General features: G+C 40.1%; 8 protein-coding genes and 1 long non-coding RNA gene across 10 annotated transcripts in view; 5 read left to right on the top strand and 4 right to left on the bottom strand.

Moving 5' to 3' along the window:
- The window catches only part of LOC108146737 (whirlin), a 23,499-nt gene extending 9,914 nt beyond the window's left edge, over positions 1 to 13,585 (top strand). The window contains 6 exon segments of the mRNA XM_041707916.1: positions 231 to 302; positions 6,565 to 6,570; positions 10,188 to 10,274; positions 10,948 to 11,142; positions 11,199 to 11,291; positions 11,364 to 13,585. Coding sequence (XP_041563850.1) covers positions 231 to 302; positions 6,565 to 6,570; positions 10,188 to 10,274; positions 10,948 to 11,142; positions 11,199 to 11,291; positions 11,364 to 12,335 — 1,425 coding nt within the window. The 3' untranslated portion in view covers positions 12,336 to 13,585.
- On the bottom strand, positions 494 to 5,269 carry LOC108146738. Its single transcript, XM_017272842.1, has 2 exons — positions 4,930 to 5,269; positions 494 to 920 (listed from the first exon to the last, which is right to left on the bottom strand). The coding sequence occupies exon 2, from the start codon at positions 903 to 905 to the stop codon at positions 660 to 662; it is 246 nt and encodes an 81-aa protein (XP_017128331.1). The 5' UTR covers positions 906 to 920; positions 4,930 to 5,269; the 3' UTR covers positions 494 to 659.
- A 3,891-nt stretch (positions 13,586 to 17,476) lies between the features above and the next one.
- LOC108146904 (alanine--glyoxylate aminotransferase 2-like) lies at positions 17,477 to 25,002 on the top strand. The gene is made up of 4 exons (XM_017273146.2): positions 17,477 to 17,776; positions 18,995 to 19,113; positions 23,248 to 23,482; positions 23,592 to 25,002. Exons 1-4 carry the CDS (start codon positions 17,688 to 17,690, stop codon positions 24,631 to 24,633), a joined length of 1,485 nt encoding a protein of 494 aa, XP_017128635.1. The 5' UTR covers positions 17,477 to 17,687; the 3' UTR covers positions 24,634 to 25,002.
- A 233-nt stretch (positions 25,003 to 25,235) lies between these two features.
- Positions 25,236 to 40,579, bottom strand: LOC108146764 (hemocytin). 2 transcript variants are annotated; one of them, XM_017272900.2, is made up of 27 exons: positions 40,269 to 40,579; positions 39,260 to 39,358; positions 39,086 to 39,175; positions 38,978 to 39,025; positions 38,528 to 38,920; positions 38,338 to 38,465; positions 38,185 to 38,280; positions 37,867 to 38,064; positions 37,356 to 37,522; positions 37,140 to 37,297; positions 36,926 to 37,080; positions 36,266 to 36,868; positions 34,782 to 35,900; positions 33,621 to 34,514; positions 33,014 to 33,562; positions 31,338 to 32,660; positions 31,200 to 31,278; positions 30,891 to 31,140; positions 30,084 to 30,831; positions 29,537 to 30,022; positions 28,969 to 29,475; positions 28,417 to 28,900; positions 26,578 to 28,355; positions 26,311 to 26,523; positions 25,789 to 26,244; positions 25,473 to 25,729; positions 25,236 to 25,416 (listed from the first exon to the last, which is right to left on the bottom strand). In XM_017272900.2, exons 1-27 carry the CDS (start codon positions 40,373 to 40,375, stop codon positions 25,291 to 25,293), a joined length of 11,511 nt encoding a protein of 3,836 aa, XP_017128389.1. In that variant the 5' UTR covers positions 40,376 to 40,579; the 3' UTR covers positions 25,236 to 25,290. The 2 variants fall into 2 exon arrangements, with proteins under 2 accessions (XP_017128389.1, XP_017128390.1); XM_017272901.2 differs by having other exon boundaries at positions 38,528 to 38,917.
- A 632-nt stretch (positions 40,580 to 41,211) lies between these two features.
- On the bottom strand, positions 41,212 to 42,934 carry LOC108146634 (CD82 antigen). The gene is made up of 2 exons (XM_017272678.1): positions 42,679 to 42,934; positions 41,212 to 42,533 (listed from the first exon to the last, which is right to left on the bottom strand). Exons 1-2 carry the CDS (start codon positions 42,733 to 42,735, stop codon positions 41,493 to 41,495), a joined length of 1,098 nt encoding a protein of 365 aa, XP_017128167.1. The 5' UTR covers positions 42,736 to 42,934; the 3' UTR covers positions 41,212 to 41,492.
- A 490-nt stretch (positions 42,935 to 43,424) lies between these two features.
- On the top strand, positions 43,425 to 43,831 carry LOC108146673. Its single transcript, XM_017272727.2, has one exon. The coding sequence runs from the start codon at positions 43,530 to 43,532 to the stop codon at positions 43,761 to 43,763; it is 234 nt and encodes a 77-aa protein (XP_017128216.1). The 5' UTR covers positions 43,425 to 43,529; the 3' UTR covers positions 43,764 to 43,831.
- A 617-nt stretch (positions 43,832 to 44,448) lies between these two features.
- Positions 44,449 to 45,888, top strand: LOC108146644 (farnesol dehydrogenase). The gene is made up of 3 exons (XM_017272690.2): positions 44,449 to 45,047; positions 45,104 to 45,244; positions 45,703 to 45,888. Exons 1-3 carry the CDS (start codon positions 44,472 to 44,474, stop codon positions 45,742 to 45,744), a joined length of 759 nt encoding a protein of 252 aa, XP_017128179.1. The 5' UTR covers positions 44,449 to 44,471; the 3' UTR covers positions 45,745 to 45,888.
- A 689-nt stretch (positions 45,889 to 46,577) lies between these two features.
- Positions 46,578 to 51,095, top strand: LOC108146993. The gene is made up of 5 exons (XR_001774504.2): positions 46,578 to 48,115; positions 50,110 to 50,498; positions 50,564 to 50,647; positions 50,717 to 50,862; positions 50,919 to 51,095. It is a non-coding gene; the product is annotated as an uncharacterized LOC108146993 (long non-coding RNA).
- On the bottom strand, positions 49,113 to 50,114 carry LOC108146992. Its single transcript, XM_017273258.2, has one exon. The coding sequence runs from the start codon at positions 49,422 to 49,424 to the stop codon at positions 49,182 to 49,184; it is 243 nt and encodes an 80-aa protein (XP_017128747.1). The 5' UTR covers positions 49,425 to 50,114; the 3' UTR covers positions 49,113 to 49,181.
- Positions 51,096 to 70,347: the final 19,252 nt, after the last annotated feature.

Below are 70,347 nucleotides of genomic sequence, written 5' to 3'. Positions count from 1 at the left end.
CATGTTTGTCCAACTGCTCAATGTGGTTTTTATTTACGTTTTCGTCTCGTTTTCCGGTTATGTTGTACTTCCTTTTTAAATGTTGTCCAATTGGCTATTGAGTGTTGTAATACCGTTAAGTCGCATTAAGACCAGTGCCAAACTGAATTGGTTGGTTACCAGCAGAAACTAAAAAAAACTATTTAAGCCGCTGAACAATTTATTTTGTAAATTCTTTTATCCCGGCTTAGGAATACGGCTGTGAAGAGCACAGAACTCGCCGGGGCAGCGAAACCCTTTTACCGGAATACGATCAAGATGCGGTGAGTAAGAGCGGCGATCGCGATTTTGTTGTAGGAACACTATCTTCTTGGGGGGGATTAACTGTAGAGAGTGATTATATTATTCGTAGTGCAAAGTAACACCCATAAATATATATCTTATCTTCCATTTGCTCATTCCATGAAGTGCCATTTCATGATCAGCACACTCCAACTCAATAAAAAAACTATACTCAATTTTTGTATTCTTTATTATTTATTCTTTGTATCTGTAACTGTATCTGTATCTGTATCTATAGTACGTTTACTAGTCTAACGCTAAGCTTAAGCACTATCCTACGGGGGTTATGTATGGGCAGCATGTTTGCCTAGCCAGTCGGCTATGTGAGGTCCTCCTCCTCACATCTTGTCGTGCATGGAGCCGTCGGCCATCATGGGTAGATGGTAATCGCGTGGCGGCGTGAAGGGTCGCACAAAGTGTCGCCACTGCCGGTGGTGCAGGGGCGGGGGCGGCTGGATGGGCGTGGATGTGGGCGTGGTCGCGGCCGCTGTCACCGCATGGTGGTGCTGCTGATGGCAACTGTTGGGCTCGAATTTCGGGCGTGGTATGCGCAACTGTTTGATCTCCGTCAAATAGGTTTCCATGTTGTCGCCAGTCGCCTGTTGATGTTTGATTTGTTTAAATGATTTGTTGTTCTTTGGCCAAGTTGCAATCAGTGTGGAGTGGACTTTGTTTGAGGGTTTGTCATTGCACTCGATGGAAAAAGTCGGTTAAAGTAAATATGGGGAATGGGTGGGGGTTTGGTAAACATGGAAGTCCTGAGAGCGTCAATTTTTAACAACCCTGACGGAATTAGTTCAATTTAAATTGCCTGATTTTCATAGTTAATTTTTTCATTAAAAATGAAAAGGAACTTATTTTATTTAGTATTAAGATCTGTGAATTATGCGTTACCATCAATACAAATCTTTCCTTTAGATTATAAAGCTACATTGTTATTTGTTCAAGCTATTAAGGTTTTTTATATTTTAAAAACAAAAGACAGCCAAAAAGTATTTTTTAAGGATTTGTTTAAACTGCTATTAAATTTACAACTTATATATCAAATATTCTCTCATTAAAAAAATGTAATGAAAAAGTCTTTACAATCCCAAAATGTTGAGATATTGCGAAATTCAATTACGTGGGAGCTAGCATTTCTTCATGGGTATAATAAACATAAAGAAGAATATTCCTATCCATAACAGGGTTACCTAATGAATTTACAGCATTAAGTTGCAAACTATTTCTTTCGTGCAAGAACTGTTCTTTAACAAAGAATCTTTTTAATGTACTGCAAACATTACTTATTCAGCTCTAATTTGGCTCAAAGTGAAAACTCGAATACTTCAATCTTTTGATGAATGTTTCCTCTCTGAGCAAACTTCGTCAGCCAGGCACTCAGCTCTCCCCCACAACTTGTTGAGTAAGTGCAGGAAAAGTGAAAGTAAACTCACCGCCAAAACCTCAATTTAGAGTGTGTGTGTTATGTGTGAATGCGGAGTGCTTGGCTAGAAGACAAGACAAGAAAATTGCAATAATTTCCGCAAAAGGCGTTCAACCGTATCACATGCAGCCAGATGCAGTCAAGTTCAGGGCAGGATTTTCATTCGGTTCGCATGAAATTGATTTGGATGGTGTGGCAGCGGGGCAATGAGAAGCTAAACAGCTTGCGATCCGCTTGCTTAGCCCTGTTTACACAGCTGACACCATTTGGGCCGGCTTGACCGACCGATGAACGATGGTAGTTGGTCGATGGTAGATGGTAGATGGCCGATGTTCGCTGGTCGCTGGTCGATGGACAGACCCGACGGACTCGACCCAGACGGCAGCTGAGTAACCAGTTTGATTTCAACTACAACTGACAAACAACTTTTTGTTGGATGTCGCTTGTCTGGCTTATGGGACACTCACTTTTTCGAAATTACCGGGACGGGACAAGGGGATAGAAATCGAGGTGGGGCGGGAGATCAGCCAGAGCAACGGCCAAGACCAAAAACTTAAAGTGGGTCATTAGAGAAATGTACTAAATAAGGTACAAAACTTTGTCAAGAGCAAACGTAAATGGAAAGTAAACTGTTGTTGCTGCAAGCTAGATGGAAGAAGTTGTTTATAATGTAAATAAACCATTTAGATGCGTAGCGAAAACCAGTCAGAAGCTGAAAACAAAAACAAACCCAAGTCCGGTCGGTCTACGCATTCAGTTGGTTGAAGACTGTCAGTTTGAAGACATGTCTGTCAATAGGAGAACACTCTTCTTCAAAATAATGAGAACCTTAATTGAGGCAAACGGAGGGGAGGGAGAGGGGGAGGTGTGAAGTCTCGAATCTCGATTAACCGTTATGACAAACTCTTTTACGTCTATCCATTTTGTTGTTTTAGCAATCCGGACAGCTTGTCATCTTTTGACATTATTAATTATACTTGACTGGGTTCCCCGGGGGTTAGCTAATTATGTTACCTTTTATATACCCTAAGAAAATTAAGAGTCGTTTGTTGGCCTGAGGGGAGCTTTTCAAAGATTAAAGGTATACCTTAAAACAATTCAAAGCGAAAGCAAATTCTAAAGACAAAATATGTTTTTTACAAAGTAACATATAAAAATTTATAGAATATAGAAAAGTATTTTTTTTATACTAATTAGTTTAACAATTTTTTTAAATAAAATTGCTTAATAAAAAATCTATGTTTATTGTCTATTTCCAAACCATTAATTGTATAATTAATTTTTTGATTAAACAACTTTTTTTCTTAGTCCAATCGACACAAGTAATAAAATACAAATTTCATCATCAACATTTCCGATGTTTGATTTATGTAAAAAATAAACTTTAAGCTATAAGTATAGGCAACTGCTCTTTAGGCTAAAAGTTGATATTGGTTAACTATTAATCTCTAACATGGATTTCTTCTGCCTTGGGGAATTATCTTTTTTTGCATTCCATTTTTATCGACTTGTGACAGTTTCACGAAACCCCGATTTTGTTTGAATTTCATAAACATAATTTGTCCGACCTTGCAATGGCATTATTAAAATCCAGCTTTGGGATCGAAATACGTTGGGCAACTCCATCGATGCGGTGGCGAACCATTGGTGAACTCGGTTCCCCTCCCACTCCGATGCGTGTCTAATGACAAAAAGGTGCCCCTGCCCCCCAGTTCCTCCGCATTCACCAGCCTCCGAGTAAACACAACGAGGTCAATGGCATGTGCTATGAATGATGATTGCCAGCTTTTCGAATCGAGTTACAAAAATTGAGCCACTACGGCTAAAAAAACATCATCAAACACGACAACAAATCTTGGCTGCAAAAGTTTGCAAAGTCATAAATTTGATTGATTTCGGAATGGTTGCTCTGAGCAGCTTACCAAAAGACGCAAATAACGATTTAACAAAAATTGGGATAAAAAATTGTCCGAAAATGATGTGCGTAAGGAAAATACAGTTAAATGGGCTGGCAGCCAAGCAATTGACTGAAAGTTTTCATTATTGTTTGGAAAATTCTCTTTCTCTTGCCTGTGAAAGTTGTGTGCTGCCGGTTTTCAGAGTTGTTCCTTGGGTTCTGGTGAAATTTTTCTGGTTCTGCCAGTCTGAACCTTTTTTTTTTGAAAAACTTTTCTTAAAGTTAAACAAAAGGTGAACATTTAATTTATTGTCTAATTCACACTATTGTTATGGCAGCGATGAAGTCAGATGCCTGAGATCGCAGTTGTGCTCTGTGTTGTGACATTGGATATGAATAATTTTGTTAACATTTGGGCTAGCTCATTGACCTATAAAGCAACTGCCAGCTGACCGAATGTCTAAGAACAATTTATCAAATCTCCGGCTGTGATTTCGTTGATCGGCGGTGATGAGAAGTGGGTCAGATTGGTTGGTTGGAAATGATTGGTTAACTGAAACCAATTTTGATGAATGCATTAAGAGCGGAACAACGTTTTATTGGAGCAATCTCCATTAGGTTTCTCCTCGGAAAAGGGTTATTCTTATTTATGCCGTTTCCAATGGCAATTACTTTAGTCAGTTGTCAGTGCCCTTAGGCTTTAAGACACTCTGAAAGCCTGTCCAAAAAGCCATTAAAAGCACTTCGTTCGTTCTGCGCTTAATGCGAATTTTTTCAAAACCTTTTGGCTTTCCCTACAACTGACAGCCGATGTTTTTTTTCTGGGTCGAAATGTTTAGCAACTATTTCGCAGTCTTACCACCTAGAATCCGCCATTTCCGTCAGCAACTTAATTGCAGAAAAGAAAGACAACAAATCAGCCGAAAACCGCTGTCTACCTCTGGCAATTAAAAAAGTAACGAAACAAAAACAGAAACAGAAGCAGAAACAAAGGAAATTAGCTGGGCCAAAAAAAGGTGAGAAATAGAAGTTAATTGAATGCAAAATGCAAAGCAATAAAGCAGCCGACACATGTCGGACTAGTCTGCCAAAGGCCCCAAAAACTGAGCGCGATGATGATATAACTAAAGTCGAACAGAAGAGCCAGGCCAAACTTCTGCTGGCATTATTATTATTTATGCAACCATTTTGCCAGCAAACAGAGCGCGAAATGTAACGAAACGCGAGATTTGTCAACTCCACAGCCAACTTGTTTCTCGTTCAATTTAAGCCGAATAATACGCACTTTTAGCTGATACTTCTTGGCCGCACAAGTCGTTGTAAACGTATTCTGCTGCTCTGCTAACTGGGATTTCAACCTCACGTTCGAAGCGACGACGCGCGACTGAAACTGCAGACTTTTCTGAAGGTAGAGCTGCGGCTGAATCCATAGTTGCTGCTGCCCGGTTGTAGTTGCTCTTGTTGCTGTTGCTGTTGCTGCCGTTGCTGCTGCTTCGACTGCTGCCAAAAGCCAACGATGCCCAGCCAGCCGGAGCAGCAGACTTACTCTTTACTGGCCAAAGTCGTTGGCAGTTAGTAAAGAGTTTGAACAAAAATACCCAAAGACCTAGTCACATAAATAGAGTTGAACTTTCGTACTTAAATAATTTTAAATAAATTAAGGAAATTTAAATTTAAAAATAGATATATACTTAGTTTATCAGTAAAACAATATATACTAACAATGATGGTTGTAAAGAATTTCGAAAAATTAAATTTGAGCAATATATTTATTGCCTAAGATCTTTTTTGAATTTATTGAAGAATATATTTTTTTATAAATCTTCAGAAACCATTATACTAAAATTAAGTTTTAAATATATATAGTATATAATTTATTAGTAAACAAAATTTCATTTGGAGACCAAGATACATAAGAAATACATATTCAGATTTGTGGATTTTATGATTGATATGAGTTTTGAAACAAAAAAAAAGTGGTTTCGCAGCTTTGATTTGCCGTTTCGCCGTTTTAGAAATCTCTGGGGATCTAAAAATGATTAGTACAAGAACAAATATAGAAAGATTTTTAAAGAAATTTAAAGGAATTACAAATCTAATAGTTTCTTAAGTGTAAGCTTTTAAGGTAATCATAACAAATATTTAGGATAAGAAAAGAAGATGATTATGTTTTTTTACTTATTCTTTTCACAACCTACTATTGGTGTGATATACTTGACAAATTGGTATAGAATGCAATGCAAACATTTATCTCTGCTAGAGCATTTACTAGTCTGCTTGGCTTAGACATATTTTTTATCTTGGGGCCTGTGTTGTTGCATTTGAGTTTTGCTTTCTTTGACGTTTTGCCACTGAACGTTTTCCCAGTTACTTTTTATGGCCTAGTAATGTAAAAAATTACCCACAGCGATGACAGAAAACAATGGCAAGCTATTTGATAAACAAAGATTGTCAATATTTATGACTAAAAATTATACTGCAATTATATCGCCAAGATTTATGTTGTAAGTGTAAGTGTGAGAGTGCGATTTACGCAATGGTCAAACTGGAGTGACAAATAAATAAAATGTATCTCTGGGATACTGCGGTGGTAACTGCAGCTGACAGTGACTGCAGCTGTGCGACGTTTTTTGTTTCCTCCAGGCCCCTTGTTTTTTTTTTCTTTTATTTATACCACTTTGGTTTTGTTTTGCTCTGGCATGACGTAAACGGAAAATGTGTTATTTCTGCCTACTGACTCAGGCGGGAGTAGATGGCCAGGAAAGGCGAGTGCTTTTGGCATTGAAAAGAGATGATGCTCATTAGTCGTTTAATCGGTGATAATTAATTTTTCTTTTTCGGTTTCCCATCTTCTATTTTATTCGACATCGTTCCACGCTGCGTATGCGCAATGGATGGGTATCGCATTAATTGGAAACAGGAACAGGTAAGCTCAATGTTCGCCGCATTCGCCGTTTGTTACACTTTAAGCACTTTTCGAAACTATCTTTTCGACACACTCACACTCAACCAAATGCCAACACACACACACACACACACACACACACACACACACACAGACACACACATAAGTATATATATGTATTTAAACTCCAAATTATATACGTACATAACAAAGGAAAAACCAATAAGGAAGCAATCGTAAACAAAGAAAAAAAGAGCATAAACAAACTCTTGTAAATATTTAGCTCGCTACTCGGTTTTGAGCCATTTACCTAACTAATTTCGCCGATGGTGTTTCGTGTGCATAATTTTCAAATGCAAGAGGTGGGAACGGTGGGCGTATTACAGGCCCATGCAACGAAGCTTTGGAGAAGATTACCTCACAAAGTTTTGACATAACCAAAGCTAATTAGCAAATGAACGCGTTTTAGTGGGTGTAGGCATAGTTTAAATCCGAGATTATTCAGCGGAACAAAGGAAATTCAAATGGAGGCCTTAAAGTATGCTATTAAAATGTACTCGAAATGTTGCCAGCAACATTTGCGGCCAAGCAATCATACTTGCTTATCAACATGATGCCAATCAACATTTGTTGCCAAGTGCTAACAGGAAATTCTAGAAATTTATAGTGCACATATATATTTAATTAAAACATTTCCAATTCAGTTGAACTAGCTCTAATAGTAACAAATAAAAAAAAATAGTATTTAACCCATAACAACAGTAGAGATTGTAGAGGTAATTTGATTTAGATACATAAACAAACCCATTTTATGGTTAAGACATTAGCAATATATTGTTAGGTATTCAATTTCCAATTGTTCATCTTAGTAGTTATGGTTACCATAAATAAAAGTAACTCTTAACCTACCGTAATCTTCAAAATGTATTCAGTTCAACTATATATCCAGTAATAAACTAAAAGTAGCTTAACTAGTTTAATACAAACCTAGGAACCCCACAAATACCCACAGAATCCTCCTATTTCTTTCTCTCTTCAACCCTAGCACACTGATTTTCCCCCCTGATTTCCACTCGATTTCTCTCATTTCATTCGGCACCCTCAACTCCACCACCACTTTTGTTGTTCCATCAGATCCATAGACTCCAGATCGTTTTTGAGTTGGATTTCCGTGACCTCTTGTCCCGTACTCCCCGAAATTGTTCTTGTTTGTTCATTTGTGTGCATTTCAGGGCGGCTACTTAGATGGACTGCGTTCACATTTGGGTGGTTTAACACAACGTGTCAAATCATGGTATTGGGGACGACCTCTAGTAAGTGCCAATGTATTTTTCGTTAAACGTTAAAACGAAAACAAAACAAATACCTAATAAATAACAAACGACACCAGCAACCACAAAATAGAAATTGTGTTCGCAAGTTGAGTGGAATAATTTTTGTCTGCGAAATGTTCTCACAGTCTGCATTTTGTTTTTCTTTTGGAACAGATCTTTCAATTTGCATCTCGTTGCATTCAATTTAGCCTGAACTACTTAGTATTGTTGCTATCACTCTCTCACTCGCTCTCTATCTATGTCTCTCTCTCTCTCTATATCTCTGTAACTCTGTAACTCTGTCTCTCTATTAACTAACTTAACTAACTTAACCGTTTTTGAATGTGCATTGCAACGACAGCCACTGCAAGTGCCATTAAAATACCAAAATTAAAAGATTGTTGTACTAAATTCGATTGCATATCCAGCATTTTGTGTTGTATTCGTAGGAACTGTGTTTTAGTTTTGTGCTCTCATTCCAAATCAAATTTTGCTTGCCCCACAAGTTAAACCACATTATTTCCATTGTGTTTCGTTTTTTAATTTGTTCGTGGCGCACTCGAAAACTTTTCATATAGATTTTCTTAGTCTCTTTGTAAAGTAATGTAAGTATCTTAAACAAAAGCTAAACAAGACACAAGACTAAAAAGCCAACAATGCATTTAAAAGCGAAAGGTTAAGCCTTTATGACAAAAAATCAACCAAAGTGAAATAAAAAGAAACCCAAACAAAAAAAAAAAAAAAGAAAAGAAAAGCTTGAAAAATACATTTGCACATTTACGCATGAGTCACCCCGATTTCTAAACACACGCAAAATATCAATATCCGTATCAGCATCGAATTAATTGGTCTTGGTTCACCGCCAGCCATAATTCACCGATTCACCTCTCACACACATCGATTTGTAGTGTTTTACCATTTCTTTTCATTTGCCCTGTAATTAGTGTAAATCCCGATTTATGTTGGCCTTTATTTTAGCTGCTGCTCTCCCACACACCACACCACTATACAGCGACATCCACACACGCACCCCAATATCCTAGTTGTAGTTAGCAGCTCTTAGTCCTGTAAAATACTCGTAAGTTGAAGTTTTCAAGTTTTAGTTAGCGCTACATTTGGTCCTACCTAGTCCGACATAGTCTAGCTAACAAAATCTAAGTGTCTTAGTTGCCAAATCTTGCTATTAGCTTATAGAAATAGATTGTATAATAATTGTATAGTTGCAAAGCCTTAAATTGCACAAACTCAAAGACAAACACCAAAACCCAGCCACACACAGACTATTCCACCGATACGCACACAGCACTCGCATATTCATAATTTGCACTCTTGACCTCAGCTTAGTTCATGATACTAAATAGGTGAGAAGCCGATAGTCCAATATTTAGATGCAGTGACTTTAAACTACTCATTTCATTACGTGTGTAAAATGGTTTCAATTAAATTGAAAAATATTTTAAACTGTTTTCCGATTACAAAATATATCTGGTCTTTAATTTTATTTTTAATTTAATAGAAAAATATTTTATACAATTTTGGCTTAAACCAGAAAGTTTTCAGTAAAGCCAATTGCCATTCAAAGAATTGCATTCTCCAGTGATAAGCTGCTCCATTCTCCAGTGACAAACCACTGCAAAGCTAATCAAGCAATCAAAGCTTAAATCAACGAATAGTCCCATGTGGTGAAAGGTAGCCAAAAATCAAATGGAAAAAGGAAAAATGAAAACACTGCAATTCAAAGCAAATCAGCTCAGCTCAGCTTAGTTCAGTTCAGTCCGAATGTCAATCGATATCCACAATCTCTAGCTGTCCCCCATCTCTCTCTCTCTCTCTTTCTAAAGCACGCTTTTGGCATATGCTGTCCCACTGAAAACACCCATCCACCGACCCGAAAACAACCCCACCACTCAATTTTAAACCACCGTATAGTCAACTGCCATACTTTATTCAATTAAGTTTCTATCTGTATGTTTGAAAGTGAGCGAGAACCAAAACAAACAGCAAACACTTTCGAAAACGGCTACAAATCAAGAACTATATATATATTCTAACCATATTTCACACGCAACCAATACAGTCTACCAAGAAATCTACAACGTTTTTTATCTCTACTACAAGCAACTACAACGAATTCTTATGCAAATATCTCTACTATTTTCATTTTACATTCAACTTATTGTACGACAAAAATCAATCAAATGTTTGCTCACTATGCAAAATCCAAACCAAACCAAAAAAAAAAAAAAAAAAACAAACAAACCAAACAAATCTATTGCCAAAATACTATGTGGCCATATCTGAAAACCGAAATAATTAAATGAATAGGAGTTGGCCACAAAACTCTCACGGAGTTTCGATATGAAGGAAGAAGGCGGCACATTGCTGGGCGATAAAGGTGTACGAAGGCATCAGGTGAGTGCTACTCCAAACTAGTGCAAGAACACTAACTTAACAGATATCTACAAATAATAACTGAATACAGCACTTGAATGCCAACAAACAACTTTAATAAGACAAACAAAAATCGTATGAACAATGAGTTTCGGCTCATATTTAATCAGTGTTATATCGTAGTCATAAGACTTTCGTCGGTTTTTCTATTAAATTTTATACAATTCGGTCACCCCAGAACATTTCATGATTCATTCCAAACAAATCACACAAAAGTTTCTTCTTTCTCTCTATCTCTCTTTACCTAGCTCCAAAATAAACAGCAACTATGCCATTGAATATTTTAAACTAGCAATATTTGTAAATTTGAATTGGCCTACCTTTCCATAGCTTGAACCGTTTCCTATTGTTTGAACCACACGTAAATAAGTACAACAACCCAAAACAATATTTATTAACAAAGTCCTTGAATCAACCAAATGTTAAATTGCTTGCCTTTACCAAATCACAAAAAAAAATCTTTTTTACCAGCTTGAACCAAGTTATTTTTGATCAAACCAACACACAATTAGAACTTTAAGCTAATCTTAGAACTTATGGATATCGAAGAATTATAAATCAAACTTGAAATATTATTTGAAATCCGTAAATTATTGAATTGTTATTACTCAAATGCGAAACATTTGCTTTTCAGTCCATGCAGCGTCTGTCAGCGGAGCAGAATGGTGGTTCAACGACTGAACAAACACATGAACACAATCCAAACGTCGTACCTGATCATAGAGGCAACTTACACATTACAGTTAAGAAAACCAAACCAATTTTAGGTATTGCTATTGAAGGTGGTGCTAATACAAAACACCCGCTTCCTAGGATAATCAATATCCATGTGAGTACGCCATTAAATATAGCATGATTTTTATAATTAATTGAATATTAAAACAGGAAAATGGTGCAGCATTTGAAGCGGGCGGCCTTGAAGTCGGGCAACTCATTCTGGAAGTAGATGGAACCAAAGTGGAAGGTCTACATCATCAGGTAAAGTGTTATTTAAAATTTTAACTATAACGTTTATAAGATATTAAATAAACATTTCCATTTATTTTCCAGGAGGTTGCTCGACTGATAGCCGAATGCTTTGCTAATCGTGAAAAGGCTGAAATAACCTTCTTAGTTGTCGAAGCAAAAAAATCAAATTTGGAACCGAAGCCGACGGCGCTGATATTTTTAGAAGCCTAACATTTGCTTGCCCTGCCGGCCAGTGACCCATTGGAACGACAAAAACTCGAGTTCCTCTATGAATGGGGCATCGATTTAACGGAGACGCCAAAACCAATGCCAACACCAATACCGCTAACGAAAGCCAAGAATCCGCCGCCACTGCCCCATGAGATGCACAACAACATCAACAGCCACTATGGTAGCAGTGCGGCGATCAGCAATCATCAACCTCATTCGCATCCGCATACACATCCTCACCAGCAGCAGCAACAACAACAGCAGCAGCAACAGCAGCAACATCAAAACACCAAAACGCCCAATACAAACAACAGCAACACACAAGCAACACCAACGGGAGCAGCGACAGCTGCTAACAAACAACAACAGGTAAACACCAACACACCAACAAAGGCGTCGCGTGAGGCGACTCCCACGCGGGATTCACATCAGCAACATGCCACGCCTACACACCAGCAACAAACGCCCACCCGCCAGCAGCAGCTGCAACGTGAGCAACGCGAGCAACGGGAGCAACGTGAAACACGCGAACAACGTGAACAACGTGAACAGCGTGAGCAACGCGAACATCAGCTACACCAACGCGATCAGCAGCAACATCATCGCGAACGGCAGCAACAATTGCGAGAGCAACGCGAACAACGCGAAAGGGAGTATCAACACGAACACGAACACCACCACGAACAACACCCACACCAACACCACCACCATCGTGAACACCACGAGGAACAACACCACCACCATCATCATTATCATTCATCTGGATCACAATCACAACAGCAACACCAACGCTACAGCAGCAGCAACAGCTACAAATCTCATAATAATTCCGTTTACCAGTAAGGAGAAACCGAAAAGCAAGAGTCAAAAATACAATTCTCGCAATTGGAGCAACAATTTTTTGGAAACATTCTTTTCAAACTGCAACAGCAATTCAACCAGTAAACAGTTTAATTGTGCTACCTTTGTTGAAACAAAAACGAAGACCTATGCCCCTCATGCACGCCTCTTTCTACACTGAACACAACGCGCTTGTTAAAAATAAATATACAAAATTGTCCCACAACTACCACAAAACTATGTGGGTCACCATATCCTGCTATGTACCCTAGAAATGTGTTAATTTGTTGTAGCTGACGAGATGCTCTTACCAAAAAAATGTTGAAAGAAAGAAAGTTGAGTCTATAGTTTGTAACAACCCCTTATAAAGTTTTGTGTGTTTGGTTTGTTTATTAAACCCATTTCTGAAATATCAAATGCAAAATTTTAACACTGCCAAGGTTAATGAAAAACAATAAAAATATTAAAAAAATAATCAAGAGCATCTCTCTCACTTGGCTTTCCGTTCGATCCTTACAGTGCAGTATATGGCTCGCCCGAAAATTCTCTTAGAACTAGAACCAAAAACCACTCCTATCCTCAACTAGAATAACCAGAGACAAGACCTATCCAGTCCTTAGGTATCCGTATCCTAAGACCCTCTATCGAACCACGAACCACGCGCTAGACGAACTGTGTAAATCCGTGTAAACTCTATAACATATTATTGTATGATTATTATTACTATTGAGTATCAAGCGATCAACGTAGCTTAGACAGTTAGTCATTACTTGTTTACACTAGTGACGAGAAATGTTTACGTTCACGAGATTACTGTAAGAGCAATGTTAGTTGATGATAAACCCACAAAAGTCCCCAAGAAAAAGCATCCACAACCCAATAAGGCATACATTAAGAAAATCAAGAGCTTAAAATGTTAAAAACGAACAAATAAAATATCTAAAAATCCCTTAAACAGTAAGCAAAAAGAAGATGATGCAGAGAAAAATAAGCAAAAAAAAAAATGAATAAAGGCACAGACACTGTAAAATGTAAAAATAACCAGCAAACTAGTAACGAATTGTCGCTTTTGTTAGATTCAAACATACACTAACACACACAAATACACGTATGCACGCCACTCACACACACACGCATGCATATTGCCAAATTGATTGTATTTACAGCAGCTAATTGAACAAAACAAAAAAACCTACAACAAACAAAAATGAAGCCCACCTAAGCAAAAGTTAATTTGTAAAAATAAAAAGTAATCTTAAAATAAAATCACAAAAAATGTAAAAAGGTATAAATATATATTTAATAGAAGGAAGCAGTAGCAACGACCACACACACAAACTCACACTTACACTTACACTTACACCTACACCTACACCCACTCAGAAATACCTAGCCTTAAAAGCGCATCAACTCTAAATTTTAACCAAAATATCAAATTATATACCCGCTGTGTTGTAAGATAAATCGATTGATTCGTATATGATTCGAAATGGAGGGGATTATTAGAATTTTAAAATCACTTATAAAGTATGCTTTCAAAAAAGGAAATTTTTTAAAGCCATTGTGAGAGATTTTAAAACCCTAAAGATCTCTGCAGCTCCTTTAATAAATTAATAACTGATTACATATTAAAATCCTCCAACTATTTTCTCGATTAATCTGACAACACCGCAAGGCATATCCCTGTTATTAGTACAACTTAAACTGCACACTGCACAATTTTTGAATGTTTGTTAAATGTTTTAAAGAGCCAAGGGCCGACACCAGGAAAATCCGCTGCAAAATTGTATTCTCCTCACCAACTAACTAAGGAAAATTCCTTGCACCCAAACGAACTTATCCCAGGCGCCCAATAACTCCAACCCAAAGAAAATGGTAAACGAATTATGAAACTGCTAGGGCAGAGAGGCATCTATGTCTGCTCACGCCACTAAAAATGCAAAAATAACATTAACGCTGTAGAGAACAAGAAGAAATTAACGCTTAAAATTTGAGGTTGATTGGCATTAAGTAAAAGTTAAACGATGTTGAAGCAGGAAGAGCCGAGCCGACAGGGCGCGATCACGAGCAAGTAAAATAAATTATATAACTTTAAATGGCACGACGAACAACTTATTGTGCAAACTATAACTTCATACGTATTGTGTAAAATATTAGCAAAAGACAAAATCCTTTTTATAGATCAAAAACAAAACGAAACCAACGTATTTTTCGCTCTCTATCTTTCACCTTTGATTATACGATCTACCTATGTATATCTGTCACTCACTCAGTCAATCGTTCAGTCAATCGTTTCGGCAAGTTTGTTGATTTCGTTTGTTGTGTGTGATAGTGTTTGGAACTAAATGAAACTTTTGCATGTCACAAGAGCAATTTGTTCTCCGTAAGACCCCAAGGAGTTAACTTTGTGTCTAATGAATAGGGCTTGTTTTTTATATCATCTCGAATCTTCAAAAGGAAAACTATTTCTCTGCTTAACTCTCTCTTATTAACTCTCTTTATGTATGTGTCTGTGTGGAAAGTAAATATAAAAAATTATTACAATTGAAATTGAATCGTTATATGAGGTAATGTACTTGTATTTTTGTTGACTATTATGTAATTAAACGCTTTACTGAATATCAGTTATGTACATTTTTTAGCTAAAACTAAAAATTAAAATCCAAATTCAAGCAAAGAAGCTTATGCTGTTACTTATTGTTAGTGAATTTACCACAAAAAACAAAAAAAAAAAAAAACAAAACGAAACAAAAAACTACAAAATTAAAACTCAAGTTGAATTTTTCAAAATGTATAAAAAACAAAATCATTTTGCAACGTTCATGCGAGAAGAAAAGAATCAAGGGGATTGCCTTGTGGACGCACTTTCGCCTTTGTATATTGCGATACATTTTGATGAGAAGGCTTAACCTTAACTTTGAGAACTACCAGATAAATATCTATTTAATATAACGTATACATGCATACAAGCAACATATAAACATATACCGTATATAAAACGTATGCTAAACTATATCTAAATTGTAAACGACAATGAGAAGCAATTTTAAGCAAATGAAGAAATCCATTTCAATTTCAACTTCAATACCCCCCACATGCAAAAAACATACACGGATGAGGTAAACCATTTATGTGAATTAATATGTATAGTACTATATATAACTATGATTACAAACAGCAACAAGGCTATCTATATGCTATGCTAATGAAAGGGTAAACGGCATTTAAACTCATTCAACCAAAACCAAAACCAAAACAAACAGAAACAGAAACCGCATCACACGGGAAGTAAATGAAAGCTTATAAATACCATATAGAACCGTATATGTACCATACCATATAGATCCACAACCATGTACCACGTAAATATCGTATCGTAAATAGCAATAGCAGATAGTTATAGTTAATATGGATAGCTAAATTACCGAATAGCAAAGCCTCAGCCGAAGCAAACTTGTTGTACGATTAAGATTGAGCTAGACTTTTAACCAGAGATAATCCAACTTGTAGATATATCGATATATCACATATAAAGTGTATGATTGTGTATATTACCGGATAACAAAAGAACTCTTATGATTTCCAGGTCTCGCTTTTGAGTTGATCCTCTTTAAGCCCAACTAATATACATATATATATATATCAAGCCCCGAAAACCTTTAATGCATTCAGACCAGACCACAAAAACAACCAACTACAACAAAAACAAACTGTGCCACCTAGTACATAACAAGAAATGGTTATATATCTGTATCTGCTATTAAAACACATACAACTTAACACAGACTTGTACTATACCTAGATAAATTATATTTAGAGAAGGAAAACATTCAATGCTCACTTTTATATTTTTTATCATACATACATACTTATATCGAGAAAGCTAATGAAAAGGACACAGAAAGAAGCACCGTAAAAACCACTGAACGACAAAACCGAACAAACATAGGAAAATTCTCATACCCAAAGAACATATATTTATATATAGTGTACAAGTTCTATAAGCCTAGATATTCGTTCCATTGCTTTTTAGAGCCAATTTGCTTTGCTTGCGAGACAAAATCCCCTGGAAAACCCCGTACCTCGGTATTATTTCAACTTCTGACCCCCATTCAAAATGACAATTAGAAAAGATAACACCAGGCATAAACGCAAAAGATCGAGCTAAACTAGTGCTTAGTGTTTAATGATAAACAATTCCAATAAAAGTATTTCAGTTGTGTATATTGTAAAGAACAATTATAAATGAACAAATATAAAGTTAAACATTTAAAGAATAATTCAAAAATTTATTGAAACATTAATAACATAATTGTATTTATCAAAATTAATACAAACAAATTTAAGGCATTAGCATAGCAAAGATAATGGTATACATAAATTGAAATGAAAATGAACACAAAAAGCGCTGATTTAATATTATATTATTAATTATATTATTGCAAACAACATGTGAAAAACAAATGATATTGTCCTTGGTATTTACATATACATAAAGAAAACAGAAAAAAAAACAAAAGAAAAATAAAAAGAAAACGTTTTTTTATATAACCGACATCTTTTCGAGCGCTGCTCTGAGTGGGTTTGAACTGGTTGGGCGCTACGATTGCAAAATTATACATTTTATTTTTGCCTTGTGTTGCGATTAAAATCTATAAGTGTCAAAATAGTTTAATTATTAATACTTTTTTTTACCAGAATTTCTAAACATTTCAAGATTTAAAAAAAATGTTAAGCTCTTTTACCTTAAAAAAATTTATTTTATATATTTTTTTTAAATAACTTATAATAAGTAAATTAATTATTAAAATCACTTGCTCCTCAAAAAATTACTAAATAAACAAAAATATATATATTTATTTTTGAATGAAAGACCTTTCGTAATAAGTTTACATATTCATTAACAAATACTTAAATATTTACCAAAACTTTTGTGTTCAGAATACAATATTAACTTTTTATCTTTAATTTATATAATTAAATAAAATCCCTGGCTGCACTGTTAGGTATTTTCTGTCAATCGGTTTTCAAATTTTCGCGCTCACATCGCCACTCATGCGATGAATCGATAGGCGCGAGCGAGTTCGAATTTGCCGAGAGAGACGGAACGATATTCTCAACTGTGTGTTTATAAGCGAGAACGAATTTTGGTTCGGCAACAATTTCAAACAAGACGTTAAAGGCGACCGTGCCTGCCAGCGACTGTCCAGGAGCCCAGAAATTCCTGCCAGGACTCCAGCCTCAACACACGGTTGAAAACCAAACAGATTTTAATCTCATAAAAGTTTGAAAAGTGCGCGCATCCTTGCCGAGTTTAAAGGTCCTTAAATAAAAGTAATAACAAATAACTTAAAGATGTCTTTCGCCCACGAGCAACTAAATCTGGTCGCCAGCGAGCAGCTGAGCAAAACGGAGACCATCAAGCTGCGCAACCAGCACATCGGGTAAGTCGCATCCTTCCGAAGTCCTTTCCCCACATTCCGCCCTTCGTAATCCGTAATCCGTGGTCCGTAGTCCCTGGTCCGGGTCGTGAGCCTGCGACCTTGCCTTGAATTCGCTGTGGCTGTCAAGGTCAGGCGGCTTCCCCATACTCGGCCCACTCATCGCCTTCCCTCTCTGTCGCTCGCACGTTCACACGACCGCTTTTCTTGTATTTTTGGCACTGTTGCCAACAGCAGCCGCCACCCAAAGAACTTATAAAACAAAAAGTACAAAAAAAAAAAAAACACAGGAAAACAAAAACATGCAGCAGCGGCGTTTGTTACATTTTGGCTTTATTGATTTTATAGCCTGACTGCAAAATAATAGGAAGTCAAAATTAAAAGTCTTTTTACAAAGTAATTCATGTAACTTGGCCAAGAAAAAAGAATTACATATATTTTTCTATAGTCTTCTATCTCGTCTTATCATATAAAGTCTAAATTTCATGTTGGTTTGGTAGCAATAAAATAAAATACATTATTGGCAAAATTAGATGATTTCTAATTATATAAAATTACATAGAAAACTTTTTATACAAGCCAACCAATAGTTTGATAAAATTTCCATATCGTTTGGGCGAAACTTAATGGAATATTTTAATTTAACAAGGGCCATATAACTTGTAAGTGAATGTGTAAGTTCATGGCAATATATATTAATACTTTTTGGGTTTTTTCTTAAGTACGTCATCTTACTTTTGGGATTGTTAGATTTACCAATGAGTGGCAATATATAATTTCTAAAATAAAACAATGACTTAGATTGGGGCTATATATACAATGGGTAACAAAGAAAGTAATCGGCTAATAATTGAGAATTGCTAATGGCTCATTTCTAAAATCAAAGTGCATTTTTTGGTGCCCTGTTAAATTGTTAGCAGCTGTATTCCCGTTTTCTTTGTTTGCCTAAGGCACACCGTAAAATGTTTATCAAACACTGCGAGACGCCTTGTTTTTGTCTGACAAACACAAATACAATAACCATTAAATTCGGGAGTGGGAACGGGAATTATCTTGGTGATTATGAAATGTGGCTCTGACGGGAATGCTATAAAATAGGCCCCGGTTAATGGTGTAACTATAGTCTCCTCATAAGTTATTACACTTTACTTGGTCGCAAGGTTTTTATACCTCAAATTAGCGCTTTACGATTTAACTATTTTATTTGTAATTTTCCCACAGGCAAGCCTGCCAACTCTTCTATCGCTCTGATCCTCTGAAAATTGTACGCGGCCAAGGTCAATATATGTTCGATGAGGAGGGCACCCGATATCTGGACTGCATCAATAATGTGGCCCATGGTAAGTTACAAGATCCAATACAAATCTATTAAAAATATTGATAAAACTATGCCGGGCAAAAAACCATTCCAAATAATAGTTTTATATAAAATATAATATAATTTGATTTATATTTTTTTTAATTTTGACCACTTATTATAATTTCTTACCACAACAATGTGTATCTAAATATCGAACAGATTAGGGTCATATGAGATGTTAGGCAAGAAAACTGATTTAAAAATGTAAAAATTAAATAGATTTCGTTAGAGTGAGTTGCTAGGTTTTATTGTTTTTAATTGCCTAGGCGGCAATTTTGGAACCGGGGCCTGATGACGATTTGTTTGGACCCCAGTCCGGCCGTCGACACCTGGCCGCTGGCGGATCCTATTTCTGTTTATGCTGATTAGCAGCGGCACACGCCCGACTAATACAAAGTGCAGGCCCCATACAAAGTGAGATGTTCAAGTGTTTTTTATGACGAGGGGGGGCGGAACTTTGCATTTGGCAACAAGTTCAAGGTTAAGCGCACAGCACAAATAGATATAGAACAAGTGGCTGGCCAGACGACAGAGGCATGTTCAGGCCCCGATTGAAAAGCCCACTGAGTCGACTGAGTCAGCCTTATCACACATCGCCCACCGGCAATTTTAGATGCTGCCTGCAAATGGGAACGGGAACGGGAACGGGAACGGGAATGGCAATCCGGCGGGCGGGCCTGGCCACTTGGTTCTGATTTCGGATTTCGGGCCCCGACACAGAGCCCACAGAGCAATAACTGGTGATTAAAACAACAGTGTCATCAAGACAATCACAATCACAACAACAACAATAACAATAAGAATAATAGCAAATGGCCACGGGCGCATTTGCGTATAAAATATACAATACTTATTACGTGCACAAATATATCACCCAGGGGGGGCCCAGTCAAATCCAGACTAACCATATCAACTTATCAACAACGGTGGCCCAACAACAACAACAACAATAACAACAACCACAACAACAACGAGGATTGACGTCGGCAACCAATTTGCCAATTTGCTGGGTGCTCAAATTGCTTGCGTCTTGTTTTGTATTTTTCCAAAAACACTTCCTACAACGGAAAATTTCCATTTACAGGCCTCAGTTGAAAGGAATTTCCTGAATCATAATTATTGACATTAATATATTTACAATTTGGCATAACAACAGTATGCAAAAATGGTCTTAGATAAAAAGCCATAACCGAAGATCATGTAACACTTCTAAAGATCCATTTTAGTTATTTATAGTGCAAGCTATTTTTATGGTGGGCCCCTTTTTATTTAATTAGTTTTTCGCTCTGGATTAATGCTAGCCGAACTGATAAGCTGAGGCCATTGACATTGCGAATGTACTGAAAAGTCATGAAATAGAATTGGCAATCCAATGGGACTTGATAACACCGTCCATCGTGCTCTACTATTTATAAATAGCACCCCTTTTGATGGGGGCTCATCAACAGGGGCCAAAACAACTCGTGTTTAAAGGGTCAATTAAGGGGTATCAAGTTGTTTACAGTTCAGAGAGTATTACCTGGTGATGTGTTTGCACCTTTGAGCGTTATCAAATGAATGCTTTTTGTCGCTAAGGGCTTGCCTTTGAAAATCACAAAATTAAGTACATGATTATGAAAATAGTTTTTATTTAGTAAGCCCTTAGATGTTATGTCATTTAAATCATAAAATCATTTGCAATAAACTAAAATCAATAAGATGTCTTCAATCTAAGCAATAGTATATCATGACAAAGAATTATATCACATCTAAGCAAGAAAACATTAACAATTTATAATATGATGACCCACTTCAGTGTTTGCACATTTCGACGCAAAACTCAGTGAACCTTGTGATCATACGATTGATAGTTTGCCACTCCGCCCTTTAAAAACGTAGTAAACGACTCGTGCAGAGGCTCGTAACTCAGGGCTACACCCATAAGTCATCAATAACAAAGTGGGAAATCAGTCCTCAAGCAAACATAGCATGAAACTGAACTGAACTGAGCTGGCCACTATAAACATGATAAGGCGACGACAAGTGCACGTGTTGACGATCTACGATCTCAATAACAAGTTGTTATGAAACTTAAACCACGTTCCGTGTAATCTCGTGATTCTTTTTCCACTCCGGCCGGACCTCCGAGATGGAGAGCCAGCAACATGTGAACGTCTCGTGCGAATGGAAATGTACTCGAGATAGTGCCTAAGCACAATCCGGAAAAAGGGGAGGGGCAGCGGCAGGGTACCGTCCCCGGGGGAGAGTCCACATGGCGTACAGTCTGCCCATCCGTCCGTCCATTGCTCTGTGCCCGTAGTCTAGTTTCAATATTTGTCGTACTGCCCCTACCCCCCCTACCGCGATCTGAGCAATCAGCTGTGCCACTCAGCACACATTGCTCTGCCAGTGGAAAATTCTGAGCAGATAATGGGAAAACCTCCACGAGCTATGAGCTATGGGCTATGTGCCCAATGTGCGGGCTGTGAAAAGTCGGACAAACTGGAGATATGGAAGCGATGACTACTTGTAAATTGACCACAACGTTGCGAAAATATAAATAAATTCGCACGTTTCTAGGTCTATTAATGCAGTGGGGGAAATGTTTGGAATGATCGCTAAATAATTTTATGGAAATTTAAAATTTTAAAAACCTTTAAATTAACATAAGAAGTAAAACAACAAATATCTATCACTTAAACTAAATTTTATGTTTAGATATAATAACTATTTTATAATCAGTAGATTATCGCAAAAATCAATAAGTATCAATTGAATTTTCGCCAAGATCATTTAAAGTGCCGATCAAATATTGATCACTAAAAATAATTTAAATAGGTAATCGAATGATTCTGTAAAATTCAATAATACACATGTGCCATTAGAAAATCATATAAATAAGTTTTCAAAAAGGCTTAAGCGTTTAATGATGTAATCTTAAGGGGAAATACCTCCTTTTCTATAGTTAGATGTGCTTCTATAATTCTTAGTAACTTATAAATATTGTACAGCTTAGCTATTAGTTTTTTTCCAACACAACTGTACCGCTCCACTTGGCTCCTCTGCCACTCGAGAAAATTAGAAACCAATGCCCAGAGATTCCCCCATGGTCACTTCTCATTGCAAACCTAATCTGCAAGCGGACGCAACCAAATCGTGGAATTGGACTCATATTGTGCGGTATAATTTCAGGGCACTGATATAGAAACTAGAAACGTGAAGGCATCGCGTGAACTTCACGTGATACCTGTCGCCCTGAGCACTACGTCTTATCAAAAGGCGTCTGTCTAAGTCCAAATACTACTAATAAGAGCCGGCGGCGGCGGAATTAGAAACGCAATCGGAACGAGTAGTTGACCCCCAAACGTCGCAATCTGTCGCCGTGGACGGTAGCGGAGCGGTCTGGGTCCGGGTTCGGCTTATCGCCCATCCGCCGGGGCCTATGGGATATATCCCACTCATATATATTCTGATAATTGGCGACGCCGTTCCACTTGGATCCGGGCCTGTCTGAAAACGATCTTTTTTCGGTGTGGTGTCAGATTTGTCAGCTTTGATGCGGTGCGATGCGCAAACGACTGGACAAAATTAACGAGCGGTTGAAAATCACGTGCGCTGCTCGCTTATTTTTAGGCATGCCGCGAATCGCTTTGCATTTAAGTGGGTAAAGTTCCCATAAGATAATCTGAAGTGTGCTGATCTATAAATAAGATCTGATAATTTCAAGTCGACTTGATATTGCTGACGATAAGGGACGACCGCCAACAAAAGGTTTCATTTTGGGGTTTTTCACCAGCACTTAAAATTTTAAGAGTATATTCAATTTGATTATTATAAATATTAAAAAAAAATGTTTTTGTCTTTATCAGTTTACCTCTCTTTGCTTATTATATATCTATAAGTTGCCCTAGTTTTGGTTTACAATTTTGTAAATAGATGTGTTATTATCAGCAAACGGACTAAGTAGTATGAATTCGTGAAACGCATACAGTTGCCTCAAATGTAATCTATTAATCTATGAAATTAAATAAGCATATTATAACGACTAAACTTAGAAGTTGTTTGTTATCTATTATTAAGTTGTCCCTAAATAAATCACTCAATAATGTTTCGTTTATCTTGTTTTTTTTTGCAGTGGGTCACTGTCATCCGGAGGTGGTGCGAGCTGGAGCCTTGCAGATGGCCACCATCTCCACGAATAACCGCTTTCTTCATGATGAGCTGGTCCAGTGCGCCCGCACGCTGACCAGCAAAATGCCGGAGCCACTTTCTGTGTGTTTCTTCGTCAATTCCGGCTCAGAGGCCAACGATCTGGCCCTGCGCCTGGCCCGCAACTTCACAAAGCGCCAGGATGTTATCACTCTCGATCAGTAAGTATCTTTTCTTTTTAAAACCAAAACAAAAATAGTATTATGAATATTTATTTTAAAACGAAGTTCCAATGAAGAGCCTTACTGATTTCCATTTCCCTATTTTTAGTGCCTACCATGGCCACTTGCAGTCGGTGATGGAGGTGTCTCCCTACAAGTTCAACCAACCGGGTGGCGAGATCAAGCCCGACTATGTGCATGTGGCCCCCTGTCCGGATATCTACGGCGGAAAGTTCACGGACAAGATGTATCCGAATGCGGATATGGGTGCCCTGTATGCCCAGCCCATCGAGGAGATCTGTGAGAGGCAGTTGGCCAAGGGCCAGGGCGTGGCCGCCTTCATTGCCGAGAGCTTGCAGAGCTGCGGCGGCCAGATTTTGCCTCCGGCCGGATATTTCCAGGCCGTTTACGAGGCGGTACGCTCCGCCGGCGGTGTTTGCATTGCCGACGAAGTGCAGGTGGGATTCGGACGCGTGGGTAGCCACTATTGGGCCTTCGAGACGCAGAACGTCATTCCCGACATTGTGTGCGTGGCCAAGCCGATGGGCAATGGTCATCCGGTGGGTGCGGTGGTCACCACGCCCGAAATCGCCAAGGCCTTCCATGCCACGGGAGTGGCCTACTTCAATACGTACGGCGGCAACCCGGTGTCCTGTGCCATTGCCAATGCCGTGATGCGGGTGATCGACCAGGAGGGTCTGCAGCAGAACGCCCTCGTCCTGGGGGACTACCTGCTGGAGCAGTGCAATCGGCTGAAGCAGGACTTCGAGTGCATCGGCGATGTGCGCGGCACGGGGCTCTTTGTGGGCATCGAGCTGGTCCAGGATCGGGCCGATCGCAGTCCGGACAAGAAGGCCGCCCACTGGGTGGTCAACCGGATGAAGCAGCTTCACCGGGTGCTCGTCTCGTCCGACGGTCCCAACGACAATGTGATCAAGCTAAAGCCGCCCATGTGCTTCAACCGGGAGAATGCCGATGAGTTCCTGCTCGCCTTCCGGGAGTGCCTGACCGCCGTGATGCAGGATCGACTGGCCAGTGCCGCTTCCGCCGCCATGGCGGCCACCAGTGGCGTCATCGCCACCGCCGCCGAGACACTGGCCAACAAAACAAAGCTCTTCGAGCGGCAGGATCGCCTCATCAAGTCGGTCTGAGGCAGTGCCTGCTGGTTGGCCAATGCCACCACTTCCACCACATGCAAGGCCTCTCCGCCAGGGCACAAAATAGCTTTAGCCACCAAGGATATTTAAATTATTCCATTGTCCCACCCATTATCCTTTGTCTCCCATCCCTTCCCAAATTCTCTCCAAAATTTTATTAGATGTAGTTCCATTTACCCGTAATCTACACACACATATATACGCTTTGTAACCATTATTATGTTCGTCATTTATCTTCTAGTATCTAGAAACGTAGGGAAGCCCAACACGAATTTCTTCCATTGTTATTTGTATGTTTAAACCTTTGATAATATTAAGTGAAATATGTTTTAAATGTTATTAAAAAGTTACGCATATTTTGTATATACTTGGTGTTTTAATCTGTATACGAGTATGTTATGATAAGCGTGTTGATTAAATATTGCTCTTATCTTCAACCATCTTTACAATGAAACAATTTTTATCTAAAACAGAGTTCTTAGACTCAGAAGCTAGATGAAACTATTTTTTAAGTACTGGTAAACTGGTACTCAATGGTAAAACTTATTTATCAGAAAATAATCGTATGAAAACACAATAAAAAGTAACTAATAATTTTTTTTTTAATTTTTATTATAAATGTTCGATAGTAAAATGACTGTCCTGAATTTATTAGTGTAAATGGTTGCCGAGTAAATTCAGTAGCGGCGACTGCACATCCGGCTGCATCCTCACATCGATCGCGGTGTCTGCGAATTCCGAGCAAGGCGAGCATCCACAATTGGAGGGCACCTCGTGCTGAAATGAAAATGTCAAATAATTTCCTTTACAACCAAACTGTGGCCTCCACAAACCTTCTGTGTAAACGTGTGGCCATCCTGGCAAATCATTTTCACTGAGATCGGTTGATAGGATTTGATGCTGCAGCAGGTACAGAACTTTTCGTGCATGTCGGTGAGTGTGTTGTACTTGGATCCGGATGAGCAGGCACCCTCGCAGTCGGTGAATCCCTGAATGGGATCGGCATTCACACAGGAGCCATGTCCTGGAACAGGGAACTTAAGGATCTCCTTCGTTCGCGATTCGGCCAGAGAAACAGGCAAGCACGTGGCTGAAAATTAAAAGGATTTTATAATAGGTAAATTTTTAAAATTTATAGCGTCTACACACATTTGTCCTCCACCAGAGGTTCCGATTTGCATCGCTTGCAGCAGCCATCTTGATATAATAGATGGGACAGGCAGCTACCCACATCCGGGCAAACTTCATTCGAGGTGGTTACCAAAAACTGTCCATCCTTCTTGAGACAGCTGTAGCTAGTGCAATTATCGGCCGATTTCCATTGCGCATTGACTTCGTATAGTTTTTGTTCGAAAATGCAAGAGGTCTGGACACACTTGCCACAGCACTTCTTGGTGTCCAAGTTCTGATAGCTAAAGCCGGGGGCACAATCAGTCAAACACTGCTCCAAAGTGCTGACCACTTGGGCATTGCCATCTGGACCGTAGGAACATGTCTCTTGTTTGCACACATCCTTGGCATGCGTCCATTTATCACCCACCGGCTTGGTGAACTTTGAGGTCTCATCGAGCTCGTATTGAACAATGCACAGATCCTTGGGAGGTACTGAAAATAAATGAATGATTTTATTTTTAAATGGGGTTTAATTGCTGACAAGGATCCTTTGCTTACCACATTTGTGGATGGGGCAACACATCCCGTTTTCCTTGACAGTCTTGACTTCGTAAAACCGTTCCTTGCAGTTAATTGGTGCCTGGGGACACAACTCCGGCTTGCACTCAATCTTTTGAGTGGGGCAGCAGCCTTCTTCGATCTTAACAATGACCTCGCCTGGTAGCACTTCCCGCAGCTTAACAATCTCACACTCATTCTTGGGCTTGCACTCTGAAAAGGGTTATTGTTAGTTTTAAAGAAATATATTCTGGACCTATGACATACCGCATATATACTGGGGACAGCCGTTCACATCCATCTTCTGCTTTTTGAACTGCCCGGGTCCGCAGATGGGCATCAGCGGAGACAGACACAGCTTGGCCGGGTCTTTGGTTTCCGGAACACAGCGATACCTGGGACAGCACTCCTGCACGCTGACAATGGTCTCCGGCTTGTAGCCCTCGGCACAGATGTTCTCCTCCACCTGGCACTTCTTCTCCACACACGAGCTCTTGCCCTTCTGATCGCATTGGCACTCGGTGCACTTGTCCTTCTGCCATTTGTCGCCAGGCAAATGGACGCCATCGTCGCACTTCGTGCAGGCTACTTCGGGGACACACTTGCCGCCATCCATTACCTTTCCGGCGGGACAGAAACATCCCTCGAAACGCTCCGAACTCAAGCACATCTCATCGCTCTTGACGGTGTGCACGACGGCCTGGTTTTTCAGGCTCACCGCATCGAACTCGGACATGGCCTTGATGGTATCGCAGTTCTTGGCACAGCCACATGGCTCGTAGACCATGTCGCTGGGGCACTCGAAGGGACAGAGCTGAGGTCTTCTCCAATTGGTGCAAATGCCATGCTGGTTGCACTCCTTGGCGTAGGCTGCCAAGGCCACACAAACTCCCTGCTGGGTGTTTCCCGGCTTGCAGATGTCCTGCTGACAGGCGGAAACGTACGAAATGGGATCCACGGCCAGGGGGCACTTGCCGAAGAGGTCGGCATTGTAGAACTGCAGGCAGGGATCCTTCTCCGGCGGCAGGGGAATGCACTGCTCCTTGGGCACATCCTCGCTGAGGCACTCCTCCACCAAACCAAGTTTCGGCTCATCCGCCTGCCAACTCTGGATAACGTCCACTCCCGCCTTTTTCTTTGCCGGATTGGGTTGAAGGTCGTTGGAAGCATTTCCATTACAATCACCACAGAGACCCTCCATCTTGCTGCCATACTTGATACTTGGCACGCCCAACGAGAAAATCAAATCATCGAAGGAGGCCGTCAGCTCCACATGGGATTCGGGAAGGGAGAGCACCAGTTCCTTGCCCACCACCTGTCGCAGACTGATCCAACTGTCCTTGTAGGGTATCTGCTTGACCTCGAATCCATCGACCAGAACCTGCAGGGATTTGGGTTTCTGCGGAACACGCTGCACATGGATCACATGATCACCATTCAAGATGTGCAAGGATTTGGCGCAACTGCCGCCCTCCACTGGTGTCGGCTGTCCCAGCTTCTTGCAGTCATCCATGGTGGCATAGACTTGGAACGTGTGCACCCCGGGAAGAACCACATCCCGCGAGAGCAGATATGTGCAGTTGCCATTGAAGCTGAAGCTCTTGCGGTCGTAGGTCATGTACTTGGAGGCACCCAGGGCATTGCACACACAGTCCTTGCACTCGGATATGGGCACACAGTTGGCTCCCTTGCGGACAGTTCCCTCCGGACAGTAGCAGCCCGGGAAGCAGGCATCTGGCAGCACGGGACAGTCATCGCCATGGACATTGTCGCACGACGGCTCGCAGCGTCGCTTGTAACAGTCCGTGTGAACCAACGGAGCGGGACAATTGATCTCGCACTGGGCCACGGCTCGCCAGGTGGTCAACTGAACGAGCGGATTCACGCTGAGGCACTTCTTCACAAAGCTCTCCAAAATGTTGCATTTGCAGGCGGCTGGATCCCCATTGTTGGCCGTCATGCAATTGCAGGCAGCTTCCAGGCAGTAATTGTTGAGGAACTGCTTGTAATTGACGGCCTTGTGGCAACGAGCAAAGGTTGGATGACTGTGCAGATAGATTACAATATAATTAACTTAAAAATCACTTACTATGACCAAGTACTTACTGAATAATGTTGCAGAGTTGCAAGGCCTTTGCCTGCATCTCCCTGGAGCACTTGAGATCGCCACATTGATCCTTCGGAATTCGCTTGTCATACCAACTATCGCCGAACCTTTCCGTATTTGCAATGATCTGACCATCCGGCGATCGCTTGTCATCCTTTGGATTTCCATTGTAGTAGCCACACAGACCATCGACGGTGCGCATGAACTTGGATGAGATGCCCACCTTGACGATTCCGATGTCGTCCAGCTGCACCCAGAAGCCATATTTGGTGGACACGGCCAGCAGGGTCTTGCCCGGCTGGGAAACCACAAACGAAGCCTTGCAAATGGGCGAGTTTATTAGCTGCTGCACAGTGAACTCAAAGCCATTGAACTTGAGCTTCATGTGCGGCAGGAGAATCAATTCGTTGCCGGCCTCGGTGTCCTGAATGGTGATCACTTTGTGACAAACTTTACGGGTCTCGTCGCTACATTGTTGGTGGACTGGAAACACAATGAAATAATAAGTTAATAAGATGTTTTAATTAAATAAAACAAAAAGGATATCCCACCCGATATAGACCAACTGCTCTTGTGAATGTCTCTGGCCAGGATGTGGCTGCAGGGTCCGTACTTGAAAACAGTGCCATCGAATGTGGTGAAGCTCTTGCCGCTAATCTCACACACATCGTCTTTGTTGGGTCGCAGGACACAGGTGTACCTGAGGCAGTCTCCCACCTTGGCCGTGCTCATGTCCAGCTCCACGTCGTACTTCTCCGGACACTTTGGTTCCGTGCATGTGACCGTCTCGTTCTTGTCCACTTGCTTGTTGGGAATGGGCACACATGTGAACTCGTCGCACTGCTCCTCCTGCTGGTAGTCCAATTCCTGACTGGGCATGGCCAGAATCTGTTCCTTCGACGAGATGAACTTGGTCTTTGTGATAGTCTGGCCGTCGTCCACTATCGACACCTGTTTCGAGAAGGTAAACATCTTGGACATCTTTCTGGACTTCTTTTCCGTAATTTTAATCTTCATCTGTGGCGGGCAGACGGGCACGGGACATGTGATGACTTCAGCTGGACGAAGGTAAACTTATTTAATGGATTTTCTTATTCATTTACTTCTTTCCGAACTCACTCTCATTCTTTTCCCGATTGATTTCGGGCTCCACGGTGAAGGAGTCACTGCAGCTGGCATCCTCGTCATCAGCACAGTCCTGCACTCCGTTGCACCAGAGAATCTCCGGGATGCAATCTCCGCTTGAGGGGCACAATCTTTGATGTTTGGGACAGGACTCGCACTTGCAGAAGCAGTCGCTGGTGATCACCGGACGCAACTTCGAGTCCTGACAGGGCGGACACTTCTTGGGCTTGCAATTCTTATGCCCTCCGAGCACGCAAACACATTCTTCGCAGGCCGAGTTCTCGAACTTATTGCCAATCGGATAGCTAACGTAGTTCTCGATGCAAGGACACAGATTGTGCTGGACGCAGTTACTGCCATCCCAGAAGAGCTGATCCCGGCACTGGCATTCGGAGCTTGAACTGGTGGAAGTGACGCCATCGCAGACATTGCATTTTGTGGGCTTTGTCTCCTCAACAGGCACTTGTCGTTGGATTTCAGCTAAGAATAAAGATAAGCAAGCATTATCCAACTACACATTTTAAAGGAGAATTTGACTTACGATATGGTAAGAAGCATCCCAGCGGTTCAATTCGCATATTGATGTTCCTTTCCCAGTAGGCCGGCACAATCTTGATGTACTGCGTCAGTATGGGATTCTTGAAATGATGCTTGCGTTCAGTTTCTGCATCGATGTTTGCCTCGAAAATGCGTGGCTGTCCGTTGGTGGAGAGCACCGTGTTCCAAGTGGGTTTCTTCTTGGAGAACAGCACCTTGTAGCCGGTGACCCATCCGTCCGGACCGCCCTTTGTTACAAATCCGGAAATGTTCCGGGGCTCCAGGAAATCAAACTCAATGAACTCGTTTTGGCTATTTGCCAGTGGTCGCCAGGCAAGTGGTGTGGACAATTTCAGTAGCTCCAACAACTGTGATTTCTTTCCCTGATTGGGCTGCTGCCATAAGCTGCTCGATTGAACCTGGTCCTGGTGCATCTTGCCCTCATCCACGCCCATCAGATCGATGCACTCCTGATCCACCAGTTGAGCTGGTCGCTCTGTGGCGGGTGGTATTGTTGGCACTGTGGGCACTGGCTGAGGTTCCACCTTGTCTCCGCAAATCAGCAGTTCCACACGCATGGCAATGGAGCCGTGCCATTTAAGGGGATAAATGCGAAGGGAACTCGCTTCGATGGGAATCTTGAAAAGGGTCTGTACCGGAGCCCTTGAATCCAGGGGACCATTGAACATCTGCGGCTTTTCCGTTTCATCCACCAGATAGTGGTAAGCCACTCCATCATGACTGTGAAGGATCTAAAATGGCAAATAACATTTGTCTCTGTAAACAGTACTACTAGCTACTAAGAACTCACCTTAAAGAGGGTCACATAGTTGTCGAATCCAGGACTGCCAGCCATAATCACACCATAGAAGGGCTCTGGTTTGCCAAAGTTCAGTTCCAAATACTGCATCTGATCGTTAATGCTGGGTGACCAACTGCCCTTCGGATGATCTTTCGTAAGACGAGCCATTTTCGGGCCATGTTCGGGGGCCAACTGGGAACTGGCATTGAAAATGCTGTCGGGCTCTGAGTGTGCAGTGTTCTCTATCTTGGCAATGAGGCTGAAAATATATATATATCAACTATTATTTGGTTATAATTGGAATATATTTTATTTTACCGTTCTGGTGAACATTGCAGCGGTGGAGTGACGGTAACAGGTAAAATGGGAACCAAAGGTTTCAACTCCTCTTCACCATCTGAAATGAAAGAGTTGACATGAAATGTGGTATATGTTCTATCCCTAGTTGTTACCCACCATCTGGCTTGGGAACAGGCTCCTGCTTATTGGGCACACAGGTGAAGGCATTGTCGATGCACTGACAAACCTCAAATTCGCCGAGCACGGGCTTATGTGGCTGGACATAGTGTTCAGCCTTGTCCATGCAGGGACATTCGTCGGCATGAACACAGGTGTCCTCATCCCTCCAAAACTTTCCCAGTTTGGGGCAATCCGGTCGCAGTTCGTCCACACAGCCCGGCTTACAGTGTTCGCCAATTTGGCAGAGACCTCTCTTTTTCAGGATACTGCCATAGTAATGGCAGGTGTGTTCACATTGATTGGCACATTCCGATTTTACCTTTCCAGGTGGACATTGTTTAATGGGCTCCAGCTCCGGCTCTGGTTTTGGCTTCAGGCCACAGCTGGGCTTGATCTCTGTGACGGTGGCTATGTGATCGCAAATAAACATCGTGGGATTGAACATCATGTACTCCCCGCAGGTCTGTTCCACATAGATATAGCCACCCTCGACTCCCTTGGGCTGACAGTGCAGGAACTTGTGGCAATCGCCGGGGAACTCCTTGTACTCCACAATGGCAGCATCGCAACCCATGCCGAGTTGTGGTTTTTCCGTGGGCTTGGGTGTCACGGCCTCGGGTTCCTCGTCGCACTGGCAAAAGGCGCGCAGTTCATAGTCGTGGCACTTTCCAATGCATCGCAGACCCTCCTCCAGATTGCAGATCACATTCTCGTCCATTTGTTCTGGAGCCTCGTGGGTTTCCTTCACCCGACACTCCACCTTCTTCATGTATTGCTTGAGGCAGGTGCCGTAGACATTCTCCGTCCGATCGTAACGAGGCACTTTCTCCTCATCGTTCAGCCGCACACTCTTGTCCGAGGTGTCCCGATCCTTGTCACACCATCGAGTCCATCCCTTGACGCACTTGGTCTGATTTTGGGTAGCCAGAGGAGTCTGCACCGTGGTGCCCTCAATTAAAGGAGCAGGACGTCCTGTCGTCGCGGGAACATCACATTTCACACCGCTGCAGATCTCTTTTCGCTTGGAGCATCGGCAAGTGGCACACGAATCCGTATAGGTAATGTCACCTTCGTAGAATGTCTTGCCCTCTCTGACCATACACACTGGCTTACAGTCCGCCTTGGGTACACAATCGTGGTAAGTGTCGTTCAGATAGATAAATCCATCGTCGCAGGGCTTGATGTGGCAGCCCTCAAGGCAATTCTCCCGGTTGCACATCCGCTCAGCGATTCCCTGATCGAGGAAGTTGTCACAGGTCTCCACCGCACAGGCCGGAGTGCAGGCCTTGTAATCCGAGCAATGGGGATCACATTGCATGGCTGCAAATTTTAAAAAGGTAAAATTTAGTAATGGGAAAAGTATTGATACAAAATATAATATGCAAATTCAAAGCAGGGACCGTTATCATTATTAGTCTTATTTAAAAAATCACAAGAAAACAAGATATTTTCGTAAAATTAAATAACATGCAATTTAAAGTCTAAACAAATTATTTAAATTAATATTGCGCTCTAAGTAAATTTTGGCAAAAACTTAAATAACAAAAATGGAACCGTGGAAACTATGAAACAAGCTGAGATTGACTTCTATTAACTTTCCAAAGTGTGAACAAAACTTATATTGCTTGATTTGAAAGGGTTTGTTACGGTAATTATAGTACAATAATACTCACGGCAAAAATGCTGGGATCTCCAGCGGATGTTGATGCCCTTCTGGGCGCAGGCGTCCGCGTAGGCAGCCATGGCGGTGCAGAGGCACTCGCAGTCGCCGCCCTGATCGCAGGCACAGGTGTCGAAGATGCAGCGCTTCCAGTACCGCTCCAGGGGCACCTCGGCATGGCACTCCTTGAAGAGATCCGATTTCAGAGCTCCGCACTTCAGTTGGGCCCAGGTTTCGCGTTCCGGATGCTTTTTGCAAGCATCAATGGGCGCCACAGGAGCCGAGCAGTGGGGCTGCAACTTCCAGGCGTGGCCAAAGAGCATCGGACTGGTCTCCAGGCCCAGCGAGGGTGTCTGCATGTCATCCAGACTGTTGCCATTGTAGTTGCCGCACAGTCCAGTGACTTTCTGGCGCCACTCGTTGCCCAGTTTTACATAAACCCGCGTGCCCTCGTCCCATTTCACTTGCAACTTCAGTGGGATCACTTCAACTACAACGAAAACACCAGCTTTGTAAATGTGGAAGGCATTGTGACCCTTCGAATTAACACTGTCTCGGAGTTCTAAAAATAATTAATATAAATTATTCACTGGGGCTATTTAAAAGTGATATTTACTAACTCTTTATAGGCGACTTATTAGGATCAGTGCTGTAAGCCGAATCCGCACTCAGAAGTAGCGATTCCTGAGCTTGGCCAGTCAACGTGATTTCCAGAGACTTGGAGCAAGTAACGCCCATTGTGCCACAGAGAACATTCTGGATGGTAATGCTGAAGCCATCGCCATTGTCGAAAACTCCTTTGGCCAGGACATAGTCGCAGGCTCCCTGGAAGTCAAAGTCATGGCCATCGAAGGTGGTGAAGTGCGAATCTCCCCAGACGCTGCACGTCGATTCGCAGCCATTCTTCGAGCACTTCCAATTGCCAGCCTGGCACTCGCACAGGTTGCAGTCCTCCTTGATCTTCTCGCCATCGTCGTAACTCTTGCCGGCATGATGGCAGGAGCAGTTGGTGGGCAGAACGCAGGCCAGGCGGGAAGTATCGTAGACATAGCCCTCCATGCAGACGCATCCGGGAAGACAGTCCGAAGAATCGGCCACGTATTTGTCCATGTTCTTGCAGGTCTTCGGCTCCTTGGGGGCACACTTCGTAAACTCGGCGAACGGCTGTTTGGCGCACTTCGAGCGCAGTTCCGACGACGGTGGGTACTTGTCCTTGTCACCTGGCTCGGCATCCTGGCAATCCCACACGCCATTCGTACAGGTGCAAAGATCCAGGAACTTCACGCCCGGACGCACCTCTTTGTAGCCTGGCCTAAAGGACATGCCGTCGAACGAGCAGTGGCACTTCTGCTTGGGCACACATTCACCCTCCTCGCTGACATATTCTCCATGCGGACAACGACATCCCTCGACGCACTCCCGCTTGCAGGAGCCCTTGCTGGGCAGATCGTCGCAGGACAAGGCACAGCCATCGCCGCATTCGTCAAACACCTGGCCCATGGGACATTTCACAGCTGCCGAATGAGTGTAAAAAAATTGCATAAATTATTTTGATTATATATAATATCTAGTTTAAATATCAGAAGAAGTACAAAATTGTAAAATTTTGAGTACCAGAACCTGGTGTAACTCTGCCAAAGATAACGATCCTCTTTACTTTTCTACTGAATTTGAAAAATAAAAATTTTAGCCAATTTTTGAATTTTTCATCTACATTTTTTTACTATATCCATTTTTAAATTAGTAGAATTAAAATACACAAATATGGAACCTTTACTCACCGCATTCCTTAACGGACATACGCCAGCCGGTCTTAACGCCCTGTCGCATGCACTCAGTACCGTAGGCCGACAGAATAGGGCAGAAACACTTGGAGAGATCGTCCTTGCAGGCGCATGTATCGTAGAGGCAGTCCTCGTAGAACTGCTCTGGTTCCACCAGGAAGTGACAGTCCTGGAAGAGGTCCTGCAGGATCCAGTCGCAGTGCTTCTCCGCCTGGGCTTTTTTCTCCGGATTGAGAGTACAGGGATGGGGTCCTTGATGGGTCTCGGCCTTGAACTGGCAGGTGTCCTTGGTGCGCCACTTGTCGGCAAAGGGCTCCACGGCCGTCTCCACATCACCTTCGGGCGTGAGGAAGTCATCCTGTGTGTTCGAGTTAAATGTTCCGCACAGACCCTGCGTTTGGCCCCGCAAACTGGGCGGGGCGTCGATATAGACCCTCGAAACTCCGTCCCACCAGACTCGAATTCCATCTGCAAACTCCACGGTCAGGAAGGTGGAACTGGCGCGTCGGATCAGTACCTCGCCCAGACCCAGCATCTTGGGCAGCTTGACAATAGGCTTGCCATTTACCATGGTGGTCAGGCCCTGGTCCAATTTAATCACCGACGGAGTACCATCGCGCAGAATGAATCGAATGGTCACGGACTTGGTGCAAGATGGGTCATCGGGTGCCACGAAACTCATGGCCTCCGAAACGGCTCCCGAACATGCCACATTCTCCGCCTCCACCGACATGTTCTGCGTCTTCAGCAGATAGTACGAGCACTTGCCCATGAAATCGTATCGCTTGCCATCGAATGTCTGATAATGCGGATCTCCGATGGCCCCACAGCGGGCGCCACATTTGTCCTCCGTGCAACGCCACTGGCCGTTCTTGCAGGTGCACGTGTTGCAGTTCTTCTTCACCGTCGACTCCGGCTTGAACTCCTTGCCGCGCAGCGAGCACGGACAAAGTTCGCGGGTGATGCAGGCCTCCTTGTACTGGACAGTTCCCTCCGGACAAAAGCACCCCTCGTTGCAGGCACCCCTCGTGGCGGGAATGGCCAAGTCCGAGTCACAAGTGGGCTCCACATTGGGACCGCAGGCCTGATAGACGCGTCCAAAGCCACAGCTGATGGCTGCAAAAAATTTGATTTTAAGAAAATTTGAATAACTTTATATGTAGGTGGGTTCTTATAATAATAATTCAATTTTTCTGTGCGAGTGTGTAAAATAAAATTTTCAGGAAAATCTCTTAAAACACTTATGCAACGCAATTCATGGTATATTAAGCTTTTGAAAAATGAATTGTAAGTTAATGCTTTTGTTTAACAATGACGAATTTTTTTTACAAACTAAAAAAAGGTAGCTCTTTATTAAATATTAAATATTATATATAAAACTGTGAAGACTCAAGACCCTTAAATATTTTAAAACAATCCTTTTCTTCGGTTTTTCTGCAGTCTATAAGCAACCGTTTGGGTAAGTTTGGAGCAATGCTTACGACATATTTCCAGATTCCTCCAACCATGCGCCAACTTGATTCCCTTGAAGGCACATTCCTTGGCCAACATGGCGATGGCATCGCAATTACAGCTCTCCGGATGCTCCCGATTGGCACAATTGCAGTAGTCCGCCATGCAGGTGCGGATCAAGGCGTCGTAGTTGAAGGGTTTGATGCAATCGCCGAGCTTCTCGTTGGCCAACAGACGCTCGCAGACGGAGACAGCCTTCTGGAGCTTCGTCTGCTCACAGGAGTCCATGCCGAACTCCATCTCGGCACTGTTCTCCACCTGGCACAGTTCACCGTGATCCTCGACGCGCCAGGCGTCAGCGAAAGCCTTAACAGTCGCTAGTTTTTTGCCCGTCCTGGAGGACAAGTCCGTGTTGGTGTCACCGTCCAGGGATCCGCAGAGACCACCAACTTTTCCCCACATCTGGGGACCGGCATGCACGGACACATACTGATGATGGTCCCAGTCCAGTTTGATGCCCACGGATTCCAGATCGATCTGCACATGCTGGGCCACGGGCATTACTTTCATGCCCATTACTTGCACAGGCATGGGCAATTTCTTGATGGGCGTGGACAGCTGAATGGTGCCATCTAAATGGGAGTGTTTTCCTCTTAACAAATTCAAATGATTCAAATAAATACTCTTACTCAGATTCTCGAAGGTGTAGAGTACGGATTGCCAAAGAACCTTGAGGGTGTGTGCACAACCATAGCCAGAGCCATAAGGACAAGCCTTCAAGATAATATCAAAAGTACCCGATACTTTGTCCGTAACCAGCGTGTGCGAGCAGGAAAGTGGTGCCCTATAGGAATAATGGGTTAACAATTCTAAATAAAATTGATTTAATCACTTTGCACTTACTTAAACACCAATCCATCGAAGGTCTTCATGTTGATGCCACCCCAAGTGGTGCAAAGAGCTGGTCGAGGGGTTTTGTCAATCACGATATCCAAATCGTTGCTCTGGTACAGGGAATAGCTGCTCAAGGTGACAACAGTTTCCTCCGATGACCACCATTCCTATTTTATTAATTTGATTAATGTCGAGGCCTTGTATAAAAATATAATTTTAACGTACACTTCTTCTTTCTATATCACGATACTTGGCCAGCAAGGCCAATAGCTTTTCGCGTTCGGTTCGGATCTCGTAGCCCAGTTCCGCACTCATTCCGCGCTGATAGCTTCCCCCTGCATGATGCATTTCACCATGTGTGGACGATGTGGAGCGAATGGTGTAACCAGGAGCTGCAGAAATGTGGTTTTGAGAATAAAATAAGTTAAAGGGTGGTCTGCTTATCTTTTTTTTAATAAAAAGCATGGTGTTTTATTTGAAAACACTAAGAAATTATATTGAAATATTAGAAATATATTAGAGCATCTTAAAAATAATATCTGTTTCATAATACTGTTTTTTTAATAACATATTTTGGTAGTTAATGGGCAGAACACAAACGTGCCATATTTCTGTAACACTTCTGATTAAACCTTGTCAATAATTTGGAGTTTAAGCACTTAAAAAAATCTTTTCTATATTTATTATTCTATATTTATGATAGTTTTATGCATCATATATTCATTTCAAAACTTACGGAATATGCACTTTGGTAATGGGGCAGGAAGATATTGTCCTTGCTGATAGGTACACTTGTACTCTATGTCAATACGCCCTTGGATCTTCAATCCCGGTACCTGAGGGCAGCTAAATGTGCAACGAGCCTCCTCCATTTCATAGGCACACTTGTAGTTGCCATTAAAATTGGTATTTGTCACATTGCAACTCTGGATATCTGTAAAATATCATACGATTATAGTGTTTAATCGATTTAATAAAAATGGCAATCAAAGTTTTTAATGTTATTTTGACCCACATATTTAATGTGAAAAAACCCTTTAATCATTATACTCACTGTATTGACAATGGGCACCACGGAACATCTTCGAGCATTGACAGACATTGAAGCTAATGCATTGTCCTCCGTTTTGGCAGGCCGGGGCACAAGTGGCTAAACAAAAAAACTTATAATCAGAAATATTTTTAACTTTTAAGTGGCATTACTAACGGGCACAATCGGGGGGCTTGGAAAGCCCCGTTTTGGTGTGCACCCACTGGCCGTTGCGGCACTCAATGTTTGTGATGGCACTGCCATCAGGAAATTGGAATCCCCTCATGCACTCGGCATGGCAAATGCTACAATGAAAGTAGGGTGTTAGGTGCTATAGCATCTTTAATAACTTAAAAAAAAAACTCACTTATTCTTGCAGGATACTTTGGAGTTCTTTGGCGCCTTTGGAAAGGAAGCACATACGGACTTCTTCTGCTGGCACACAGGTCCGTAGTAATTCTCCGGGCACTGGCACACTCCGGCCGAGATGCAGATGCCGTTGTTCTGGCACCGAGGCTGGCATTGAGCCTGGCATGGTGGCACCTCCGTGAACGCAGAGTTGGCCACGATCCATCCGTCATTGCTGCAGAACATCTCCAGGTACTGTACGTCCTGGGCGAAGCTATAGCCTGCGGGGCAGAAAACCTTACAGCGTCCATTGTGGCACTCGGATTGGACATTTGAGGGCAGCTGCAAGGCGGAACACTTTCCAAAGGCTGCCAGGATCTGGCCTCCGCTTCCGTAAAAATTTCCCTGACTTCTGTAAAAGATGTCACTGTAATGATTAGATACACATTCGTTGGGCACCTCAACTCACCCCTTTCCAATGCCAAATACTCCCAAGGTTTTGGTTAGCAATCCTCCTCTATGATTTAAAGTTATGTTAAAGGAAGTTCACCCTAAGTAGCCCTAAGTTACAGCTTACCCAAAACCAGCTCCACCAGAATATGACGTCTTAATGCCGCCACCATATCCTCCACCGCCTCCTCCTGAGCCTCCATATGTGTATCTCGCACTGCAAAATAACATACATTATCCAGTTATATAATCCCCGCTGAACTTGGCGAATTATAGCGCTTTCTTCCGACTTTATCATTACCTAACCGGCGGGGCGCCCTGGAGGAAGTTCAAGTTAATATGGCGTTCGCTGCGAGTACTCTCGTTATCGACGGTTTCCGGTTCCACTTGGAGCAGCGGGCTAAATTCGCAAATAAATTATGCAATCATTAAGATAAAAAGCTTTTTATATAGCAAATGCAAATATTATTTTTTTGTGTTTTTGACAAGATTATATCCGAGTTTCTAAAAAAAAGTCCCTAAATTTTTAAATTATAACTGAGCCAAACACAAGTTTTGTTTTTTTCACAATTATATCTGAGTTTCTTAAAAAAAAGTCCATAAAACTTAGTGTTGAAACTTAGCCAAGCTTATTATTAAATGAGAAAGTAAGATAAGGATATTATTTGGTTGTTTTTAATCGTTTAATATTTTTTTTGGGTTAGGCAACATAGAAATCTAATAAAAGTTCCTCCAGCACAGTCTACCCAACAACTTAACTAGAGGTTAACCTCTTAAAGTATAGATCTTTATTCCAACCTGTAGTGAGGCAAGGATATCCTTACGGAAAAGGCTTAAACATTTTAGCTAAGACAACACTTCATATTAGTGAAAAATATTAAAACTACTTCGTTTTAAAAAATCCGGATACACATTCAACGTAAGTGTTTTAATGAAAATTTGTAGGAATTCTTTATCACTTCGGGTTTCATATTTCGTACAATATTTTGTAACAAGGTTATAGTTTCTAATTATATCGAATTTTAAATGTGTTTATAAATTAAGTTTATAAACAAACACTTCAAACGAAATGATAATTAAATTGTACCACTATTATCTTTTCCATTTTTTATTTTTTTGACTCGCTTTATTTAAATTTTATAATAAAATGTTTTGACACTTTTAAATCAAAAACACTTTTTCACATATAACATACATATGATGTGCTTTAAACATTGCCTTCCGGTTATAAAATTGATTTGTATAGTGAAGCACTAATTTATAAACGAGAATTTTTTTTTGTCAACTATTAGCACTATCCTTTCACTCACTTTATATCCTCGTCATCCTCATCTTTCATTATAATGTCTCCATCCTCGGCCCACACATATGAAATCAGTAGCAGCCACAAGGATAAAGAAATCACTTTGTTCGCCATTGTATTTGGCAAATGCGCACTTTTATGTTAAGTTTTTCGCACAGGAGTATCCTGTTGGTAGTTAACACTGGTAATCCATTTCTGCCAGGACACTGCTGAGCCTTTGGTCCTTTTTATATCCTTTGCTTAGACTATTATAACTTCTAAGCACTTAATCACTTTCACTTTTTAGATATCCACTGAACTTGACGAGTTTGAAGCACGATCGCGACTAATGGTGCCAGTGGTTGGGGTGCGCCTTTTATAGCCCCGAAGGCGGCGATCTAATACACATTCTCGGACTTTTATCAAAACAACTCGGTATGTTTAGGTTCAAGCCCACCAACATTTATCAGAATCCGCAAAAATAGGCACCATCTTCAGCTTATCGCCTCTGCTGTGCTTAAATTAGCATCGCGAATGTACCGAAACTGTGCCAAGTTTAAGCCGATGCCAATGCCTGCCTGATAATGCCATTTCCGGCAACTATGTCATAACTTTAGAACGGACCACAATCAGGGGGGTAAACATTGTTTACCCGGGGTAGCCCCAATCATTTGATACGTCGCCATTCCCTTAATCTAGTTGTGAATGAAATATGAACTACGTCTGGTACTAGCATTGAACTTGAATGCTCAAACTTAATAGATAGAACTCTAGCCTTAGATTGAATTTAAATTTTAAACGGTCGAAAAGCAGTTTACAAAGTAGAACAACCAGTGTATATAATACACGCTAGATGGCGTAATTTGGCCGGCAGGCGGCGCTAGTTTGGCTATTCCGACGATATTTCGATTAAACAAGTAAGACATTACAATTATGTTTTGTTTAATTTTATGTTTATTTTAGTCCACGTTTTATATAGGTACAAAAATTAAACGCTAAGTAAAAGTAAATATATATAAACAAGATATTTTGAGCCATAAACACGAAAGCAAAGTAAGCGAAATTGTTTTGGAACCATTTGTTGTTTTGAAATATTTTTAAAGCCTTCTTAAAACCTTGCAATATTACAGTGAGAATATATTTTATTAAAAATATATTAAGATTTATATATTGAAATTTGGAAAAAAAATCTTTTTATAGTTTAGTAATTTAGGCGCTTACTTCGTTTCCGTTGTAATGGCTCCCTATGGGTTTAGACCAAATAATTTCTCATTTGCATTGGACGGTCGACAGGAACTGGCTTTCCAGTCACGATATGATGATGTTTGTACAAATCTCTTGGCTTAATGTACAATTCCTTAAAATCCTCACTGCTCACATGCCGGCTAGCCGGTCCAAGATATATTCCATTGAAACTGTGGCTAGAGTTCTCCCTAAGTTCCACCTCGGGTTCGTAGATGTTTTCGATCAGAGTTTGTCGCTTCTTCACCTTTTGAGCTCTCACTTCTAGAATTGGTTTCTTGAGCCTAGCCCGTTGTGTAGCCAGCCCGGTGCAGCTCATGATAATTGCCAACAGAACGGAGAACTCAACCAAGGCTAGAACCAGACTGCCGCCAAGAAAGATGCCATACTGCTCCCGATACCAGTTGTCCAGATGCGGAAGACATGATTCCGTGTGGCGTTCCCTTTTGTAGGAATCTCGTTCGATCGACTGGCAAAGTGATTCATTGGCCGGCTTTGGATCCAGATAGGCCATCGATTGTCCCGCATTTGCCAGCACACAGCAACTGAGTGGCACCGGCCAAATCCTCTGTCCATAGCTCTGCAAACGCCACAACGATGTGTCGTAGTCCAACGAACTCCTCATCCCACAGCAGCCAAAACGTGCCTGCGCCAAATCCATGGTATTGGTGAACTGCTCCTGGCCCGGAACTCCATAGTTGCTCTGCAGGGATCGCACCATTTGATTCTCGTCCAGACTGATGCCCAGACAATGTGGCCAGAGGGTTATGGCCAGGCAAAGCACAGACTCGGTCAGCAGGAGCACCACTACGCTCAGGAAATATACGCTCAAGAAACAGTAGGTGTGAAGGCAGCTGGCCCAGAAACCCACGACAGCGGCCAGGATGGCCAAAAATCCAGCGATTGCCACGCCCAGCGATATATAGAAAAGCAAAGGCTGCGGAAGCGAACTCAACCGATCACTAGAGGCAGCCAAAAGTCTGGAGAGCAAAATGCGTTTGTTGTCAGAGAACAGGTACAATCCGGATACGATCATCAATAAACCGCATATCTGTAAATAAAATATAATTAATAATATCTTAAAATGTAAAACAATTGATATTACTGTAAAAAGGGAATTTTATAGTTATATAACGTGCATTGCCATTCTTGCAAAAAAGAAATCAACAAAACTTTCACTTTAGTTAGTTACTTACCAAAAACAAAAAGTTACATAAATTGAGCAATAGTTTGTAATTAAAACAGCGTCCCATGTTTACTTCGATGCGGGTGTGGTCGTTTGTAGTAAATTAGAACCTAGTTTATTATGACGAAATGCAATAATTGTGGCATGGACAGCGATCAGTAAAGGCAGTGCTGTATGTCTCGCTGTGCTGCATGCTCAATTTCTATATGTATACACTACTTAAAAAAGAAAACACCAATTTAAGCTCGGCTTTATTCGATGCGACGCCCTAGACAGTAAAATTTAAACTAATCTATGGGGAGAGGCAACATTCTGTGGCAAGTTCAAAGCAGCGAAAGTAAGAGACCACAGAGAATGCGATTGTAACTCTCTACAAACCCACGATGGGTTACTCTCATTAAAACTTTTCAAGCGTCTCGCTTAGCTTAGCAAAACAAAACCGAAAACGATGTTCCTCCACCGAAAACATTTTAAAACAGAAACCGAAGAGAGAAACCTGTGCATGGGGCGCAATGCTCTTTGCTCTTATTTGATCACCACTGTGGCACCATGTCCAGCCATATGGAACCGTTTTCAAACAATAGCCGACAAGCAACAAAACAACTCCAACAGTTGAACTTTATTTATAACTAGACCCCAGTTTTTATGCAAAATTATCTTTGTAAAGGCTGGATTAAAACGAGTTCAGCGCTCATGGTTATGTTTGTTTTTTCCTGGTGACAGATTCTTTGTAGTTTATTAGAAGTCCAAGCAAGCTGTCCAAAAAACTTCACCCAATCGGTCTTGGCCTCGGCATTTTAATATTTGGAAAAATATTTTACAAATTAATTTTTATCATAAATTATACATCAAACCCAAATTATGCTTAAGATTCCAAACCTACGCAAAATGCCTGTGACCGAGCAACCACCTCGGATTGTTAAGATAGAGCGACCAACGCGAGGAAAGAGGCTCAGTCCCTTGAAAATGTCGATAATTCAGCCGCAGTCCTTATTGCCCAAGAACACCCCAAAAATTGGAGCTGATGACCTAAAAAATCGTTTGCTTATTCTTCAGAAGCGTGTCATGGAGTGGAAATCTTCAAGCGTACCCTGAGATAAAATGTTGAGCTAGGGACGGTACAGATTACTCATTTGATAAATAAATGAATTTATTAAATGAAATGCTTTTCTTTATAGTTTTTTTTTTTCTGATTTTTATAGTAAAAAAAATACTTATGTTTTGAGGACATTTTGGCCGCGTGCGGATTACTAGTAATTTAAAATGACTTATTTTGGACCAATGGAAAATGAATCTGCAGAAATGTGACCCCTTTCTAAATTTTAAAAAAGCAGAACAGTTTCCCAAAATATGTACTTCTTAAGCCGTAACTTTACTCTACAGCTTAAATCTCTCAATGCTTGTGGTCTTAGTTAGCAATTGAAACTAGGGACAACGTTTTTGTAACCAAACGAATATCTTTAATAGTGCTTTTGCTTATGATATTAGAGCTAGCTCTGCTCATGTAAAATTTTATACCGAAAAAGAACTCTGACCAGCATAATGAAAAACCATTTGAACTTTATGTATTAGGTTTTTGTTTTTTTAAGTACAAGTTCCATGTTGATTGTGTATTTGAGTGCTATATTAGCTCCATTTCCCAAAAGTCGTTTTAACAGGGGCTGAAATGACCTACTTTACGGGTCGACTTTTAAGCAATCAATAGTGCGTTGATTGCTATGGCTTCTCAGTTGCGCGGTGGTTTTTGGTCGTCCACGATTGAAAGCCATCCAGTGAACTTTCAGACGTCAGTGGCGAGCTAACATGGAGCGATGGCGCAACAAAGTGGCCGTGGTGAGCGGAGCCAGTGCCGGAATCGGAGCAGCCTGCACCCGGGCATTAATCGGTGCCGGAATGGTGGTCGTTGGTCTGGCGAGGCGTCACGAACGCGTCGAGTTGATCCGAAATGATCTCAATCCCGAAGAGAAGACCCGTCTACATGCAATCAAGTGCGACATTACGCAGGAGGATCAAGTACTGAAGGCCTTTGAGTGGACTCAGAAGCAGTTGGGCGGCGTGGATGTCCTGGTCAGCAATGCCGGTATCATAGCAACCGGAGAACTTAGCGAGAGGAACGACGGAGAAGCCATGCGGTCCACCATTGAGACAAACATCATGGGCACCGTCTACTGTGTCCGCGAATCCTTCCACTCGATGAGGAAACGCGATGCCGAGGGTCATGTGGTCATCGTGAACAGTGTAGCAGGTCAGCAGGTGCCCAACTTGGGCCCCCAACTGCCCTCGCTCAACATTTATCCGGCCACCAAGTTCGCACTTCGCGCCATGAACGAGATTTACCGCCAGGAGTTCCAGCGCCACAAAACTCCAGTGAGAGTTTCGGTTAGTGTGTCACATGACCCTTGAGGCGCACTTCCTAATTTAAATTGCTTTCGCAGACCGTCAGTCCCGGCATAGTGGATACGGACATCTTGCCGGACCAGATTCAGGATATCATCAAACAGCATATGCCCATGCTGCGAAGTGCTGACGTCGCCGATGCAGTTCTCTGGGCCATCGGCACTCCACCAAATGTGCAGGTAAGCTCCATACGCGACACTTCCTACAGCTCATTGTACATATTAACAAGTTTAATCGCTAAACAGTATGGCATTTAAATTTGCTAAATATTTGTGGTACCCACTTTTCTACTGATTTCTTTAATACTTTAAAATGAAAGAATATTTAGATGGTCCCTCAAAAATGTATCTTGGAGTTCCATTGTTATTAGATTTTAAAATTATAAAATTAAGTGATAACTACAATTAATATGTATTAAATTTCAGTGTTTTCAAGCCATTTTCAAAACTAAGTTTTAAGAAAAACCAAAACATTTCGTTGAATACTCATAATTATTTACCAATTTCACTATAAACATTTTGAGGGCTTACATATTTTGTAAGAGCTTTTTACTTACTTGGTTATTAATTAAAACTACGTCTGTGGTACAGTTGACATACCCTCCAATAAAATTTCTAACGTTTCTTATCATTTACAGGTGCATAACATAACAATAAAGCCACAAGGAGAAAAGTTTTAAACTTTGTACTAGCAAGCTGAAAACTGCAATTGGAAAATACATAAATAGAAATATATATTTATATTATGGAAAATAATAATACAATCTTTATATTAATGAGTAATTTGCGTGCTTATTAATGTCAGTTCTTAAAACATTATAACAATTATTAACGCCGGTGAAGCTTACACTTCCCCCACTTGTACGATTCCTCGGTAAAGCGATATAAAACTTCTTTAAAGAGAAATTGAGAGAGAGTTATAACTTAGAGGGCAGCTATGTACAAATAAAAAGTGGTAGTAAAGAGAGGCGACCACTTGTTTAACGACTCGGCTTAAACAGAAATTTTTAATTTTAATGTTATTTATATTACTTTTGCATCATATGAGTCCCATTTCGTATAATTTGCATTTAATCAGTTTTAAGTTGCCTTTGGAAAGAGCCTGCGAAATTGCTGCGCAACCCTAGTGCCGGCGAATTCATTTCCCCATCCTTAGATCTTATCCCTCTGCAAACACCCTTTTTCAAAGGACCCTCCACTTCGTGTTCAGAGTGGATTTAAGAGAGCTTCGCTTCGTGTCTCCAAGTTGTGTTTCACTTTGCCATTTTGTTTCAAAGCCGCATTACAATGTTCGCGCCTGAATCCTGTCGTTTCAGTTGTGTGGAGCCAGTCTCTCTGTAAACATCGTCCTTTGTTCGTTGTGGCCCCTTTTGTTGTTTTCTCAGGTCCTGCTTCCTTCGCCATCTGTTGTCGCGTGCATCTGTTGATTGTGTTCTTTCCAGAGTCAACGAATAAAATAAATAAACTTGTTCCCTCTTCGAGTTCGATAATTACTTTTTTATAATGTCTTCTGAAAAGGATTTAATTTAATTTAATTTTTCTCATTTTATATTAGTAAATGTTTTTAATATAGATTTTACCAAAAATAAGGATAAGGATGGTATATGACATATAAATCGATGAACCAACACCGATGAATTATATTATAATCCTATTAATTATTTAACTTTTCTTTAAATGTCTTCGAAAAACTATCTTTGTCTTACATTTTTCCTTTCCTGGTCTGAATCTGTATCCTCATCGGTGAATCACCATTAAAAAACTCAATTTAAATGCACATATTACATTTCGCCCGGGCAGACTACGCGCTTAACAATGACGGACTCCACTGGAGACCGCGTCACCTCATTTGATTTGGTATGAAAAATCTCCTTTTATTAATATTCATGAAAGCTGAAAACTTTTTCGGTTATTTATTTAATGGGAACTGAAATCCACTGAGTCCAGTGAGGATGCTCATGATTCTGTGGTTAAAGAAGAGGGTTAAGCTGTGTGCATAAATTTAACTTAACACGTTTGTATTTATCTGTTTTTTGTTGTTTTTAATAAAAAACGAAGTGTAAACTAATTGAAAAACAAGTGTGAAAGCCAATAAATCATGTATTTTAAAAAGCTCCATTTATCTAAAACTAAGCACAAATAAACGTTTAGCGTCTAATTTGGAACTGATAGCTTAAATTTCGAATATATTTGCCAATTTTCATTATAATTTAGGTAAGTCCTGGCATCGATAAGCAATTAATGTGTGGAAGCAGCCAGCCGCTATGCAAATGGTCATATGTTAAACGCCAGCCACCGAAATGACATCGATGCGATGGTATAAATCACGGATTGTGCGCTTTGGTCGTCGATGGCAGTACAAGTACTATTAAAAGCCATTCCGATGAACCTTAGTACTCGTAAATCATAAAGGAGCGCCTTCTCGGTAGCTACCTCGTCCTTTCGCCTTCTTTATTGTTTTGAAATTTATGTCCTGGAGAGATTCTCTGCAATCGGTATTGTCTTGGTTTGGTCCACTTCGGTCTAGAGTTGCTTCTGATTGGAAACATTCTAAATAAATTTAAAGCCGAACTAAAGACAACTTTTCCTTGGACTAACTACTATTACTATTACTACTATTATTAAATATAGATCCACTCAGTTTGTTTAATCAGTTTGAAGCATCAATCCATTGAGATTTTTGAAATCTGAAGCATAAGTCGAGTGAAAACATCGTACAATATGCATGGTGTAAGCATATAATAAACTCGCCAGATAAACGGAGCTGACGTCATTGACTTCACAACACAGGCAAACGAATTGGTGGAGATGGTGAATGCAGGACACTTGCCTTGATGACAGGCCAGGCTTTACAACAACTGCGTACGGCTCAATTCATTCAATCAAGTTAAATAGAAGCGGTATGAGTTTCTGGAAACATCAGCTGCAGGCTGCTTGTTCTATAGCAAAAGCAGCTTGTTCTATAGCAAATATGAACAGCATGGGCGGATCAAGAATGATTTTTCAAGGGGTCTTGAGAAATTGTTACCAATTATTTAATAATAATAATAAGTAAGTGGTCAGTATGTTTGTGGTCTTTTACACATTTTGTGCTTCAGTATTTATTGAGAACTCATTTCGTATCTTTTGTTATATTTTAACTAATATTTTTCCACTACCTTTTTCTTTATATATTTACAAAAATATTAATGTACCGACCATTTAGATTTAAACCATAGAATTAAATTGAACCCACTACTGATGCACAATTATTTACCCCTTTGTGTGTTTGTTTTATTTGAATGAAGAGGATAACAATGATTGACATCGTTGACTTAAGCTATAATATTTACACTGTATCCATTTGCCAGGACGAATGGATACTGTTGTAAAAGCGCTTAAACATTTGGAAGGCTCACAAGGACGAAGCCTAATTGAATTTCCACTGCCATATTCTGGAAATAATTTATATTAAAATAAAATAATACGAAAACAAGGAAGTTTATGACGCAATAGATTCCAATGAATAATGGTTGATTCGGCAGCACATAATTTGTGTGGCGAGCACAAACTTCCATGACTCTACTCATAGCCGCTCACAACGTCCGTACCACGGCTCATATGCTTTTCATTTTCATTGGTTATTTGTCGCTTGAGTTGCTCGTCGGCCATAAAGATTATAATCTTGGTGTGCTGGTCGGACACCAACAATAACAATAAAAAAGGAATTTGTTCTACCATAACCCAGCAAAAGCTGTGACGGAAAATGTTTGTACCAAATTGGGATACAAAAAATCCAAAAAATAGTAGGGGAAAAGGAAAAAGAGCTTGAAAAGGATAAAGAAACATGGTAACGTTTATCCCGCAAAATATGAGCCTAAATAGTATAGTGCCTTCTAGAGCTAAAGTCGAGGTATTATTAAAGCTATATAGTATTTACACTTAAGTAATGTAATGTTTTGATATTTCTCCATTTTTCCCATCATTTATTATAAATAAATATAAACACATTGTGTTGCAATTTAAGAACATATGTATATTTTTTTATTTTATAAATTTTTGTAACATTAATCTATTTATATATAATTTTGTGATAATATAATTTTCACGACTGGCAGTTTTTTTTTGGAAGACAGTTTTAGGATTCCAGAAGGGGAAATCTATTTATAAACTGGATGACATCTTCCGACTGGCGACTTATACGTTCGGCTCGCAGCTTTCGATCGTTGGTAATATCTCTTAGAAAAGTTGACCAGTTCGATGCGAGGTTCGGCAATCGCTCAATAGAGATCTCAATGGGCGTCATCGTTCCTTTCTTGCAATTCTTTATTTGTCCAGCCGATGAATTTTCTGGGGCCGATACTGATACAGCATTCGTCATCTTGAGTACTTTTAAGTAGACTATTTAGAACGGACTCTTAAAGCAGACTGATCTCAAACAGTCCATGATTTGGTTTATATAGATCGAAGCAGGTAGATTTACATAACTCTTCTGTTCTGGGTTCAGGTAAAATCCGCGGTAAAACCCACAGATCCAACCAAAATTCAGGTAAAGTAACGCCAGCTGCTATTTAAAGCCTGCTAAATAATCTGCTACCAGATGCAAGGGCCTAATAGAGTCATAAAAGCCATAAACGAAACATTCGCACAACTTAGGTCCCGAAAAATATTGCAAAACAAGGATTACGTGCTAACCGAATAGCTTGTAAAATAGTAGGGTGGCAAGGGTAATTTATTATAATCACGATTTCAATATGATCATCCAATAGTACTTTTATAGTCTTAAATACATATAATTTTATTTTATTTATGGATATAGAAATGCTTAACTAAATGAAGAGTAGAAAAGTGATATCGCACTTTTAAGTTTTGTTTATCAATTGTTCTATCACAAAAGGCACAGTCCGTTTGAAATGCTGTCAAATCTTTTTAATTTATGTAGTGTTGTACAAATTTTAGACTACAGTACTGGTCATTTTTACAAATTTGTTTTGTATCCTTGCCAATTTTATTGAATTCAAATTAAACACGTAACCAAATTATAAAACCTTGTTTTAAATTCAAAGCAGCAAAGATGCCCTTTCATGTCCTGGAACCTAGTATGTTAAGGATGGGGCGCTCAGTTCCAGCCAGTAGAATTACGACGGAGGACCTTAAACATCGCTTACTTGCTCTTCAGACACGAGTCACTGAATGGAAACGAGTCCAAAAGAAGGAAACTGATCTGAATTTAAGTTTATGGAAATTTCAACTGACCGAACTTTAGTTTGGGACTTTATGAAACAATTATATCTGCATACAAAATGCTATAAAATTCTGTCAATATAGCTAGTCACAAGTTGAATATTGTTGGCTTGGCTTGTTCGCTTTTTTTTTGTAAAATCCGAAGTCAATCATTCTTAGGAAAATGGGCTGATAAAGTAATTTTAACACGCACCGCGTAATCTTCTTTTAGGTATGCAACAAATTTTGTTACAGGCACTTTTTGTTGTCAGAATATTCATCCGAATTCCATTCCAGCGTTCTGTCGCCTGCGAAATTGAGCAATTTAATTATACTCGTATGGAAAAATAATGATGCTGCCTCTGCACATTCTCCGGAAAGGTAAACATTGACATCCAACGAAGGCTTCAAACTGCCGGGCGACAATTGCAATTAATTGCATATTTTAAGCCATTCCAGATTGGAACCGCAGACACCGTGAGCAACAACATTGCGATATAAAAAGAAAAAAAAACATAATATATGTTTAATGTCCATAATAAAATGTAAAAACAAAAGGATTGGCCTGCCCGTTATCAAAGGAAAGAAATTAATTGGTATTTATGCCAAAAATTAACAATTATGACAATAAAATTCATTCTGTTTACTATAGGAATATCCGAATTGTAATGTTCAATTTATCGTGGCCATAAATATTTGAAAACAAAGGGTTAAAATAATGTTATGTATTTGATAATTATAAAAAAATAATGGATAATTTTTTGTGTAATTTTTCCTTCATATTTTTAAGAAGTAAATATCTACATCTAGAATTATAAACACAACAAAACCTCTTTTTTTATTACTTTTTATTTATTTAAAATAAGCTACGCTAGAATACCAAATGATTATGGAAATTCAAGTCTTGTTAGTTTCTGTGGCACCCCAGATAAAAAGGAACTCTCGCATTTGATGGCATTTCTGGTGCCTGTAGGCTGTGCAATTGCCTATCTCCTTTTCCCACAATATTTTCGAGAGTCCTCGACGTGAATATTCGCGACTCCTAGAAGTTTTCGAGACACCATGTGGGAAGGCCGAAAAACAAGAAATAAATGGCAGATCGTATAGGCAGAGAGGAAAGGAATCATGGGCAACTTGGCGTGTGTGTGCCACTTGACAGTCGTTTAAATGCATTAAAATATTACCTTCTTCAGCATGAGCAAAACAAAACACAGGCAAGGGCAAACATGACATCCGCCAAATTTTCACATGCGATAGACTGCCACCGAAAGGGATGGGGAATGGGGAATGGATGGTCTACAGGGAGGAGGGAGGGAGGAGACGCCCACCAGCAGGCCGGGAAAAATCAAATCATCAGCCAAGGCCGCGCCAGCCAATGACTACAACAATGGGCGAAAGGATAGCTTTGGCGTGGCTGTTTGCTACCCGGACAGGAAAAGGGTTTGCCCCAGGATTTAAGTGGGAGGGGATGGAACGACTGAGTCGACTAGTTAACACAAATTGAAATTTTTGAATCAGCAGACCGAAAAATAGGAATACAAGACTAAAGCTAAAACGCCCATTTTCAAGTTTTGTTCGCCATTGATTTTTCCTTTTTCCTTGCTTAATTTGCATTCCATTTACTTTCCAAACTTTAATATGAGCGGCAGGTAATCAAAAGGAAATATAATGCTTTAAACTTTTAAATTAATAAATGTTGATATAATTGTTACTAATAATTCAGTGCCGCATTGTGAATTAAATAAGGCTTAAGTACTCCAAGTGACCCAAAACCCACAAAAAAAGAAGGAAGCAACCAAAACTGAGAGGAAGAACAAAAATAGAGGAGACAATACGAAAAATAGAGGAACCGGGAGTGGCCGGCGAAAAACAAAATATTCATGAACACAGCAGTCTTATAAATAAATTCCAGCCCCAGCACAGAACCCATCATTGGCACTTCCACCCTTAACCTCAGTCGCACCCACATCGTTGTCGTCTGCCGATGCAGCTGCTATATACACAACACTACTTGGTGTTTGCCACCCACAAAACTCGGGAAGAAAATGGCTTTGGAGCGGCTCGAAAAACTTAAAAATATGCTAACAGAGAGTGGGGGAAAAAGGAGCATCAAGCTTTTATGATGGTTCGATTTCGTGGAATTAGCAATGAGCAGGAATTGCAACAGGATGGAAGCAGCAAAAGGTCGACCATTTGCCACTGAAAAGCAGTAGTAGTCGCTTATGCAAGAAGCGAATTTTTAATAATACCAGAGAGAACTTGGAATGGTGGCAAGTGGCTGCAGAGTGGCGAATACATAATGCAGCGACCATCAGGGTACAACCCGTAAATACACTCAACGGAATACGCTTAACATCGCACCTCTACCAAATAGACCATGCACTATTAGTGGCAAATCTAAGAAATACAACTTACTTAAAATATGACTGTCATTAAAGTTATGACAAAACAATAATTTTTAAAAGTAATTTAATAGTTCCTTGTTAAATTTAATCAAATAAAGCCCCAGACAATTAAACTCTTACTTGTTACTTAAATTTCGGCTTGTTTAATAGGAATACAGAATAAAGATATTTAACAAAAACCCTTTGGGGCAAATGCTCTGTTAATTTAATTTAAAAACCATTCTAAAATTTAAATTCAATCTATGTAAATCAAAGTCAAAGTGTTAAATCCGTTTTAATTAATTTAAGCCATTGACATTGACAGGAAATCCCGATTATGTGCAATTTGCCGAGCTTTCCAATCCAGGAAAAGATCGTGAAGTGAAGTGAAGAGACGGGAATCATCAGCCAGAGGCGGTTGGCGACAAAAAGCCATAAAATAAATTATTTCAAGAATCAATTACAACTAATAGCACAGACCAGCTGGAAACCAATTTAATTCACTTGAGCTGCATACGTAGCGCTTTTGCCAAAGGAGGGAGATGAGGTTTTTGGGTTGCAAGTCGGGGACAAAACGGAGGACCCAGTGGAGAGGACCCAATGCCTTCCGTTGATTTGCAATGTCTCCAAGTGGGTGGGTGTGTGCTCAAGAGTTCGAATTTTCCAGTCAAGGGTGTGGGTGTGGATGTGTGTGTATGTAAATCTCATATACGATGATTTAAGCCAATGCATAATTGATTGTAATGCTTGGCAAGCCGATTTCGGTTTGCATAAGGACAAGGCGAAGCCCAGCATCCAGTCTTCGGAAATTAGCCTGCTTCCATGTGGCCCGGGGATGGGTAGAAAGGATTTGAGAGAGCTGGCCTCTGCAAATTGGTCAAGTACTAATCAATGGCTAAATGCAATTGGAACCAGGAAACAAAAATTAGAAATTGTAAGGCTAATCATCTAATAAGATTGCCTATCATTGAAATATATATACAATTTTTCTGTTTTCATTATACTCATATATATTCTCTATTAGCAAACGATTCTATAAAATTAATATCTCGGCAATCGTAGAACCTTTATAGATGAGTATAAAATATAAATTAAAATATTGTCCACCTCTTAAAATTCATAATGCACAAAATAACTATTTATATCTTTAATACTCTTATTATATTATTATGCCGGAAAAGCATGTAGAAACCAGTGGCGTACTGCTTTTTGATATTAAAGTTCTACGAGAACCTGTATTTGGAAGGATAACAAAAAGATGGCTTAAAATTCTTAATGGCTAGTACGTGAGATGGAAAATGCAGAGATTAAATAAGTTTTGGCAGTTAGAACAATGAGATACCCTAGATATTATATTATAAAACGTTTAAACTAGATCTTTTGAAACAAAAACCATATGTTTTGAAACGGGATGAGTCAAAATACGCAGAATGGAAGTTTTTAAATCGATTCAAAAATTCTTTATTCGTTGGAATAACATTTCAGGTTTCAGTAAATCAATTTTTCAACTTATTTTCAAAGTTGATAAGATTTTTGGAGTTCGTAACTTCGGCAACTAATGGTAATTAAGATTTAATTTTAGGGTAAGTATGAGTGTCTTTTTACTTTTATTTTTCATGGAGTACGTTTGGCCATCCGTTAATGGCTTGTTGGAGTTGCTGACTTCCGACCTTAAGCTGCTGGACGACACGATTGCATTGGTATGTGCACGGAATTCTCAATTAATTTTAATTTCATGTCAACACCTTTGGCCGACAAGTGCAGGATGCAGTTGTAGGCAGAAATCTGCAGTTTCGGAAGTGTAATTATCCTTATATTCCAATCTGGGGTGGCTCCTGCCTTTCTCCTATCTCTCTCAATTAACCGAAAGAATGTGAAGCAGCACTCAGAGGTGCAGGAGCCCAAGGGAGCGTGGGTAGACATGTACGTTTGAGGACATTAACCTGGCAGCAAAGGTCCACGCACGTGTGCGGAATCTGCAAGTGCCAAAGTCCTAGAAAAGGACAACGGCAGGCGAAGGACACACAGGTCGGCCGACGATGACAGCCTGCTATTTGGTATGAACATTAAGCCCCCAACTGGACAACAGAATTTCTCTCAACTGACCGCAAGTAAATAAGCGGCTTTTCATAAATGTGCAAAATTGACAGACGGCAGCGAAAACGTCATTTATGGAAATTAATCTTGGCATTAATTAATGTGTAAATGCAAAATTTGCTTTATCGTTATTGTGGGAGTAAACACGTATTGAATAAAATCTTCTTCCAGAAATTACCATCAACTCAGAAAAAATATAAGCCAAGTGATGAATTACAATACATTTTTTTTATACAAAATTTATAGATAAAAATACCATACAAATGGAAATAAGTTTTGTTCAAGTTGCCCTACTTCCATAAACTTATACTTATTTGGGGCTAAGTTTAAATGAGTTTGCCATTAAGACTTATTACCTTTACATCGCCAACGTTCTGTGTAATTTGAAGGAAATTTATAGCAATGTCCGCAACGATTGCCGGAGAAAATCGTGGTTGCATTTTCTGGGTAGCCCAGCCATTCATATTGCTGTGGCACTTCTCCTTATGATAAGTTGACTCCCCATGAAAAGTTGGCGGGCTTCTGAGTCCGACTCTGCTCTTAGCCCGCCTCGCATTTGCATTTCAATAATTAAGTGTTATTGTGGGTAGTTTGGCTTCTGTTTGTTTTTATTTTCCCCATACTCACATGGACTGAAGGTGCATGCGTGCCGTTCGGCTGCAGACAGAGGCACATTAAAAATATAACAACAATGAAGTTGTGTGGCTGATATTAATTCATTTACTGTGCTTGGCAAATGGCGAGCAGTTGTTGCAATAACTTGGACAATAAAAACGGGGTAGGAAAATACCCCCCCAAGCATTCCGCCTATATGCCATGCAACTTTTTACATTCTTGCCATTTTATTTATTGTATGATTCAACAATTTACCTAGGTTAGGCGACGTGAATATTAAATTATCCTTTTGTGTGGCAGCTAAGAAAGAGGGAAGGATTGCAGTTGAACAAAGGGACACGTAGTATTTTAGCCTGGACGACTACCCAAGTGTAAGCAGTTATGGACGACATTTTTTGCGGCCCTTTGCCAGGATCTGCATAATTAATTTGTCTTCGTTTAACTTAGAAAATTCTTACCCGTTCTTTTCTTAAGTACCTTAAATTTTTATTGACTAGTAAATGTCCTTTTCCCTTAAGAGTATACATAAGTTATTTCTCCCAGATTCATGAAATATTCCACATTTTTTCTATTTAAAGATACATTTTTAGTTTGTATGTATAGATTATAAAATAGATTAAGTTAGGTGAACACTAATAAATCCCTTATTTTCAAAATCTCAAACTGTGAAGGTAAAACAAGATGAAAACTTAGGAAAATATCATTGTCCTTGTCATTTAAATGTAAAAATTGTAAAGTAAATAAAATAAAAGTCATTTGAAGTTGTGTGCTATTAGGAAGCCAACTTAAAAAGTTATTTCTATTTTGGTCAATTTGCAGCACAAGGCTATTTGACAGAAGATAAATTTGTCCTCTATTTAACGGGTCTAAAACTCACACAGTAAGACCAAGAAAAAAACTATAATTCTTCCAACAAGAACGGCAATAACAATAACAGCCAACAATACTACACACAACACAAAAACAAGTAGAGCCCACAAACTGCAAAACTTAACGTACAAGTTTTTTGCTCACACACTGAATTGCATTTGTACATATAAGGAGGCACCTCGCTCCGAAACTCAACCATGTGATAATGCAATTGTTATTGTGGTCGTAAATGTGTTGCTTTTGTTCTTAACTCTTCACGTTGTTTGTGGCAAATTTAAACAATTTGCACATTGTTAACATTTATTTATCAGTGTCGTTACAATTTGAAAACTGTGTAATAGTTGTGCTTAGTGAAACTACGTAAGTGGTGAGTGCGGGGAAATGCATTTGTGACAAGCACTTTAAGCCAGTCAATCAAGCAACAATAAATATCAGCGTTTAATAATATGAAACTGTGAAAGTAAGTGGTGGGAAGTCCAAATCAATACGCACTCCCTAACTTTTTCAGCGCTTTTCCGTTCCATCCACCCCTTCTTTTCCCTATCTTACCAACATCACTGACAACAGCTTGCCCCGAAAAGCATTGCAATGGAATTTTGAGCATGCGAAGAAGATAAAAGCATAGCATATGTACGTACAAAAGTACATACCTATTTACACTCAAAAAAAAAAAAGAGTAATAGGAAAAAAATGCCAAAGTGCAGTTCGCAAAGTTTATGTTACTAGCATTATATTTAAACAATTAGTGATTCAAAAAGTTGAAGTTCAATAAAAGTACTTCTTTCATTTAAGCGAAATAGATTAAACAAATAAATATACATTTATGTAACAATTAAATACTTTTTGTCGAACTCGAGAAAGTATTTCAGATTTCAATCCTATAAAAGGCTAGGATACCAATTGTATTAAGTTGCTGCCCACACTAAATCTAAGTGATTAGAACATTAGTCCTTAAATTTTAATTAACTGTATAATACAGTTAAATCATGGCTATCAAATTTTTCCAAGTGTACACGATTGTGCGTGATTTAGGTCCTCTGCGTGAGTGTGTGTATTTTTACTATTTATTTATCAAACAATATGCAGCTGTTGCACTTCCCATATGCGTTTCCCACGTATTTTGAATTTAATGGCAAACTTAATGTGTCTTGCTCTCTTCCGCCTCCAACTTGCAACCGGAAATAGGCGTCCACGTGTGAGTGTGTCTGTGTGTGTGTGTAGGTGTCTGTCTTAAGTACAAAAATGGCAATTCAGTCAGCCGAAGCCACAAATTTTCTCGCATCCTTTGGATTGCTGGCAATTTAACTGTTTCAACCCGGTTTTAGTACTTCTAATCCTTGGGGTTCAAATGTGCACCTTGAAGTATGCAAAAACTTTTTCGACCACTGGCCATAAATGTTATCATTCTGTTGGGCCAATTGCGAGTATGCCGGTTCGAGCTTGGAGAGAATAAATCATATTTGTGGTCTTATCTCGAGAGGAATGCATGTGATCAAAAGACAGGAGTCAATGACCGATGCGGGAAACAGAAGTTAGGAAACATAGGTATATTTAACCTGCTGTCTCATAAGCTGAATTATTTACTCTGTCCCATCGAAATTAGATAACCAGATGAGCTAAGGAAGAATTATTCCAAAAATGCTGGCCAAGCAAACGCAATGACTTTATGGCTGCGCATTTGTAAGCGCAGCTGTTGCAGCTGCATAAGCAGAAGTACCCGTATCTAAACTGGCACTAGATGGAGCTGAGCACTGGCAACTCTGAGCTGAGGCTGAGGCTGAGTCTGAGTCCTTGAAGCAGCTGTTGCTGGCGACGAAGACTTAAAACGTCGCTCGACATAAATCCCACCCAGAGCCGGTGCACCCATTGCTTTTTGAACTCCTCCCACGCCGGAGCACATTAGTATTAAATCGAACGTGTTCGCTCCCAGCCTTCTACTTTGCCATTTGCAAGACTTCCGCTGCTGCTGCTACTTTTGGTTCCAGTGCCGGAATTGGATAGTTTTTGGGCGCTTTCAAAATATCGGATATAATAAAAATATTTGGGAAAATGGTCTCTCATTGATTGAGTCACACAAATTTATAATTTACATGCTCGAGTGTAAACTGCGTGGAATAATATTATATTAATTTCATGATTTCTTAATAAGGTCGAACCACATTCTTTTAATATACCAGAAACTAATCACTTGAAGCTATTTTTCCTTTTATTAATTATGTTATACACGTAATACAATGAGCTTGATATTCATAATCTTAACTAAAACGAACAAATAACTAAATTATTTGCCAAAGTGGTTTTGTAAACCACCACTATATTTTAAATACTTTGTTTTTCTGATAGTTCGTTTTAAGGCAATGTTTAATAGCATTTTGGCAAAAAGAGAATATTTGTTTTGTTTTGTTTGGCCAAAATGTTCTTATTCCGCTCCTGGCCGGTGGTTTCTTCCTATTTTGGGAGCAGAACTGCACAACTGTTTTATTTATTGACTACACGTAGCACATATCCCTATAATTTTTGTATGTGAGCTCTACATATGTCTGTCTGGAGAGAGAAAGAGGTCCCATCCAGAAAGGTTGCAAGAGGTCTGTGTTCTTCGTTGCGCTCGACTGCACGTCCAAATATCAACAACAACTTCTTCATCTTTGGCCGCTTTCTACGTATGCAATCTAGTGAAATTGAACCTGCAACAAATGGCCATGTTTGACTTGGCCCAGTCCGACTCTTTTCCCACTTCATTTCACTCCCCACTTTTCTCCAGCTCAAGACGAAGCCCATTTGTACATTTTAACGGCTCTTGAGCAAATAAACGATTTTTGCATTTTAGATTTTTAAGCGGCATACGGCACTCTACCTTTCTACATGAAATTTAGGAAAATTGCATATCGATTGAATCTCACGCTGTACCCGTGTGCGCATGCATGTCATGTATCTCAATATTACCCTTTTATATTCTTGGGCTTGCAGATATCTGGTAGAAGGCCATTTGACTTATCATTACTCGCACAAGATTACAATCTAAATTGTAAAAGTGAGATGGGCTGAAAATGTGAAAACTTATTTAATACAAATATATACATATAGCTAAGATAATACTTAAATACAGTATTAGAAATATATTGTGCTCTTTAATAAATTCGATAATCCTTTGAGATTTGTGCTGCATATTCAGATTAATGCATTTTAAGATATCAAGTACACAAGACACAAGTTTGTTTGTTGAATTTCTCTGCAGACTAATACCCAGAGGTTAGGCAAGAAGTTTGTTGTCATTCCAAGAGCACTATTAAGCGACTCTGGCCACCTTCCCATTTCAGTCTGGTCTGCCTAATGCTTACCCCAATAAACAACATTTATGCATGTTTACAATTTAATATGCTGGGTACTCATGTGTGAAAACCGTGTTTGCCGAAAGCCGCCGGCTGCAGAAAAACAAAAAAACAACGATATGTTCTGGGCAGGAAGGATAATAGCCTTGGCAGATGACTTAAAGTTGCTGCTTATAGCTGGAAGTTGGCCAAGAAAGGCTGCATGATATATCTAAGGTTGCATTGACCACAAATTTGATGTTCATGTGGTAGATTTGTGGATAAACAGTCTGACTATTATTTTAATGAGAAGCTAATATGCATTTTCTTGCTTAATCATTTAATGAGCTGCAATCGCTTATATTTCATATAACACGTATATATGGCTTAAACTTGATTTATTTGGTTTTATAACCCTCTTTTTAAGATTCTCTTTATTTTTAAAATGCTTAAATACTTTTAACAAGCGCTTAAAAATAAATCAACCTAAATATTAACTATTTAAATCAGGACTGTTAATACTATGAAATTATTTTTTGTTTTGCAACTGAGCTTCCAATCCCTGGTATTTATTTAAAAAAAATATGCAGGGCAAGTTCGCAGCCATTAATAAAAGTCGCAGATAATATTGACAAATTACTTTGCTAATTAATTACCACGTGGCGTCGGAAAGATTTTGCCTCCATGTAGGCAACGTTTAACTTTGGAACCACTTTTGACTTTTCGGGAAGGTATTTCAGCTGTCGCAGATTGCGGGATGGGGACACAAAATTTGTAATTTGGGTGGGGCTGCTTATGGGCACACTTTGCCCAACTAAGATGCTGGTAAGAAATTCATTAATTTTCGCTTATGATTGTAATCCGCTTTGGGCAAGGTCCACGAAAGGACGAAAGCGAATCCTTGTGCTATTTGCACAAGCGCACGAAACTTTAGTTAAACATAGATGCAAAAGGCAAAGGCCCCTGGCTTTCCATCTGCCTCTGCCACGCCCCCATTTTCCGCGTAGGCCCTTCTACCCGGCACCCCCTTGCCAACAAAGTGACCGACCGAGTTTGGCTCTCGGAAACGGAGTGCAAATATTTACAATTTCAAATTTCCACTATTGTTTACTTAAGCCAACTGTAAATGTGAGAGTGGGCGACTTTTCGGCCTCCTTTGTGGGTGTGGCTCTCGCCGGGGGTTATCTTTTGTTTAAAGTCTGTAAGCCTAAACTGGGAAAAGAACAAACTTGCCATGCGTCTAGTCGTGCGCCACCAAAGGGAATGGCCCAAAAAATGGTAGTTCCAGACGGAGCAGTCAGTTTGACCAGCCCACTTTCAAGGTCAAAGTTTTTGGGATTAACTTTAAAGCTTAGCCGGCTAAGCAAATATGTCTAGCACACAGGCAGGCGCAGGATTGTATAGCTCATGCGGGTGAAATAAATTAAAACACACACTCGCACACACTCGAAATGGCAGTACGAGTGAAGCTCGGGGAATACGGGAAGGATATACGGAGGAAGGCTGTCCGTGAGTTGTGTCGGTACGCAAGTGCGGATAGTCAAATATATCGTGGCTATTGCATCCTAACTTATGGCACAGGATGTAAAATCGAAGCGCATTTAACTGTCCAATTCGACCCAAAGACCTTGGGTCAAAAAACAGTGCGATTTTGGGAGCTGGTAAAGTTCTTAAGTCTATTGAAAATATCTTTTATTTTAATATTTAAGTTTACGAAAAAATTTAATGAAATCACAGAGCGTGCAAGTTTAAATTTTATTATAATAGAGCAACTATAATTTTTATTTTTTATTCAAATCCGGATATAGTTGGAAACACTTTAAAAAGACTTCCTGAAATTGTTTTAGTTAACTTATAGATTTATTTATCACTTTGAATTGGTTTTAAATTGGTTTTAAGTCAAAGTTTTGTTATTTTAATACTAATTATAATAGTAATCAATAGCAATACAATATTTAAGGACAAAACTCCTATTACAAGCAATGTATTAAATATTGCGTTTTAATAAATTTTATTTTCACTACAGTAGGTAACATGAATTGTTTTTGTAACTTTGATCTACCTTACAATCTTTTTTTATTTCCCCATAGTCCTTTTATTACCTCCTTATTTATTTCTTTTATGAATTAATTGAAAAAAAAACTGGTATTTCAGTTATGATGTGTTAACTAGTCACTTTATAGTCAATATATATTTCATAATTTTCGAAAGTCCCCTGCTGGCTGTTCTGTCTCTTTGGCGGGCGTCACATAGGGTGTCAAGCCACAAAAATTTGCCAACCAGCCAGCAGACTTGGGCTAGGCTGGGATCAAAAAAAGCTGAGGCAGACGAGGCGGCAAACGAATAAAAGCAGCCACTCTCGACGATGTCCTGGAGCGAATATTTGCATCAGTTTTAATGTCAACCAGGACGAGGACAATGCCTAGGCTGGCTGTTCAACGAGTTGAACTTTTCGCTCGGCCGTGTTAAGCCTAAAATCGAAAATCCCTGCCCCGTTCGTTCGCCTGTGGTCGTCGTTGCTCCCCTTGCACCACAAAACCGTACCACCGCACCACCTACACCAGCTACACCACCTACTACAAATATAGCCGCCCCAGCGTTTCATACGATGATGCCTGGCTGGTGGTGCTGATGCACAGACGGCTGTTGCAGCATTGGTGGCAAACTTGGCACTTGGCCAACGGAATTTTGCCGGCATAAAATACAAAATATTTCAAACTGCCTGACTATTGGCGACCTGTTACCCCTCGCTCTTTTTTGGCCTCAAACATCCTGCATCCTTCTGCTCGCACAGATCCACCATTTGAGGCTTAATTCTGTCCGCTTGACACTCGCAGCACGAGCTGCAAAATTTGTAGTATGTGAAATTCGTTGTGGCATCGGACTCTATTGCACATACTCAGTGGACGGCGGGATGGAGGGCGGGAAAGTGGGCAAGGCTCTGTCCCTCCATCAACATCAATGCTTTGGCACTCATCTTCTAAGGTGGGTGGGCTTCAAGGACTGGAAGGGGGGCTGGGTCTGCTAACTTTATAATATGCAAAATAATGTCATAATTAAGGATTTATATGAAAAGTTGAGCAATAAAGCCTGCACCAGCCAAGCACACACATTAACACGTATTCTTGTCACACATTTTGAACTTGCCATTCCTAGTCCACCTCCTCCTTTTGATAGTATGCATATCAATCGCCTTGTGCTCCTTCCTCTCTCTCTGCACGAAATCCTTGCGAAAAGTTTTTTTTTCCCTCTTTTTTTTTGCCAAGTCTTCGGCGCCCGCACGCATTCGCGGAAATGACACTGTGGGGCATGAATACTAATTCTTAATTTCGTTGCGCCGGCATTGCATCTAACTCTGCCGCTTCCCGGCTGCAACACGTTAAGATGCCTCCAGCTCCAGCTCCGGTCCTGCGCCGCAAAAACTTATCTCCCCATTCCTTACCCTGCCCACGCAAGAGGAACTAGAACTCCAACGCCGCCGACGACGACGACGACGAGTTGCAGTAAACTAAAGCAGAAGAAAAATGAAATTTTCCCTGCGCTGAGCATATTTTGTGGTTGCTCAGGGGGAGTGGTTTTTGGTCCTTTTTAGGGGGTGTGGTGGCGGGGAGTTACGGCTGCAGTTGACAAAAGTTATGGGTTTGCATGCCCGTCAACTACAGAAACAAGCAAAGCGGAAAAGAACTGGACATGTTTGCGAGTCTGGGTAGAGCACTGGATTAAATGCTCTTAGAGGTAGCCCCCTCCCCTCTCACCCCTGATTTCCATGAAAATGAATTTGGACAAACTAATTTCTCGATACAGTGAATATCGCTTATGTGCTGAAACAATGCATCAAGGTTTTGCACCTTTACTTTTTGACAATCTAAATAGCATATTAAAAAAAAAAAATGTTATGTTATATTCTAACGTTACTATAGCTAAATATTTTCCAATTTGTTTTCTAATACAATTTTTAAACGACATTTTTAAAATCTTGTTTTCTCCTTGTAGGTAAATAAAAATATTATAATTAAGAGCTTTAAATTGCATTACCAAATAATATCTTCTCTAAGTTTACAGCTTGGAAACCCGGCATTGGCACCTTGATGAAATTTATTTGATTTATCTATGCGAAATAACCGTATATGTTTTGGCTTTAGCCTACATAGTCATGTGCGGATTGATATCGTCTTGTCGATACCTTACAATCAATTATGCATTAGCTTAAATCGTCACACATGCGATTTATATATCTACTTTCATGGCAATGCCATCACATATGTATGTATATATGTGATACTACGAGAGGAGGCGACGAGGCTTGAACTTATTCCTGTCCGCTGTGGTCCTCCCTGAGTGCTGCTGTGTCTGCCTGTCAAGTGAATTGAATTGATTTCCATTTGGGCTATGCTATTAGCAATAATTGAATCTTGAAATAATTTATTTCATGGCTTTTTGTGGGCAACCTGCTCTCCCCACCAACGCGTCGATATGCTCAGCACAACTAGAAGTGTGGAAAGATTTCAAGTAAACTTTAATTATTTAACTTTAAATTTAATGATTAAGCGACTTGAAGATTTGTTTTTGTATTTTATTTGCCATTTTTAGTTTCTTAACCATTCTTTCAATATATTCTTGCACTTTAATATCGTAACCAATTTCATAAGTAATTTATTAATTTTGACTAACAAAATCACATATCTAAAATTGAGAAGTTTTTTAAACTTCTAATATGCCGTTGTCCGATTTTCTAAATATATTTTTTAATTTATTAATTTTTAGGATTTGGGAATATTTTATAACTTGTTTCTTAATAAACAAGCATTTTATACATTATTTCATGCTTGACAGTCACTCAAAGACTATTGTGATTTTCTTTAAAACCCCTTATTACTAAATAAAATATTTTGCAATATGTCGAGCTTTTCTCATACATTTTTGGGCATTCTCTGACCGCTGAGATGGCGATTTCCATGATTTAGAGCAATTTTCAATGACGTGCTTACCAAACATGAAACTCATAACAATATTAACTCTTGCTTATAGTCTTACGGCTTGAAAACATTTACATGCTAATTTAGTCACTTTAGACCAGGAGACCTGTGTTCTCAGGCCGTTAGGGATATTCCTAAATTTTTTCTCACTTCCATGCTGCCATGGAATAGAGCCATTTTGGCAGGTTACATGGACAGACTGCAGCGGGCCATGGCAAAATAGCACAGAGAGTGAGTCATATGCAATGGAGGTAATATTTCTGTACGGCAATTTGGTCGCTAGTCCCGTTTCGGCCTGGACGTGGTCATGGACTTGGTTAAGCCTGCTTGGGCAATTTTAATGCAAAGGCGTCCACAAGCCATAAATAATTGAAAACTGCAAAGACGTGCAAAAAATGGCAAGACCAAAGGTCAGCGCAAGTCGGACATCTAAAAAATGTCTGCCAGTCTCGCTGAAAATTGTGTACCACCATATATGATGGAGTTTTCGTAGTCAGGCATGATAGTCCCATTAGGGCTAATAGGCCCAAAACGATCCACTAAGAAGGGCCGGGATCTTAATGTGTGAGAGAGTAGTGGTAATTGGTTTTGCCACCACCTTCTCCGCCAGCGACGACGGGATAATTAAGCGGAACCCCATCCAGAGCAGATGTAAGCCTTGAAAAGTCTAGGAGCTCTAAAAAGTACTCGACACTTTTAAGAGTTTTTGGCTGCATATCTGCGGGATTAGTAAATATATGTATATGGCCTAAAAGAGGGCGCGAGGGCCGCCCATTTTGTATTCGCCCCATTTTGTGGCATTTGTTGGCAGCATTAAGCATATTTGATTATTTCCTGAGCAAGGAAACGAAACGCATTCCTCATGTTTTACTTCGTTAATTAGTCTGTGTCTGCCATTCTGCAAAAATCGGAAATTATTTTGCTTGCTCAGCGCAGATTAACTCTTTTCCTGCCTCGACTGTTGGCAGCCTTGCAGCCCATTTTCGGTTTAATGCTTGTTTTATATGGTACACCCTGAGAAAAAGTACCAAAAAATTAAATATTTTGTTTAAAAAGAAAAAAAGATTTTCAAAATCTTAGTTTGAACTATATTTTTGGAATTAGTTATTAGGAACTAACATTTCCATTTTAAAAGAACAAATTTTAAGATACTTTTGTTGCCTCGGAATAATTTTATTTAGCAGTACATTGGTTTAGTCAAGGGAATCAGTTCGTATGAGTAATATCAAAGCAAATGCAGAACGAATATTTTACAGAAATCACCTGTAAATGAACCTTTAACATTTGTATACAAAATTTGTACCGCCCTTATGGGCAAATACCAAGCGTTTTGAATTTTGATCTGATTTCACTCAGTAACTTTTTGTTGTTTAACTTACTTTGCATTTTTTGCATCTTCCAGCAGTTTATCTCTTAAGTTTTCACAAAGTAGATGGAAAAAACGAAAATAAAGTCGGAGAAAGGGAAAGTGAAACTGAAGTAGAGCACAATACAGAAACCAACATAATAACTACATTTAAGAAGGCGAAAAGTGAAGAAAGAAAGAAACTCTTGCTGGAACAAAAAAAAGAAAATGAAAAGGTCAGCAGGAATCGCATTTATTGAAAAATCGTTATTAGTGACTTTCCGGAGATGACTCTCGCAAAAATGTCTTTGTTTGTTTTCGGTTTTTTCCATTCTTTACAGGCAGGTACGTTTTTCGACAGAGTTTTCATGTCCTTGTTTATGCCTTAACTGATGTGTGTATTCATGTTTGTGCAATTTTTGTTTCACATGCGAGTCACGATTCACCTGTCGCCTGCTTTTTGGAAAATGTCTAAGTTAACCACTCGACTCGGCTGGGACTTTTCACTCAATTGTTAAGGACATAATGGATATGACAGGAAATTCGAATAAGTTATTCACATTTTTACAGGAGCTTGGAAGAGAAATGTATATCCTTATGACTTTAATAACCATAATATTTATTACATATCAGTGGTTTTTTTAAATGCATTTATGTACACATGAAACTGTGCATTTATGTGTGTTTAAAGAAAATATTAACTTGTGTACAGTTAAAGTCTCTCACAATACTTAATTTTATGCTTAAAAATCTTAAACTTCGTGCAATGTGTTCGTGCAATAAATAACTTCAAATTAAGAATTTCATTTATACCACATTTATTTTCTTTTTGTTCTTATTTCTTTAGTACCTGGTTTGTTTTCAGAAATTGTTGAAGGGCACTCAAACTGTGTAATTTATAAAAATGTCACACGAAAACCTTGCCTACCAACAGCTCCCTAAAATGTAGACGTTCTCTTCTGGTCGTGTTCGACAATGTTGCTACTTGCAGAAATTACTTTCACTTTTCTTATTTCACTTATAATACAAATTGCGTGCCAGTTCTTCGAGAGGGAGCAATTCAGAAGTTTTGGTAAAAATAGAGCTTCTTCAGTTGAATGTCAAGGGATGAATATCGTGTTATTTCAATGGTAATTATCACCTTTCGTGCAATTCTATTTGACTGCCGTGCAGCTCAAACTATTTTAATTTGATTATGAAATTAAAGATCGTTTAATTCCCATATCCAGTTGGTATTTCTTAGATGGCAAGACCATTAATCAAATGTGACTCACCACGCGACTTAATTATTCAATTAGAACTCAAGATTTTCTTTGCTTTGGTCATGTATTAATTAGTAAGTCCTTCCGCTTCTAACTATTTCTTTGCTAATAACTTTGAACTGCAAACACACACATACGTACGCAGAGAATGCGGCAAAAGAGAGTTTTGCAGAGAAAGTTTCGAAGAGAAAGAGAGAGGCAATTACAAAGAGACCCATGTGCTTTTTGGTTGTGCTTTTTCCTCTAATTTGGCTTTGTTTTGGTTTTGCATATGCCGCACGGTGCCCTAAACTTTCGCCTCCGCTGCATCAGCATTCCTGCCTACTTTTCAACCACCCAACTACCCCACCACCCACTTAAGCCTCCAAACCACCCACCATCAACCACCCACCCACAATCGCCTTCTTCTTCGTCTTTTTGGCAGCGACTCAAACGGCGTGTGTGGGCTGCACTGCTGCTTAATGTTGATTCGCTTAGGCCTATTTTGAAGTCTAGGCCTGTCGTCCTAAGACGACACTATATGTGTGAGGTCCTGGCGCAGGCGCCGGTGCAGCCTAACTATATTCGTGCAAGTTTGAATAATTCATTTGACTATTTTCTTATCTTTATGTTTACAAGTTCTAGAGAGTCTTTTTTTGCGGTAGGTTAGTTAGCCGTTAAAGCGAATTCCCCACGAACAAACCTCTGCGCCGGCGAATTCACTTTCCTCCAGACCTCCAAAAAACAAAACCCCACCACCACCTCAGCCCAATCCAAAAACCCACCACCCACCATCGCCCATCCTCCCGAGCAGAGTCCTTCGGAGCCGAAGTCCTGTTTTGACTGCTCCAATTCCATTCGTTCCGCAGCCGCCTGGCCATGCCAGCCATTGCATCCTGTCGCTTCAGTTGTGTGGCAGTAGCCGCTTTGTAAACATTTATCGTCGTTCACCCACCGCGTCGTCCTTGTTGTCGCCTCCTCCGTGTTTTGTGCTACGAGTTTTCGTCATCGGCGTCATCGTTCTCCTGTCGGTTCACAGATCCTGCATCCACTTGTTTTGGCCATCCCGACGAGTCGGGCGTTGATACATTTTGGCCCGTAACTTTGACGAGCGTCAAAGAGAATTAAAGTCCCCGAAATTTAACCACCCCCTCGTCCCGCCCTTCAAGTGTTTTTGTGATTCCAGTGAAAGTTGTGCTTCAAAAATCCGCCAGCATCTTACTTGATGGAAAGCAAAAGTATTTCGGAAAATGCAATTAATTACCAACTCATTTTAATAATGCTGATTCGGAAAAGCTTTTTACAACATTTTCCAAAAGGAAAACATTCTTGCTTTGATTGCCGTCTTTGGTCCTTCATTAATTTAATATTAAAGTTGTTTTATGTTTTCGAGTTTTTATTTGGTCTTGGTTTATTGTTATGCTTGTCTTTGCTTGGTTCTTGAATTGTAGTCTATGCCTGTGAGAAATAGCCAGTGAAATCAAACTGCCAAAGTCATTCAGTTGTACACTTTTGCATGTTATTCTTCAAATAGCTGAGCAATTTTGTGCAGCTTTCATGGCCGCTACAATTGACCACAATAAAACTATACCATTTTAGCTGAAACTTAAAATTTAAAGTATTTTTAGTAAGTCCTATTCCCAGGTATTGCATGCTACTATTTTAATCAAACTCCCACCTGTTAAACACACATTACTCATACGCACGGTGTGCTTGAGTTCAAGTTAAATGCCGAAGTCTCCATAAAATTGACCTACGCTCCTGTCCTTTTCTGAGGTCCTTTCTTCCTGTCCACACTGAACCTTTTAAAGTTGTCCACCCATGGACTTGGCCAGAAGTCTTATGTGTGAGTGTGGCAACTGCTGATTCTCCCAGCCGCTACAGCCATTATTTCTTCCACTTCCGCAGCTTCCTTGGCCAGCATCTTTGGTTGTGTGTGTGTGTGTGTGTGGTGTGGGTGGTGTGTGTGCCCAGCTGTGCAATTGTTGACACCCACAGAACACATAGCCACGCACACGTGCAAAAGGCGCTTGTTTTTCGATACAGCTGCAGCTGCCGGCTTGAGCCGCTCCATTTGTGCAGCCAATCGCTACAGGCGGCGGCTGGTTATTTATACTCTAACCTAAGCTGATGAAATATGGATTATTCTGGACCATTTCGAGCCATGGCAAAGACGTTATAACATAGAAATGCGACAAATGCAGTAGCTCAGTATCCCATCAGAGTATTACAGAATCGACTAGTTCCAAATACATTTTCTAGTCTTCCCTTTCGGTTCGAATTTCCTGCCTCCGGCTGCCTCCCGCCCATTGAGTTCATTACCCCATTCTGGCTAAAAAGGAAAAGGCAGGATAATATAATATTTAAGCTACAGAAATAGTCACAAAAATTCCGTTTTAACAAGGTCTGCATCTGTTGCCTATATCAACTTTGGCTGGCTGTTTAAGCAAAGCATCAAAATTAACCGAAACCTTCGGAGCCTGCCCGAGGGAAACCAAGCCCGAAACCACTTATTGCCAAAGTTTCGGCAAACTCTTTCATTTTATTATTGATTATTTTCAACCTTTATTTTCTACGCTTCAGTTGGATACAATACACAGTTCAAGCGCCCTTACTTTGAACTTTGTTTTTGCAAGTGCTTTAAAACTCCTTATACTATGCTGACTTTTTACTAACTTCGATGGTGGAAGGCAAGAGATGAAAAGTGTGGCGACGATTAGGAAAAATTTCTTTGTTTTGTTACTTTTGATTGAGCATTTTTAAAAGGTCATTTTAAATAAAATACAATTTTAAAAATAGTTTTTACATATTTTTCATTTTAAGTAAGATACGACTATTATGTTTACCCAGTAGGAAACTAATTAACAAATCACTAAATTCAGAGAAGAGTGTTGTTAAAATAAGTTACAAATTCTTATAATGTCCCAGGACACAATTGTCAGGCAATTGCGAAGGATTCTCTCTGGTTAAAGCTGCAGAAGTAGTGTGATCTAAGCTTGTTTTGGACTTTACAATAAAGCAAATGTCGTCAAATCCATAGACAACAGTAAGCATCCACAAACACAGACACTTATGGGCAAACTCAAAAAGCCACGGGCATTGCCTTCATAGTCTCGTTTTTTTTTTACCCACTGTTGTCCTTTTATTTATCTCGCTTGCTCATTTTTTGTGTTTTTGTTTTGCATTTTCAACGAGGCCAAACCGCACACACGCACGCCCCCATGCAAATAACGCCGCACACATAG

This window comes from Drosophila elegans, unplaced genomic scaffold, assembly GCF_018152505.1.
Source record: "Drosophila elegans isolate 14027-0461.03 unplaced genomic scaffold, ASM1815250v1 contig_208, whole genome shotgun sequence".
Taxonomy (NCBI): domain Eukaryota; kingdom Metazoa; phylum Arthropoda; class Insecta; order Diptera; family Drosophilidae; genus Drosophila; species Drosophila elegans.
This window is presented reverse-complemented; position numbering and strand designations above follow the sequence as displayed.

Excerpts from the sequence above, each read along its gene's own strand:
- LOC108146738 (XM_017272842.1), bottom strand. The coding sequence starts at position 905 with ATGGAAACCTATTTGACGGAGATCAAACAGTTGCGCATACCACGCCCG.
- LOC108146904 (XM_017273146.2), top strand. The coding sequence starts at position 17,688 with ATGTCTTTCGCCCACGAGCAACTAAATCTGGTCGCCAGCGAGCAGCTG. Across the intron at positions 17,777-18,994 it reads CTGCGCAACCAGCACATCGG|GCAAGCCTGCCAACTCTTCT; the intron begins GTAAGTCGCATC and ends ATTTTCCCACAG. Across the intron at positions 19,114-23,247 it reads CATCAATAATGTGGCCCATG|TGGGTCACTGTCATCCGGAG; the intron begins GTAAGTTACAAG and ends TTTTTTTTGCAG.
- LOC108146764 (XM_017272900.2), bottom strand. The coding sequence starts at position 40,375 with ATGGCGAACAAAGTGATTTCTTTATCCTTGTGGCTGCTACTGATTTCA. Across the intron at positions 37,298-37,355 it reads GTGATATAGAAAGAAGAAGT|GAATGGTGGTCATCGGAGGA; the intron begins GTACGTTAAAAT and ends TTAATAAAATAG. Across the intron at positions 26,524-26,577 it reads CTGTCCCCAGTATATATGCG|AGTGCAAGCCCAAGAATGAG; the intron begins GTATGTCATAGG and ends AACCCTTTTCAG.
- LOC108146634 (XM_017272678.1), bottom strand. The coding sequence starts at position 42,735 with ATGGGACGCTGTTTTAATTACAAACTATTGCTCAATTTATGTAACTTT. Across the intron at positions 42,534-42,678 it reads TATGTAACTTTTTGTTTTTG|ATATGCGGTTTATTGATGAT; the intron begins GTAAGTAACTAA and ends TTTTATTTACAG.
- LOC108146673 (XM_017272727.2), top strand. The coding sequence starts at position 43,530 with ATGCTTAAGATTCCAAACCTACGCAAAATGCCTGTGACCGAGCAACCA.
- LOC108146644 (XM_017272690.2), top strand. The coding sequence starts at position 44,472 with ATGGAGCGATGGCGCAACAAAGTGGCCGTGGTGAGCGGAGCCAGTGCC. Across the intron at positions 45,048-45,103 it reads AAACTCCAGTGAGAGTTTCG|ACCGTCAGTCCCGGCATAGT; the intron begins GTTAGTGTGTCA and ends TTGCTTTCGCAG. Across the intron at positions 45,245-45,702 it reads GCACTCCACCAAATGTGCAG|GTGCATAACATAACAATAAA; the intron begins GTAAGCTCCATA and ends TATCATTTACAG.
- LOC108146992 (XM_017273258.2), bottom strand. The coding sequence starts at position 49,424 with ATGACGAATGCTGTATCAGTATCGGCCCCAGAAAATTCATCGGCTGGA.